At 42.8% G+C, this 72089-nt stretch overlaps 1 protein-coding gene across 1 annotated transcript; it reads right to left on the reverse strand.

The window, feature by feature from the left end:
• Positions 1 to 28450: 28450 nt before the first annotated feature.
• On the reverse strand, positions 28451 to 40099 carry RHOU (ras homolog family member U). The gene is made up of 3 exons (XM_033195481.1): positions 39175 to 40099; positions 37435 to 37493; positions 28451 to 31857 (listed from the first exon to the last, which is right to left on the reverse strand). Exons 1-3 carry the CDS (start codon positions 39434 to 39436, stop codon positions 31402 to 31404), a joined length of 777 nt encoding a protein of 258 aa, XP_033051372.1. The 5' UTR covers positions 39437 to 40099; the 3' UTR covers positions 28451 to 31401.
• Between the last annotated feature and the right edge of the window lie 31990 nt (positions 40100 to 72089).

Genomic DNA, 72089 nt, shown 5'->3' on the forward strand with positions numbered 1-72089 from the left:
ACACTGACTACACACACACAGACCATGCACACAGACCAGACACACAACCATACACACAGACCATACAGACCACACAGACCACACACACACAGACACATACATGCACACAGACACACACCACACAGATCACACACACACCGCACACACACACAGACCACACACAGACACACAGACCATACAGACCACACATACACACAGACACACACACACACACAGACCATACACACACAGACCACACAAACACACAAACCATACACACACACATCACATCACACACCCCTACTTAAAAGAATTTTGGGAGTAATTACAAAGTCTCCTTGTCCCTGGATGCTGTCTTCTATCTGAAACTTAAGCTCCAGCTCAGGATTTCTAATTAGATAGATGTTTTCCTCTACTGGGAGACACTGAGTCATTAGATAATTTTCTGACGATCTGCACGTACCTCTGAAACAGATGTCCCCTGCCACCACCAGCAGCACATAAACATTTATACGTAGCTGAATTCCCCACAAGTAAGGCGATTGAGCAGGGTTGAGGTTTGGGATGTGTGAGCCATATCCTATCAGAACTAAAAGATAAAGAACAAAATGTATTTAAATCTCCCTTCCCCCTCTTCTGTACTGCTTAAATCATTGCACAGAAGCATACTTAGAACTAAGCGGTGACTATCACTAGTGTTCTCGCTCTATTTCACCCGTCAAGTTAAGCACCTTCTTATCGCAGCTGAAGTGGTGGTACGAAGAGGCTGGATCTTACACAGCCTGCCCCTGGCGGGATACATCCCCAGGGAGTTGACATACTTAAAGAGTAAAGCAGCTCATTTCATCAGATTAGTTTACACAGAAGAGAAAGGAGACTTCAGAGGCCAGTAGGCAGAGAGCCTTTTTGTTCTTTGTAATTTGACTCTGTAATTTGGTTATTATTTTTGTTTAATTCTACAAGCAGCCTGTGAGAGGAACTGACTCTGCATGGGGCCATCTTGTCAATGTTAACAACTCCTTTATTTATTTGCCTGGGAGAATCCTCCCATTTTCAAATATAGCATGAGATTCAGGGCTTATGTCTGCCTGGCTGCTGCCCAAGACCTTCCTCAATTAAGGAGGCACTTGTCATGGGACCCCCTCCCTGCCCAGGGCAGGGTCCTGTACCATGAGATAGGGACTCCAGGGCCCAGAATCAGGTCATCTACTGTCCCCTTCTTCCCACCTTCCCTCCTCTTCCCAGGACATTCTGAGCTATGGACACCAGACATTCACAGTCCTGTCTCCTGTGTCATTTTTTAACTATCTCACTCTGTCTTGATTCCTTTATGTGGATTTGACATGCCCACGCAACCATGTAAAAAGACTTGCTTCTGGTCAGTCTCAGTGGCTCATCCCTGTAAACCCAACATTTTGGGAGCCCGAGGCTCAAAGATCCCTTGAGGCCAGAAGTTTGAGACCAGCCTGGATAACATAGCAAGACCTCATTTCTATTTTTAAAAACTTAAATTAGCCAGGCATGGTGGCGCACACCTGTAGTCTCAGCTACTCAGGAGGATAGCTTGAGACCAGGAGTTTGAGACTTCCGTGAGCTATGATCATGCCATTGCACTTCAGCCATTGCACTTCAGTCTGAGTGACAGAGCAAGATCCTGTCTCTATTTTTTAAAGACTTGCTTCCTTTCTGCCCATTTTCTGTTCTTAATTATTCAATTTGTTTGGTTTTGTGTGCTTGTGGCTCCTACTTTTGTCTTACTCCTTAGGTGGGCCACCCAACCTGGACCTTAGTCCCCTGAGGGCTCAGCACTTCCTTGGACACCAATCACTCCCTAATTGGACTCCACCCTGATTCTCTACTCATTGGGCTGGAGGGGGAGATCTTTTGAAACACCATCGGATGGACAAAGCACTAGGTTTTTCTAGAGTGCTTGCGAAAATGCAGATTCCTGGGCCACACTCCAGACTTCCAGAATTAGGATCCCTTAGGAGTGGAGCCAAGGAATCTGCATTTTACAACCTCCCCAAGTGTGTCTTACACCTACTGAAGTTTGAGAACCACAAAATCTAGATTTTAGAGGGACCAACTTCTCTAATTTATATCAGATAGGATTTGTGTTAAATGCTTCAGAAGCCCACCAAAGGCTTAACTGAGATAAGACTGTCCCCTCAACGTCATTGCAGGGGCTTTCTCTAGTTATTTCTGTTAAAAAATGGCTCATATTTTTTGAGCAGTTAACATGCCAGGTTAACCCCCAAATTAACCTTTACAACAACCCCATGACATAAGTACAAGAAACTAAAGCTGAGAGAGGTTATATGGCTTGCCCAAGGTCACACAGTTCATCACGGAGTTAAAATCACAACTAGATTCTGCCACCTACAAATATAGGAAAACTGGATCAGGTGGGTAGCCTGGCTTAGGTCAGCCTCTGGTGTCTGCAAATACACAGAATTCTGATTCCTAACTTCACACAGACAACCCCTTAGCATAGAGCTTAAAGCAGGGGAACAACAGAGAGGGAAAGGATGGCCTCAGAAAGATGCTCATGTGGATAGTGTGAGTTCTAAAATCAGCAAAAGGGATTCAAGTTAATCTATGTGGGAATTCCGGCTGGGCTGGGAGCTGACTCCATCACAAAGCTCTCACACTGGGCTACCACGCAGGGAGAAGTCAATGTCCAGTGATGTCTAGTACATTTGATTAGGGTGGAGACCAAATCAGGAAATTCAATTCAAATAACTGCCCCTGCCATTAAAATATTGCATGTTTTTAGCTGAATTATTCAGAATTTTCCAGATAATCACCCTACGTTATTAATGACCTCAGTATATGTCACTTTTGGCTCTCAACACGTATCTAAGCAACTCATTCTCAGTAACCCTGTGATTCTGAGAGAAGAGAAAAGTGGACTCAAGGAAGTCCATGGGGAAACCTGGAAGGAAAGCATGAGCCAGCTCTGTTTGGCCTTACCCTTGGCTGTCCCAGGGAGATTCATGCGTCTGCTGTGTCACGCCACCAACAGCCATGCATTATGCAAGTCTGACCTACATTATGGTATTGAGACATAACTGCTATAATAGCAGGCAAAGTTTAATGTTCCTTGAAATTTTTTAATTTATATTTTTACCAGAGCAATACATATATAAAGGTTTTTTGAAATTTTTCTTCTCTTAAAAAAAAATGAGATGGGGCCGGAAGGCAGGGGTGGGCAGTGGCCATGCTATGTTGCCCAGATTGGTCTGGAACTCCTGGGATCAAGGAATCCCCTTGCCTCAGCCTCCTGAGTAGCTGAGACTAAAGGAACACTCCACCAAGCCCAGCTTTGCATAAAGGTTTTTACATTCAAATATACCACAAGTCCTGGAAATTAAAAAAGGAGTTTCCTGACACCATTTCCTCTACCCCGAATTCCAACCCCCAGAGGTGACTCTTTTGTTTTGTTTTGGAGACAGAGTCTCAGTCTGTTGCCCAGGTTGGAGTGCAGTGGTGTGAAAACAGCTCACTTCCCAGGTTCAAGCAATCCTCTTGCTTCAGCCTCTATGACTCTTGGCACGTGCCACCATGCTCAGTAAATTATAATGTACTATAATTTTATTTATTTATTTATTTATTTTAGAGACCAGGGCGGGAGGGAGGGAGGGAGGAGGGGGTATCTCACCATGTTGCCCAGGCTGTCTTGAACTCCTGGCCTCAAGTGATCCTCCCATCTCAGCCTCCTGAAATGCCGAGATTATAGTTGTGAGCCACCACAGCTGGCCTCTTTTAGCTTTTCTTTAGAGTTCTTAGGAATTCTCTTAGGAATTTTCCTTTGTATTTTCAAATGATACACTTATATGGCTGTGGGTTTTATTTCTTCATTTTATAATTTTAAGCATCATCTACTGAATTCCTATTACATAAGATTGGAATCTAGCTCTTACGTCAACATATCCCCCTCCCCACCCACCGCCTGTACTTCCTCACTCCCATCCTCTTAATGTAGTAATGCCACAAATTTTGGCCAAATCAATATGTAATGTTTACATTATTTACAACCATGTGAATATGGCTCAAGGCTGAGTCATATAATGTACTATAAATACATTTTGTTACTAGCACAACATTGTTTTTCTAGAGATAGTATGTTCTTTTTGTGTAGTTTTCTATGTACCTATCACTTATTCCTAATCAAATTCTTCAAACAAAGCTGCAAAATTCCTCTGAATAAAATACAGACAAAGGCATCAGATAATATACCTTTTTTTTTTTTTCCTTGGAAACATCCCTCCTGAAGCCTCCTATCTTCTTGACCCACGTGCACAGGCTGTTCCCCAGGCCTGCCCTACATACCTGGGACTCCACCCATCACAACCTGGAAACTCCCTGTGACTCTCTCCTGTGTGGGACCTGAATCCCAAATCATTTTTCTCAATTTACTTCTTCTTTTAATTAAGTTTACTAAGAAGTGTGCATGGGAAATACATGTTTTTTAGACTTTGTCTGTCTGAAATTGTCTTTGTCATACCATATGACCATACTCAGTTGACTGCATATAGAATCCGAGGATAGATGTCACTTTCCCTCAGAAATTTGATGGCCTGCTACTCAGTTTCCAAGCTTCCGACAGGACTGTTGAAAAGTCCGATAGCATTTGAATTTTCATCCTCTGTATATGAGCTATGTTTTCCTCTGTGGAGCATTTTAAAATCTTTTTATCTCAGCCTCTGAGAACACATGCTGACATACCTTGCTGCTGGTGTTTTGCACTCATCGTGTGCTGGCATGTGGTAGATAGACCCTGACGCCTGTGTCTTTCATTTCTGAAATTTTTACTTAAATGACATCTTTGACAAACTCTTCCTCCATTTCCCTCATTCTCACTTGGAATTCCTTTTAGTAGGATGTTGGGCCTTGTGGATAGATCATTTAATTTTGTCTTTTTCTCCTATTTTTAAAACGCCTTTGCATTTTTGTTCCAGTTCCTAGAAGATTTTCTCATCTTTATCCTACAGTATTTCTTTTTATTTTTTTTTTCCACATTAAATTTTGTTTTAATGGGCTTAAAATTCTGAGGCCAATTTTTGGTCACATTGTTTCCATTTTAAAATCTAAAAATGTAATACTGCCGTGAAAGAGCTAGTCCACAAAACATTCTTTTCCTTTTGAAGCTTTTATGATCCACTGTACCAATAGCCGATGTTTTACTTTTGAACACAAATGACTCAAATTGTCCATCAGGACAAATGGTGCCAAGTCAATTCTGGGTCAGATTGAGACTAGGGCACAGATGTGGGATGGAATATTCTTTAAACCGCTGAGATTTCCGGATGTACATTTTGCTTTGCTGCCTCCATCAGCCTTCTTGTTAACTGTCTTCATGACACCCACAGCTGCAGACTCTGTCATATCTTGGACAGCAAAACTGTCTCCGGTCTGAGAAGCTCTTTACACACGTGACCCTGGCAGGAACCACACCAACTGCAGTATCATCACCAGACTTCCCGATGTTGTGCTTTTTCCAGCTTCTTGCCGCATCAAGCTTCTCCTTGCAAACCACAGAGCAGTGTGGCCACTCAGCCCGGGGTGCGGCCAACTCTGATTTGGCCTGGATGGCCCAGGGTTCTCACCTATGCAAAGTTGGAAGCTTCCAGAGCAGGGAGAAGCCATTCCTTCTGCAATGAGCATCACTGATGGACAGGTTTTTGATGCTAAAGCCTATGCTGTCATGAGGCAGAACTTTGCTATAAGCAAAGCATTTCAATAAAAGTTGCCTCGGTCGTTGTTTTGACTTGGAAAAAGTGACCACCAGATCTGCACCTAGAGTACCAGTCACCACTTGACCCATGCGGACAGTACTAATTGTCCTGAAGGAGTGGACAGAGGCCCTGTCAGTTTCATGCAGTGGGTGGTGCACTCCCACAGCACCAGCATTCTCATGGTGATGTTAGCACACAGCTCCCGCATCTTGTCACCTGAAAGTGATGCCAATGCTACCATGTGGGTTATGGTAACTTTTTTTTATTTTTGGAGGCAGAGTCTCACTCTATTGCCCAGGCTGGAGTGCAGTGGCACAATCTCGCTCACTGCAACCTCCACCTTCCGGATTCAAGCAATTCTACTGTCTCAGCCTCCTGAGTAGCTGGGATTACAGGTGCGTGCCATCACGCCCAGCAAATTTTTGTATTTTTAGTAGAGACAGGGTTTTATAATGTTGACCAGGCTGGTCTCGAACTCCTGACCTCAAGTGATCCGCCTGCCTCGGCCTTCCAAAGTGCTGGGATTACAGGCGTGAGCCACCGCGCCTGGCCCTTTGGCAACTTTTTAAAAACATACATGGGACTGCTTTGGTGGCTTCCTCATGTTTCTCCTGGCTCAATGGAATCTGCTTTCTAACACCAGCAATGAAGTGTTTCACACCCAAGGTGTACGACAGAGAGCACACTCTAGGTCTGCTAATGCTTTGCATTACGTGCTGCAAATTCTTCGACACCACAGCTGCAATCAGGAGGGCCGGCCGGAGATGTGCATGTACTCATGTTTCAGGTAGTCTCTTTCATATAGTGTTTTGAGGTGTGGTAGGCCAAATAAGAGCCCCCAGAGATGTCCACGTCCTGGTCCCTGAAACCCTTTACGTTATACAACAAAGGGGATTTTGCAGATGTGGTTAAGGTTATAGATCTCAAGATGGGGCAATTATCCAGAATTAAAGGAGGGCACAATCTATGATCTCTTAAAAGTAGAGAACTGGCTGATGTCAGAGAGATGAGAAGAAGGGAGAGATTCAAAGCATGAGAGGGACTCCACTCACTGTGGCTGATGGAGGAAGAGGCCAGAGTCAGAGGATGCAGGGGTGGCCTCTAGAAGCTGGGAATGACCCAGCTGATGCCAGCAAGGAAATAGGGACCTCAGTCCTACAATCACAGAGAACTGAGTTCCGCCAATGATCTGAATACTTAAGGAAACAGATTCTCCCCTTGAGCCTCCAGAAAGGAATGCAGTCCTGCTGACACCTTGAGTGTAGTCCAGTGGGACCCGTGGAGAACACATTTCAGATAACGCATTTGTAGCTGGGCACAGTGGCTCACACCTGTAGTCCCAGCTCCTGAGGCAGGGGTCAGGGAAGAGGGACTGAGGCAGGCAGGAGGATCACTTGAACCCGGGAGTTTAGTCCAGCCTGAGTAGCATAGAAAGACCCTGTCCCTAAAATAAGAAAAGAAAAAAAAAACACACAAAGAAAAGATATCTTGTTTTAAGCCACAAAATTTGTGGTATTTTGTTACAGCAGCGATAGGAGACTAATACACAAAGCATCTGTGTGGTCGGTAGTGGTCGCTTAGTACTTGCTGGTCTCAGACTCCCACATGGAGCCATCAGTGGGGATCCGTGCTCCTGTTTATCCATTAATTTATGACCCAAATGTGTTTGGAAGCCCTTTGCACATGAGGGCTTATGAGGACCCTTCCGGGTTTAACTGGCTTTTAAATACTACAGACCTCTGGTGTGGGTTTTCTCCTTATTAATCAGAGTACAGGATTCTATGTGCCTTTCACTTCTCTTCTATATTAGACTCAGTGTTGACAGGGCTCTGGCTTCGTCCATCTCCCCTGATTTTACCGGCACATTACAATGGGTGAGCCCCGCCAGCAGGCAGTGAGGTGCGGGGGAGGGGAGGGGGCGCACTGGACCCTCTTTAGAAGACAGGTGGGTCAAAAGCACTTAGTTCTCCAAGCTTCTCAGGGGGTGGGACCTTCACATCCCCCATGCCTCCTTCACAGGTTGTTGTCAGGAAATTAGATGAGATCATTTATGTGAACATTCTCTCTCTCTAGCTTTCTCACTCTCTTACTCTCTCTCCCCTTCTCTGTCTCGTGTGTGTGTGTGTGTGTGTGGTAATTCTCTTTTTATTTAACTTTTTAATGAAATGCAAACTATTTACCAAAAAAAGTGTACAACTTGCAATGACCTAATTCAAAGTGAATAAATTCAATATCAAAAATAGAACATCTTCAGCACCCCAGATGGCCCCTTCCTGCCCCCACATCACTACCCCCAACTCTAACCACTATAACCACTCCCCATCATTACCCCCAATTATAACCACTACAACCACCCCCATCACTACCCCCAACTATAACTACTCTGATCTTCTAACTCCACAGATTGGTTTTGTCTGTTTTTGTTTTGTTTTGTTTTGTTTTGTTTAGATTACTATTACACAAATAGAATAATAATATATAATCTTCTGGGCCTGGATTCTTTTGCTCAACTTCATGTTTGTGAGGTACATCCATGTTGTTGTGCATATCTGTCTTTATTCTGAATGTTTTAAATACAAAACAATAGATAAAATTGGCTTTTCACGCTGCAGTTCAAATGCCATTTAGAATAATAATTTCTTCCACTTACCTTAAAAGCTACCAGCAGGAGCAATGAATTGTTTGTGTTTTAAACATATTCATGTAATAGATATAAAATTCTTTCCTTTATGCAGAAGAAATGGCAAGGGAACCATGATTTGTCTGTATCATCATAGCCTGTCAAATTCTCCAGGTGCCTAATGGGCTTCGTCTGAATATCTCTCGCCTGCTTCCCTCCCACAAGTCCTGGGGAGGGCCCCTTTGCTCCAGGCCAGGTAGTCCCTCCCCACAAAGAAGCATCCCCTGATTACCCTAAGAACAGACAGGAGAACAATAACAGTATCCAATCTTAGAGGCTGTTTTTAATCTATATTTATATAGCTGTGAAAATTAGCAGGGCCATGCCATCCATCTCCAAGGGAAATACAAAGATTAAACTGAATAGGAATAGTGTAACTACTTGCTCACATCAGAGTCTACCATCCAGTATAGTTATGAGGTCACTAAAATTAATGAAACTTTTCTTTGGCTAATGAAATAGCCTGTGGCCAGATCAAATACCAGTGAAATTCATTAACTTCTAATCTAGGGAGCAGGAGAGCCAAATCGAATTTTACATGCTAATGTTTTCTGAAACAAAGCAAAATCAAAAGCCTCGGCAAAAAGAAATGAGACATTTGGAAGTTTATCACTAGGCTGCCAACATTGTCTTTCTCTTTACCCTCACATCGTGCACTGTACCTAACTGTTGCACCTTGTCATGTTCTACATTAGCAAAGGAACCCCACGGACACTATAAAAAATTCTGTAAAGGAGTAAAGTGACCAGGCCAGATATAGTTATTACCTAGCTGGTAATTCATGAGAATAGCAGACAGTTTTTCAGCAGAGAGAAGGCAGATTGATGACAGCTTGGATGAGTGCAATTCACAGATGCTGTGTTGGGTACCCAGGAGCAGGACATGGGCAGCCAGCACTTTCCCCAAACACGTGTGACTTTATTACCTGATTTCTACTCACCTCTTATTATATTTGCTCTGGAAGTCAATGCACGCTTGTGGCAATGAATCCAACTCAGTGACTTTCTTTTATAAAACAAATTCCAATCAGTGGCAATATTTGAAGAAATGAGAATGTAACGATACTGACTACAAACCTGACACTAGAGAAAGAGAAGACTCTCTCCCCGGGGCATAGCAACACACACTGGGGCCCGCTGCTCCCACAAGCTGGTAAGTTAGCCCAGCAGATGCAACAAGGCCACTTGGAAACACCAAACTGCATGATCTTGGCTCTTGGCCCAGCCACTAATTTGTTGAAGGCGGAAGTGACTCCGTAAGCCGTTCAAAGGTGTATGTTTCTTTGAGAGAAGAAGTGGAAATATGGACTGTAAACTGCTCCCAGAAAAAAAAAAAAAATCAGATGAGAGAGAGGGAAAACTTCCATGCTGTTACAGTTTATTTGTAAACAAAACATCTAAACATATGCCTCTGGGAGCTCCCTTTCTTGTGGATCTCAACCACAGATAGTGTACAAGAGATAAGTACCTATTGGAGTTAAAACTGACAGCTTCCCTCTCACACTTTTGGACCTCTTTTTATTGTTTTCCATTCCAGAATGTTCATGGTAATTTGAATGAACATGGGTTCTGGCTTTCAGATTTTGATTTCTGATGTCTGCCACCATCCCTCCTGAGCACTGTCACCAGATTCCTCTGTGGAGAACAAGGCAACCTGCATCCAACATTGACACAGCGGAATCTCTTCACTCGGAGAAGCGCAAGCTTCTCTGCCAAGCACACAGGACACTTCGCAACCCAACACCACATCTCCTTGCAGTTTCCTCAGTACACCCTAGCATAACCCCTCTAGCCCATCCAGCCAGGCCCCTTGCTGTGTCTCCTGCAGACCATGCATGGTTCTAGGTCTGTTCCGTTCCACTCTCCTCACTAGCCTCAATTCTACTGCATTCTGATAACCTTTGTGTTGCAACGCAGATGTTATTCTCTCTGTCCACAATGCTCCTGGGGCCAGGCAGGCAGTGTAGAAGCATGATACACACAAAAAAAGGACTTCACTTTTTAGGGTGTTCCAGGGATCAGACTGGACCAAAAGAGACAGTCATCCAGGATGGGTAAAGAAAAAAAATCTAAATCCTAGCCAACGAATCGCATGAGGGCATAGGAGTCCGGGAAGTGGCACTAAGCTTCAGGTCCAAAGGGTGGAAGAGGGCACAGCGACAAATCCCCTAAACGCATGGTGGGACTGCACATTGCTCCCGTCTGCCACGTGGGTTAGGTATGGCCACAGGTCAATGAAATTGGAAGTGATAATCCTGAATAAGTATTATTCCTCTTTGCTGTTTTGCTTTCGTTTACAGACTAGTGGTGCATACCATTTCACTTGATTTTCTTTCTCCTTCTAACTACAGTTGATAAATTTATTTAGTGTTTGTTCACTCCTGGCCACAAGCTATGGACTTCCTTTATTTTCATAATCTCATGATGCTGAGTGACAGTACTTGAGAGGAAGAATCTGGTGTGAGCAAGGAGCTCCGAGTTCTTGGGTTAATTTTGTGAGTGGAAATGACATGCTCCTCTTTTTGTTTAATTCATATAAACACTTCTCTTAAGAATACTTTGATTTAAAGAAAAGTTGCGAGGATAGCATACGGAGTTTCCACATGTCCCTCCCCCAGTTCCTCCTACTAGTAACACCTTACATTTTCTGGCTACCTTTGTCATAGTTAAGGAACCAACCTTGGTGCATTAACTTAAGTCCACACGTTACTCAGATTTCACTAGGTTTCCCCTAAGGTCCATTTTCTGGCCGGGATCCCATCCGGGACATCACATCGCATTTGTTTGTCATCTTTTTCTTAGCCTCCTCTGGGCTGCGGCAGTATCTCAGACTTTCCTCATTTTTGATGACTTCGACAGTTTTGAGGAATCCAGGGCAGGTATTTTGTAGAATATACTTCAGTTTGTGTTTGTCTGATGTTTTCACCATGATTATTAGACTGAGGATATGGGTTTGGGGTGGGAAGACCACAGAGGTGAGATGCCCTCCTCATCACATCCCCATCACATCATGGTACCAACATGTCTCATTAGAGATGCGTGTAGACTTTGGTCACTGGGCCGATGTGGCGTTTGCCTGGCTTCTCCACTGCAAGGGCCCCACGCTCTACAGGGGGAGTACAGTAAGGCACAGTGCATTCTGAGGGCTTGGCAGCTAACCCACACTGCCTTTGTATCTATCATCTGGAATCCTTCCACACAGGAGGTGTGTCTCTCAGCACTTGGGCCTCTCTGGGATGAAAGTTTTAAGTGCATACAAAGGCTTTGCCAAGCTCTCTCTTCCTGATGCCGTGATGACTGTAAATGGCAGCTCCATGGCCTGGATCCAGAGGGAGGACAATGACACCATGATGTATAACGTGAACAAGAAATTAATCTTTATTGTTTGAGCCATTGAGACTTTGGGATATTTTTTATGGCACCATAACTTACCTTCCCCAAGGAAGGGTAAAGCAAGGTTATATTCTCAAGGGCAGTAGTCAGGAGGGTGGGGGCCATGAAAGGGCCAGCACGTCTATTAATGGTTTAGGACTGACACTGGAACACAGTCATACATGGGAGGTCTGCTCTGACATGACATGGCCTCCACAGACTGGGGTCCAGATGGCACTAAACCCTCTTCCAGAGTGCAGCTTCTCCTTCCAGATCTCTCCTAATCACTGCAACACACATTGGTTTTATCACCCTTCAAATCTAAAACAAAATCATCTCCCCTCAGTCACAGCCAGTGCCTCCTCCTGACTTTGTATTTCTGCCCCTGGTGCAGTTATCTTCCCTTTCCTGGTTTAAAATCTTAGTGTGATTGTTGAGCACAGCTTCTGTGGTGGTCAGTCATTTCTAGAGATTCTACCCACAATGTGACATTGGCACTCACCTTTTCGTTTCCATGCCTCCCTCTCTCAAGCTCAGAGCCTCCTCCCCTCTGTCTACATCACTGTGACAGATCCTAATTAACCTCTTGCTCTGTCTTCACCCTTCTCTTCTCCTCCAGGTATCTGTCTCTAAACTAAAGACCAGATCAGTTCTTTTTTCCGTGTAAACTACCTTATTGTTCTACCACTGGTCTTCCATCATCTTTTCCTTCCTCATCTACCTGTCCAGTCTTATTTCCCATGAGCCTTTCACCTCAAATCCACACTTCAGATATCCCTGTTAGATCTGTTTTCCAAGTACTTGCAATTCTCTGTAAGAGGGTTACTCTTCCTGTTCTGCCTTAACCTCTCGTCTCCTTCTCCAAGTGGCAAGTTCTGGCACCTCTTCAAGTTCCGTCTCAAATGTCATCTCCTCCATGAAATCCTTACTGACTCGTCCTATTCCAGGCAGAACTAATCATTCCTTCTTCCTTTTCCAATTTAGAAAAAATCACATTCATTCTTTAATGTTTGACTCAAGAAAAACCTCTTATTTTCTTTCTTTCTGTATTAGTTTGCCAAGGCTGCCATAATAAACACCATTGACTTGGTGGCTTAAAAAACAAAAATGTATTCCTCACAGTCCTCGAGGTTAGAAGTGTGAGATCAAGGTGCTGGCAGCTTTGGTTTTTTTCTGAGGCCTTCCTTCTTGGTTTGCAGAGGGCCACCTTCCCCTGTGTCCTCACACGGTCTTCCCTACATGTGCGTCTGTGTCCTAATCTCCCCTTCTTACTAGGACACCAGTCGTACTAGATCAGGAACTACCCATATGACCTCATTTTACCTTAATTACTTCTTTAAAAATCCTGTTAATAGGAGTTGGATTGTTGAGGCCAATATTCTGGCTGCAGTGGCCATGAAGATAACTGGCCCTTCTACAACCAGACATTGTTATGACCTCTGTCACATAATAATGTGATTAGTCCAAAAGCCCATCTCCCCTCCCTCCACCTGCCCCACCCACAAACACTGTGACCAGAGCCAAAATCCCTACATTCTTTGGATAAGCTGAATGCATGCCTTCTATGCCCCCTTTTTTTTTTTTAGACAGAGTTTTGCTCTTGTTGCCCAGGCTGGAGTGCAATGGCGTGATCTCAGCTCACTGCAACCACCACCTCCTGGGTTCAAGTGATTCTCCTTCCTCAGCCTCCCGAGTAGCTGGGATTACAGGCATGCACCACCATGCCTGGTGAATTTTGTATTTTTAGTAGAGACAAGGTGTCTCCATGTTAGTCAGGCTGGTCTCGAACTCCTGACCTCAGGTGATCCACCCGCCTCAGCCTCCTAAAGTGCTGGGATTACAGCAGTGAGCCACCACACCAGGCCCATACCCTCTATTTTTTAAAGCATATAAGACAAGTTTCTAATCTCCATTGACAATCACTTCATTTCATCCATTCAAATCCCCTGGCTCTGGGATTTTTCTAGCCATTGGTTGAACTTGGACAAGTAACTTAACCTCTTGAGTTTTCTCAATTTTCCAATGTAGGAAAAAAAAAAATTAACTTAGAGTAGCCTTAAGGCTTAAATAAAATTATTTCAAACACTGTCAAGCACATACTGGAGGCTAATACCCAATCATGGTTATCACCACTGAGCTGTGAGCTCACTCAGTTGGGATGGCAGCCCCATCTCCCTCTGGGGAAGAGCTTGTAGCCCTGGTGGGAGGAGCAGATGGCCATCAGGGAGCCATTTCAGTTGAGGCCACTCTTCCCAGCCAGGCAGCCCCCAATCAGTCACCTAGCAGTGCAGAGTACTAGGGCTTGGTTACCCCCACCCAATGTGGGGCTTCTCTGAAAGGCAGTCTGGCTCTGGACTTCTCCTTGGATTGGTAAGAGACTCCCACATGCGTCACCACCAGAGGTTGCCCTGTCCAGCCTACTTCGCTCCCTTTATCTTTCCCAGACATCACTCCCCTCTATAAACCTTTTACACCCCTTACCCAATCTCTTTGCTCACTCCCTAGAGAACTCCACAGTGAGGAAGTTTCCCCAGTGTATATCACTCTCAAATACAGGTTCAGTTGGTGATGGTGCCCAGCACTTCTGCTAAGGGAATAAAGGCAACTGGATTGGATTACAGTTGGTCTTGGAACAACACAGTTTTCAATTTCGAGGATTCACTTACACTTGAATCTTCCTCCACCTTTGCCATCCCTGAGACAGCAAGAACAATCCCTTCTCTTCTTCCTCCCTTCATCCTACTCATTATGAAGACAATAAGGATGAAGACCTTTATGGTGATCCACTTCCATTTAATGAATAGTAAATATATTTTCTCTTCCTTATGATTTTCTCAATGACATTTTCTTTTCTCTAGCTTATTTTATTATAAAAATATGATATCTGATATACATAATATACCAAATATATTTTAATCAACTGTTTATGTTACAGCAAGGCTTCTGGCCAAGGGTAGGCTATTAGTAGCTTTATTGAGGGGTCAGTAGTTATACGTGACTATTGCAGGGGAAGCACTGCCTCTAATCCCAGCATGGTTCAAGGGTCAACTGTACTGTTAACAAAGGAAAGACCTACCTGTATATCTAAGAGAGAGAGAGAAAAAAAAGAAAAGACATTTTAGAAGACAATAACATGGTAGAAAGGTGGTGCCCTGCTCCAAGGTTAGCCCCTGGAGGTCCTCTGGCTACGGAAGACCTGAGAGAGTCTCTGCTGAATCAATATTACTTCACCCGTGGATTGCACCCCATGCCTAGCTAGAATTCTAAACTGATTTGAACTAAGCCCATGACTCCACACCCTAGCCAGCTTTGAGCCTCTGAGTTTCCAGTATCTGGCAAGTTTTCAGAAACCTGGTAATCATGTCAACTATTCACAAACATGAGAGATTTTTTTTTTTAATCCATAACTCCTTCCTGATTCTTTACTCTGTTTTATTCTTACAGTTGTCCTTTAAGGAAGGATTTTTTTTCCATTGAGGAAGCTAAGACATAGAGAAGTTGAGTATCCTGTCCAAGTCCTACAGCAATTAAGTGGTAGAGCCATGGGTTTGAGATTTGTCTGTCTGACCTCTAACCACTCTTACATCATCTCCCTATACAGGCATTTAGACCCTAACTAAATCTCTGATGCACAAAACAGTAGGAAGAAACCAAAACCAATGTGGAAGTGAGCAACTGCAATGCAAAACTGCTGCATCTTACTGATCTCGATGTTGATAAAGTCACAAACTATAGCCTATCATTCCGGGACTGCACTTGCCCCTCACTTCAGCAGCTCTGCCCATCATTAGCTGCATCCAGCATGCTCTGTACAGGCATCATACAGGCACAGGGTCTTTTGATTTTGTGAACTTGTGGAGTCACAGTATCCTGACTCTCATATCCCTCTTGAAACTGTCTACAGAAACAGGTTCGGCCAGAATCGCCTCATGATTCAACAGGCCAGCAGAGATGCTCCTTGCCACTGCTCAGCAGATCATGGTGAAGGGTCAGGACCCATCTTCTGCTAGCTGCCCACTCTGCTGCCAACCCCCACAACTGCCACAGAATGTTCTGCTTCTGACAGTCCATTTCTCCACAGTGACTGAGAGTGGGAACTACTGCTCCCATCTGGGCAGTGGAGCTACGTGGCTCTTGCACAATTAGTTCAGCTCTTGGAAAACTGTTTACTGAATACTTTGCCAGCTCTACATGGAATTGAATCTGTGTTTTATTCTTAGCCTAACCACAGCTTAACAGGTCACAAACCTTAAGGGTGTGCAAATCTGTGCTCCCTTCACTCCAGTGGGTGCTATCTCCCCTGCTCAGGGCTTCTGAGAAGTGTGCCCAGGGAAAGCTTAGCCTCATGAAAGAGAGCCTCACAAAATCCACCTGCCAAAAGTTCACCATGTCTATGCAGAAGCCAGCCTTGACTTGAATTTCTTATGATACTGGAAATAAGGAAAAGGGGTCTGATAAAATGTCCAATGTTTGTGAATTGTTTGTACAATATAATTGACACCTACTATGGGTAGACAGGGCAGTGGGGACCTCAGTTGTATGAGGGAGCCACTTCCTGCAGGCCCTGGGAGCACTGGAGATGGGAAGGAGGGTCAGCAGGAGCTGTCTGTGACAAAATCACTTCACAGAACATGGAAAGGGAAGCCACCTCTACCTGTTCTGTCTTTTCCTCCAGGGATCCTGGCAAAATGTGGGGTGAAAAGAAGAGGACACCTGCTTGAAGCTCTCCCAGGAATGCCTCCAAGACCTAAATGCAGATACTGGAGCATCCCCTTGGATTAATGGGGGTCTCCTATAACCACTGCCCACTTGCCATTGGGCTCAACAGGGTCCGACTCTCCAAGGTAATGCCAACTGTGATCTTTCCCTGCTCCCCAAGACCTCATAGGCTGCTCTTACTACCTACTTAGGACTCCAAGCCTGAGACAAAACCTTTCTTCTATAAGAGAAGGTTCCTAATTTCTAAAGACAGCACTTCTATACAGTTTTTCCCTGTATATAAGCAGAATAATTTTTAAATGCAAGCAGAGGGAGAATTTGAGAGATAATATAGCAGAAATTCAGTACATTTTGCCTCTGGAATAAATATGACTGACTTTTTCTGTTTATGTAAGTATCTGGAACAACAGGTCTGTGGTGGGTGCTGATGATTGGTCTGCTCCATTCTTCTGAAGGGTCTTCAAGTACAGGAGAGTCTGGAAGACTAAAAGATGCATTTCCTAGGCTCCCTTGCAGCCAGGATTCTCTAGGGAGATCTTGGGATTTGAAAGGCAGTTGAAGCAGAAACAGTTTCAAGATTCTGGTTCCAATGGCTCCCTAAAGAGGAACCTATTCTATGAAGTTCTGAGAGTCAGTCCTGAAAGTACAGACTACTGCTCACCCCTCCAACCCTCCTAATTATTGTGTGAGCACCCAGTTCCCTGTATTAAATATCTTTCCACTTAAGATACATAAAGTGGTTTCATTTCCTGCACCAAACTCTGACTGACATCAATCCTTTGTCTGAGATCCATTTGGTTTGAGGTTTCTTTTTGTTTGTCTATTTTTGGGTTTTATTATTATTATTATTATTTTTAGTAGAGACAGGGTTTTCACCATGTTGGCCAGGCTGGTCTCAAACTCCTGATCTCAGATGATCTGCCCATCGCGGCCTCCCAAAGTGCTGGGATTACAGGTGTGAACCACTGTACCCAGCCTAGTCTGAGTTTAATAATGTATTTGATCTTTCCTCACTTATTCTCATTTTTACCTCTTGACTTGTTTTTGATGTTCTCTTCTTACCCTGCTTCTCATTTTATTTACCCCTCTTTAGCATATAACTGCAGCTGTAATAATCTAGAGGAAAAGGCATACATTTTAGAGTCAAGTAGATCTCATTTTAAAGTCCTGCTCTTGGCCGGGCGCGGTGGCTCAAGCCTGTAATCCCAACACTTTGGGAGGCCGAGATGGGCGGATCATGAGGTCAGGAGATCGAGACCATCCTGGCTAACATGGTGAAACCCTGTCTCTACTAAAAAAAAAAAAAAAAAAACTAGCCGGCGAGGTGGCGGGCGCCTGTAGTCCCAGCTACTCTGGAGGCTGAGGCAGGAGAATGGCGTAAACCCGGGAGGCAGAGCTTGCAGTGAGCTGAGATCTGGCCACTGCACTCCAGCCTGGGCGACAGAGCCAGACTCCGTCTCAACAAAAAAATAAAAATAAAAAAAATAAAGTCCTGCTCTTTCACTTATAATCTGTGTCACTATAGACGAAGTTTTTAAAGTCTGCAGCCTCTGTTTTCTGATCTCTTAAACATGCCCAGGAATATCTTTCTTATCAGGTGTGGTGCCGTTTAGGTAAGAGGTCCGGGGTGCCCCCAGCAGGACACAGAGCAGGACTGAACAAATCTCAGTTTATTCCCCACCTCCTCCCTACGCAAAGAATTCTTAGAGTGATCTTCACGCATCATTGACAATCAGTTCCAGTGCTGGGGACGGCCACTCTCCAGACCAAGGAGACAAGCTCAAGCCCCTCTCCATAGCTGGGATGAGTGAGAGCTCAGTGGAGGGTCCTTCCCATCCCTATGACCATGGACTGAATGACACACACATCAGCCCCAGAGTCATCTCCCCCAGAGCTTCAAGGTCAAACAGCATTTACTGTGTGCCTTTCAGAAATATAAACTCCCATCCCTGAGGATCTGGACTCAAAGGCTTGACCACATGTGTACAAACCCAAGTCATTCCTTTCTCTCTCTCTCTCTCTCTCTCTGTCTGTCTCTCTCCTCTTAGATATCTCTTTCCTTCTCTCTTCCTTTTTTATCCATTTCTGCATTTTCTCACTCTCCATGTCTGCTGGTTATTTTGTTTCTCCCATCTCTCTTTTCCTCCACCTACAGGGTGTTTGGCCCTATTCTGTTGCAACCTCTCTGTTTCACTTCCTGTCATTCTTTCTCCCCAAATTTTGACTGTTCCCTAACTGCATGTATTCCTGCATCTTTCTCCCCATCTCTGTCCCCCCAGTCCCCTGCCCCTGACTCTCCCTGTCATAATCCCCTTCCTGAACTATGGCTCCTTCCACTTACTAAGTCCCTTCCCTGTCACATTGCTCTTTTTCCCTCCTGGCACCAGGTCTTTCTGCCTTTTGCGGTCCCAGTTCTTTTATTCCCCTCACTCTGTATCTCCCTTTTTCACACCACTTCTGCTACCACTGGTCAAGGTACCTCCTCCCTGCTTTGCTCCGCGTCATCTCTGGAGAGCCCTTTTCAATCCGTATCCTCTTCTCCTGCGTCTCCTGCTGGTTCACCCTTTTTCTCTACTGTTAGTCTCTAAGTCCAACTCCTCTGTCCTCTGATTTGTATCTCATTCTTCTCCCTCCCAGACTTTCTAGGTCCCTCAGTCTGTCGATTTCTGTTCCCGACCCAGCCCCATGCACATTCATAGATATGGGGGAAAAGAGGCCACTGCCTGGAAGAACAGTTCCAGTGGTGCTGGGAAGGCAAACGCACCGCAGCCAGCCCAGCCAGGGTAAGCGATCTGTGCAAAAGAAACACCGAGGTCACGAAACAGGTGCAGGTCACCTCCTCCAGCACGAGGGTTGGGGGGTCCCCCAAGGCAGTGAGTACTGTGGGGAGAACTGGGGAGGAGTACGGGTTGACCTGGGAGGTCACGAGGAGCGGGGAGTCTCAAAAGATGGTGCGGTCCCCAGAATTCCAGGGTCAGGATGAAGACGCAGCATCCGGGGATGCACTGGGTTGGGGGAGGTGGAGGGAGCGCAAAACACTTGAACCCGCCGCCGACTTTATCCCACGCAGTTATGCGAGGTGATGGAGGGGGGCGGGAGTCACCCAAAAGGAAAACGACGCGGCAGGCGGTGTCTACCTGGACCTCCCTCAGACAGGCTGGGGAAGCAGACCGGCTCAGAGCGATTTTAACCCAAAATAAACGCAGACCAGGAGGGGCGACCGGGCCTGGGAAAACCTCATAGCCACGCAGGACTTCCCGCGGGCCGGGTGAGCCGGCCAAGATACTTCAACACACGCGCTGGCTCCTAAACCCCAACTGCGATGGATCAGGGGTCTGAGGGGTCGCAAAGCACAGACTTGAACCAGAAAGACGGGGCCTTACCCACTGGACTCTGTCGTTGCTCCGCTTGACATCTGCCCAGTTCATTCTGAGCCTCTTGCCAACAGCGGCAAAAATAAATCTTTAATTCTTTATCCCCAAGCCCCCGGTGGAATCTGTAACACAGTAAGACCTCAGCATGAAATAAAGCCACCTCCCTGAGCCCTTTTCCCCGAGGACAGGCACACCCACTCAGAGTTTGCAGACTCTGAACACTTGGAGCCCAGGCACCTTTACCTACAAGCTGATCGCTCCATTTGCATGCCGTCTCCAGGATACTTTCCTTACAGTGCTTTCCAAAAGCAGCTTTTACACATCCTGATCGTGTTCCTGAAATGCCCGTTATTGCTTCTGCCCACCGTTGTCAGTGGATCCTTTGAAGCAAAAATCTGCTTAAAATCAAATTACTCTGTATCTTAGGAAATAAAAATGTAGACAGAAATGACTAAAGAAAAATGTTATATTCAATAGTCAATGTTAAATTACATGTTTTATGCTTCTGAGATATAAACCCCTATCTCCAAAAAATTTCTAGCACACAGCTAATTTGTGTGAATATTATTGGGGGTGAGACACAGGGAGGAAAGATGATATAAAAGTTAATATGCTTTTGTCAGCAAGTAATAGGATGTTTGTCTCAAGAGAGCTTAAACTATGAAGGATTTTTGTTGGCTCGTGAAAGTGGAGGCTCAGAAGTTCAGGCTTTTTTATTTCCTCACTCTGTCCTCCATTTGAGAGCTCTAGTCTTACAGAGGCAAGCGGTTGCCAACTGGGACAATATTCTTGACAAGTAGGAGAGAGAGTCTCTTATCTAACTGTGGAATTAAACTTCCCCCTCCTTCAGTCTGATTGGAATAATTTAGTGAATGTACTTGCTCCTGAACCGAGAACTGTCACCAGGGAAATGCCATGCACTGATTGGCTTAAACCTGTTTCCTAAAATGATTCTTGGCAGAGGAATGGAATTATCACGACTGACTCAGGCTGGATCTGGAGTCAGTGCCCAAAACCACATTGTTCCTACTCTGAAGAGGAAGGATGAAGCTGATGTTCACACACGAGAGAGCTAAAGAGAGGAGTCCAGTCCCTTGTTTGGATCGAATTACGATGAAACACTGAAAAATATTTACAAGACAAAAACAAAGTCAAAATGGACATTACAGCACAAGTGAGAAGTCCACACCAGAAACCCTGAGGAAGTCTCTGAACTTCCCATAGGATATGAGAAAGGGAGTTGAAGCTGATTTTATCAAAGTCATAAAGCCAGGACAGACTGACCCAACTTTGTCTGGGTAACACCTACAAAATTTGTCTAACAATAAGTAGGCAAGGGGAGGGGAAACAGTGAGGAAGAAACACGGTTGCACAAAAGAAAGTACTAGACTAAAAATGCCAAAATGTGCCAGTGTGGTTGTGTGAGCCTGCAATCCCAGCAACTCAAGAAGCTGAGGTGGGAGGATTGCTTGAAACCAGGAGTTCAAGGCTATAGTGAGCTTTAGACATACGCCTGTGAATAACCACTACACTCCAGCCTGGGCAACATAGTGAGTCCCTGTCTCTAAAAAGAAATCAAATTTTTTCAGAAATGCAAAATATAATAGCATCTGCCATTAGGTGATGAAACTATGATTGTTTTTCTCTCTTTTTCAAGTTTTTCTGTTTCTCTAATAATCTCAAAATGATAATATATTTTTTATAATTAGAAAGTATTAATATGGCCGGGCGCGGTGGCTCAAGCCTGTAATCCCAGCACTTTGGGAGGCCGAGACGGGCGGATCACGAGGTCAGGAGATCGAGACCATCCTGGCTAACACGGTGAAACCCCGTCTCTACTAAAAATACAAAAAACTAGCCAGGTGCGATGGCGGGCGCCTGTAGTCCCAGCTACTGGGGAGGCTGAGGCAGGAGAATGGCGTAAATCCGGGAGGCGGAGCTTACAGTGAGCTGAGATCCAGCCACAGCACTCCAGCCTGGGAGACAGAGCAAGACTCCGTCTCAAAAAAAAAAAAGAAAAAAAAAAAAAAAAGAAAGTATTAATATAAGTCGTTAATGGTGGCTTCCAAATGTAACTTCTTCCTAAAATTCCTGTGATTCATTCTTTATTCACCATCCACAAAAGCCACAGGCACAGTAATAATTTTTCCAATATTTGTTAAGCGTCGAATTGTCAAGCTCTTCAGAGGGTTGGCAAGATAAAAGTCCCTAATTAACAAATACTCAAGGACTGACACATCTTTTCCATAATCATGTTGTTGTTTAAATTGTGGAATATTTGTGGTTGGAGGCTATGCTGAATTGTTAAAAAGTTAATTGTTTTTGAGTCAATAAGTGATCACTCTGGCTCCCCAAGAGAGACTCATTAACTTGGAAAATCCCAGTGAGAACCCCAACTCCAAGGGGAAGCACATTTATCTCTAGATGACTTTCCATATGCCACAGAGTAAGTTCTTGAAGGGCAAGGATTCTGTGCGCTGATTATCATATTGGCATGCACAGATAGGTGCATCACAAATGCTTTTCTTGATAGAGATAACAGCAAACAAACTCACATGGGCCATACTCTCTTTAATCAGCTTCATTATTTTCTCTATTTTGTACTATGTGAATCATTCGTCTTTGTAATTTTTACTTTCTTTTTTTTTCTTTTTCACATTAACCAGGTTTTGATTAGTGAAGATTCCACTCCCTGAACTCCTTGTGTGTCAGAAAGTGAGAGATTTACTGTCTTCCTGGAAAACCCTTTATTTATCAAGGACTCTTCCATCCTCTGAAGTTCCAAAGCTGCCTCTTCCTTCCCCATCTCGGCAGGGACACTGCTGACACGCCTCTGACCACGAGCACGTGACCAGGTCTCCGGATCCATGCCGAGCCCAACTATCTCAGGACATAATTTTCTCTACTTGGAGTTTGGTGAGAACTACGAATTTCTTAACGTCATATTGATTTTGCTTAAAATGAAAAATCCTAAACCTGTGGAGGTCAAGGGTGAAAAGAATTTTAATTATCTTAAAATAATGGTGAAAAGGAACAGTAGAGATTTCATGACTTTAGCTCCTGGTGAGGTTGAAAAAATTAAAGGCCAAAAAAATCAAACTTATCCTGTAAATGTATAGAGCTGGTCAGTGACAAGGACAGGATGATGATCCCATCTTCCTGGGGCCCTGGCGATACTGGATGGTCCTCTCAGCTCTGTGCCATGCAGCCTGTCCTGGTGTCATTGTGCACATGCTGCCCCACAGCAGTCACTCTCATTTAAATCCCAAATGTGGGCATATTACAAATTGCCTGCAAGAGAAAAGCAAACTGATGTCTCAAAAATGTAGACAGACAGGGCATGTCAGAAGAGCGGTATCAGTCAAAATCAGATGGTGCCATATAGCATCCTGTCGCACAACTACCCATGAAAATGCCTTGGTCAGGGAGGGGGCAGTGTGGAGAATAAAACCACCTTCTGTAAACCAATTCTACTGCTTTGGGAGATGACTATGTAATGAATGGTGGAGAGTAGTTTCAGTTCTGTATGGAACACAGCTACTGACAATCATGCTGATAATCATAGCAATTTTAATACATGTTTTTAAAAAGGGCTTCCTATAGCCTAGGTGCTATGTTGTTCCAGTTGTCCAAATGAAAGCTGAATTCTGTCCATTCTACAATGTAGGTTTGCCATCTAAAGAAACATCCAACCTCTATCTCAGCCAGCTGCCTCTGCTCATTCAGCAGGGTGCCAATTTTCCTTCGCTGGAAGTGTGCACTCTTCCCGTAGAGGAGCAAGATTCAGCAGTTTAGACAACATGTTTTCTCACCCTTTGAATAGTCAGACACTGACTAAAAGAATCAAGGTGACCGATACACCTTTTACCACCAAAAGCCCTGACTTCTAAACCAGTTGTGTTCTCCACCTGCACAATAATATGTATGATCCACCTCTTTTCACCCAAGATAGACATGAGCAATGGAGTGCACCAACCCTAGCAGCCATTGCCTCCCTTTCCAACTTGAATCCACTTGGCAGGCCCAAGCAAACATACTGCCCAGGGCTCATGTACTTGTGTAACTTCTTCCTCCTCCCCCACACACATTGTCTCTGGGCTTGGTTTTAGGTCTGGCTTTGACCCATGAACATTAACAAGCAGGGTGTAAACAGAGGCTTGGTAAACCCTTGCACACTGGAGCTGCCTCTCGTGGTACACTCTGTTGCGAAGTCGGTCTTGTCTCCATGCTATAAAGAAACTCCAGCTAGACTACTGAAGATGAGAGGGCACAGGCAGGGAGCTCTGAAGGTGGGAGCCTTTAGATGGTCCACCCCAGTTGAGCTGCACATTATCCCTCAACCACACAGGTACAACTGAGGCAAAAGAAGTGCTTGGCTGAGCCCCGTCCACCCACAGGATCACGAGAAAGAATAAGTAGCTGTTGCTCTAAGCCACTAAGTATTGGGGTGGCTTGTTACACAGCAACAACTAAACTGGTGTATCTCTATTGGAGGTTTTAAAGAGTCCCTCTATATCCTCTCTACACAAGAGCAGAAAGGGAGAAGGGAAATTAAGACTTAAAATATCCTCAAGGAGTAATAGTTCTACCTACCTCAGGCAAAGTTCCTTAGCAAATTAGTCATTTTGTTTCTCTCTCTAATAATTAAGGATAATAGCAACCAATCCTATGTATGTCCACATGTATAGTGTGAGGTTAGAAGAGGTGATATATTTATTTATTCATTTACATCACAACTCGGTCAAGAGGAGATTTAGACAGGCTAAGGCAATTGGTAAAATATTTTTCATGCCCAATAAATGAATGTGGTTCATAAATTTCAGGTATTATAATATTTATTGAAACATTTCTTCACTTATAAGCCCTCACTGTTTCCTGGTCTCCTCTATCAACATTTTTATAAGAAAAAATGTTCATTGCTTTACCTAAATAATTATTAGCCTGATTAATAATTGATCCCTTTCTACCATTTCCATTTGGAAATAGAAACACTTGGCTTTCAGCAGTACCTGATCAGTCTTGGGGGTGACGGAGAAGTGATTTAGAAAAGGAGCCAGTGTAAAGAAAGGGGCACCGAGTAGGACAACTGGGCCGATTAACCATGTGGCTGGTGACATGGAGGACTGTCTAACTTTCGGTAGGCTCTCAGCCACACAAGGGCCAACCACAAAAATCATTTAAGCTTGTGACAAAGGCAATAATTACTCATATAATGACTCTGCTTCATTCTCATCCCTTAGGCTGAAATAAGGTAACAAAGGAGGTAAATTGTGTAGATAAATTAATGCATTGCAAATCCACTCATCAGTTACTGTGTCTGGTTTTAGATCATTAATGCACAATAATAACCTATGTGCAGCCCTCCTAGCTTCATGGTCTGAGATTTTATCTCAGAGTAAACATAGGAACCCAGGAAGAGCTAGGAGAGAGAAGGGTCACAGGGAGAAGACACTCAGAGTAGGGAGAAGTTAGGGAGTTCTAGATGACTTTTCTGGATGTTTTTTAACCAATAAAACCTTTGATAAATACATGAGTCAAGCCAGTCTAACTATTTCAATTGATACTGCTGTGGTTGGCGACATTTTAGATACATCAGTCCTAAGTTCCTATTGAGTATCTCTTAGTAGAGATACTTGAGCAGATTCAAAACAGAATTCCAACTCAGTCAGCTGGGTCTGGTATAGTCTAAGTCCACGACAAATTGGAGCACAAAGAGTAGTCAATCTTTCTGATTTTCATGGTAAAATCATTTCTTATATTTACTCCTGAAGCACATGAATTGTTTTTCCAACAGCCACTTACAATACTGATACTTGTCTTAAAGTGAAATCCTGAACCAGCTATTATCCAGCAACCGTCAAAGAGTGACCAATGCAACTGATATTTCCAAAAGCTTGTGTACTAAGGGATATACTAGAATGTCTAAGTTCTATTTATGCTTTAAGTTTGGACTATAAGAATACACCCAAAACAGCATGCTTGGACTGTAAGAATACATGCCCTTATGGGAATGTTTTCCAAAGTGACAATCAGCATATGCCATGTTGATGTTATACCGCTTGCTGTTGGATTGAGAGGAAATGCTAGAAGCTGCTATATGGAGAATGTTTCTCCATCTCATGCAAAGCCAGGTAAAAATGTAAAATATTCACATCAACATTTCTGGTACCCAAATTCAAGGGAAGAAAACCAATTCCCCTCTAGAGCCTCCAGAAAGCAACACAGCCCTCCCAACCTCTTGGTTTTAGCCAATAAGACCCATATCAGATTTCTTACCTCCAGACCATAACGTAATAAATCTGTGTTGCTTTAAGCAACTTATAGCAGCTGAAGGAAGCTAATACAATGAGTTAAGTTTGAAGTACCTGTGGGACATTTAGGAGGAAAGCAGCAAAGGGCAATGGGATCTTCTGCTCCAGAATGTCTTCTCTTTTTAAAGATAAATGTTGGGTTCCCAACCACATGCATCTTTCATGTACACTCTGTGCCTCTTCAAGACTTGGTTTTATTGTTAGTATTGCACATTGTACCAGATAACAGGGGAAACTGTGGTTGGGTGACTCGGGCTGTTAAACGAAGACTGTAAAAATATAAGAATGTGTCAGTCTGCAGCAAGAGCTTCTTGCATGACAAGAGTCAAGGGACAGCTCAGCACAGGGCTGAGGAACACAGCAGATCTGTGACTTCCACATGATGCCTGGGTCACAATCTTGCCTACTGACTCTCTAAACTACCTTTGTACACCGAATTCACAGCTCCCTGCTTCACCATCTGCAGGATTCACTTGTCAGTTTTCAGAGAGGTGGGCCGCCCCCGACAGTTCCACCAGGTCAGCAGCAGCAGCCGTGGCAGCTTTGTTCCACAGAGCCAGCCTGTGCAACGAGGAGTGTGATCCATATAATGTTGCTCTGATTTTATAAAATTAGTGGAAATGAAAAAAAATGAATGTGCTGTTACCCATTAAAAGTGTAAGCCTCATAAAATTTAATAGAAATGAAGATGGAAATCCTTAGGAATCAATTGTCATCTCAGTGGGATGCCCACAGGGACCCGAGCTCGTGGACTGAGGGTCCTGCTGTGAAGGAAATTAAAGGAATCATTGAAAGGGGTCTACTAGGAAGACTATGCAGAGTGAGCATTTACTGAGTGCTTACTGTGTACCAGCGCTTTACATCCATAACCTCATTTGATCAGAGGATGAAAGCATCAGCTGATTGGATAAGTGCCATGCTTATCCACTTGAGAGGTTAGAAAGTTGTTTAGACTCAGAAGGGTTAAAAGGCTAAGGAGCTTAAGGAATCAGAACCAGTAAGTGGTAGAGCCAGAATTCAAGCCCAAATAGCCTGACTCCTCCCCATGTCCCTGGTTGCCACCATCACCTCCCATTATCACCATCTTGACATCATCTCCCTATCTCTCCCTGCACTCCTTTTATCTTGTGACTGGCCTCTGGGACATACCAGATGCCCTTCTGCCCTGGGGCCTTGGAACCTTCTTTCCTTTTAAAACACTTCTCTCCCAGATACTTCTCATTCCTTCACTCTCTTTGAATCCACAAATGCCTCGGTGTAGCACGTGGTCACCTCCTCTACAATGGCTGGATGATCTGTCCACGTGTCCCAGGAAGGCCCGGCCAGGACAAGGGAGATAGCCTGGGACTGGGTGTGGAGAAACCTCTGAGTCCCTCTGGGCTGGGGTCAGCTGCCCTGTGGAGGCCGGGAAACCAGCGCCTGGGGTGCTTTTGGCACCCCCCAGCCATGTGTGGAATTAGGTGGTACAGTAGTTTTAGTTGCATGCCATGCAGTCTTCCCATTCATTGTGGCTGAACATCCAGTGGACACTCCTAAAAGTTGTATCATGGCCTATGCAGCGCCATGTGGAGCAAAGTGGATGGCTCCATCCTTCACAGGATGACCTTGAGGCTGGAGGATAAAAGCAAGAAACTTCCAGCCCCTCAGAATAGTCGTCTGCCCAGGGTCCCATTTCCCGGAGCCCTCAGTACAAGGGCTGCATCCTCATGGCATGATGAGAAGACGGACTTCAAGAAACTGAAGAAATCACACAGAACACAACAGCACCTCTCGGCACCCTCAGGACCTGGGAACCCTGGTCCTCAGCTCTACGGCTGGTAAGGGCTCACGGTGCCTTTGACTCTAACCTCTTTCAGGTGATTTACAGATCTTGGATGTCTCCTCTGAAGGTTCAGGATTCAGACAGCCCAGTGAGAAAGGCAGTACTGTTTCCAGATGAGGAAACTGAGGCTCAGATCGCTGGCTGTCTCAGCTTCATCCCATACTAGTGCTTCTCTGAGCCCGGACTTTTGGCTCCAAGAATAGTGCTCCTTCCAACACACTGGGACATCAGCACACAATCTGTGAGGAACACGTAGCCAGCGGGTGCTTACTGTCAGACTGTGGCTCCAGAATTCAGAGAACCCCATGCTGAATCAATTAGCACTTCAAATTGGTTGGAGATGCATTCCCAGAACGCCTCTCAGTGTATGTCACAATGCCTCCCAACTAGTGCTTCTTCAAGATGTGGCTAAACACCTCCAACAAAATTCTTTGATAGAAAAGGCAAGAGCCATTATTTCCATAGGTCAGAATTTATTTCATACCATCTCATTTATAGCATTTTCAAGTACAACATTCAGCTCAACATCATTTACACTTGAAAACAGAAAAGCACAACTTGGTAAGGCACCAGGTTACGATAGTCTGGAGAGAAAGCCTTGCTCCCATTTTGGCTTGTGTAATACCTGGGTAGTTTCTCTTGAGTCTGTCAAGCAGAGAACAAGGTTATAAAAGGTCCATTTATACATACATGGTAACAAGAGAAAACAAACAGTTTTGAAGTATGCTGTATTTTTAAATTATAACAGTGGCCCACACTTGTAGTTCAGCCAAAGTGGCATTCTCTAAAGCAAAATTTTTATAAAATCTTCTCTGCAATACCAAGCTGCAAGTTTAACAATTTTTTAGCTTCGAAGCAAACCAACTTTATATTTAACTCAAGCACATATTTTAAAAACATTTTCGGCCCCAAACTATGTTCACAAAGAAATAAAAATGGAGGAAAATCTCAAGTATAATCGTACCTTTACTATTCTATAAAATGCAGCAATATATTTTAAAAACTGTTGCATTTAAAGGTCAACCCACTAGATTTTTAACACTAACAGTCCAAGGTGTTATCAACCCCAGTTAAAATTCAACTGTTTGCATAAAGCTTTCAGAACTGGGCCACACAGGTATACTTCACTAAGCACTTTCCACCCGTGGCCTAAAGGCAGGAGGTGCGGAAGGCCCCTCCAGGGAGACCAACTGCAGCCCCACATACTGTCACATGCATAAAACTTCTTTCAAGTGTTGTGTTCTATCTTAAAAATGAATTTGCACTATACTCCATGCTATTTACTTTAATATAAAAATAGTGTTTCAAATCGCTTACCAGTTAAATAACTCATCTTCCCTCCTGCACCTCTGGACACCAGTCAGGCAGAGCCCAGCCTGGGAAGCCTAGCTTTCCACGGATAGGTAAGTCAGGCACGGCAAGATGAGACTGTATTCGATTAGGTCTATTTTAAGCTTTTCCACAAATCATTTTATTCCTTCAGGTTGTAACTAAATGCTCCAGGAAACTATGACCGACATCAATTCCAATGTGTTGAATAATCAATAGTTAACAGTCTATGTATTTCAGTGGTTTAAAGATTAATCTTTTGTTAAACAAAGAAATTTGTTAATTTTATTTACTAACAGGAATAAATAGAACCCCTAACCTAAAGTATAACCTGAACTTTTACTTTTTCTATAGAAAAACACAAACTGGATTTCTTTTTAATATAAAAAAGACAACACAAAACCCACAGAAAAATAAAACTCTTCTATCTAACTGGCTTTACAGATTTCCCTCGTTAGTTGTGGAAGTGACTTTGGTGGCTCTGGTTCACCCACCGCAAGCCCGACACTGTAACTCAGAGTGTTTAGGCTGCCTTGTGGTGTCTCGGAAGCATTCCTACCAGAGTAAAAACTACTCTCCTGAGATGGCACGTTTTCTCCAGAAGATTCAGCCCTAAAAGCTGCCACCTTGAAGGATGTATTTCACTGTCACAGGAAGCAGCCAAGCATGGGGGCCAGGGTCCCGGCATGCACCTGGCTGGCCACACGCCCCGCCCCTCAGGAGTCCTCAGAGTCCGCTGGCCTCTGCTGCTACTGCCCTGAAAGCCATCTGTGGCTTTAACTGGTTGTTTTAACAGGTTTCAAGAGATGTTCATTTTATTTTTCGTTTAGTTTTAAGATGTCCTCAAAAATGTATATATTAAGATACACTTAAAAACATACTCTGAATATAATAAAAAAGATGTTGGTTCAAAAAACTGTCAACAAGAAGAGGAAGCCAAGCTTCCCTAACATCTGTGTTTGTGGCCATGCTTTTCCCCATCAACTGTGTAAAAGTCTGAATCAACAGCAAATACAGCCATCCAGACCTATGTATCTGTGTGCATGAGTGTGCGTGCGTGTGCACACAGAGAAGTACATCTTGGCTGACTTAAGAAAAAATGATCTGTGTTGTGTCCCACAGACATTTGCTGTTGGCCTTTCAAGAGTATTCACCTCCCTGCCGAAGAGACAGCTTGAGTATGGAAGTTTAAAAACAATCCAGATAGGTGCTCCCTGTTGCCGTTGTTACCTAGCATTGAGGCAGCTTGGTGCAAGTGTTACAGTACCGAAAGCAAATGTCACTTTCTGATCTCCACAGGAACCACTCCCTAAAACATGAGAACTACCGACTAACACTTACTTTCCTCCACACAGCACTTTGTCTATGTTCATACACGTCAACACAACTGGTCTAAGAAAGAAAAGTCCCAATCAGCAAGTCTCCTTTTTTGTCTACACAGTGCCATAGAGTCAGTGGGATGTTTTTTGCCCATTGTTTTTAAATCATAAGCAACGGGTATTAGCAAATGACAAAAGTGACTGGTTTGAGGTTTTGTAGGCAGAGGTTTCTCATTTTTTCCCCAGATTTTTGCTCCTTAAAAAAAAAAAAAAAAAAAAGGCATGGTTTGCATGGAGCTTCAAAGCTAAGAACTGTTCTTACCATGGTTGACCTGTGTACATAATGCACTGTGCATTAACTAGCCCTTAATCAAGAGAGGGTTAACCATAGCGTTCCTCCCTTTTGCTCTTCTGTACATTATAATGTAGCAGAGCTTCATTCTTGATATCCAGATTTGAGGTGTCTTCTTCATATTAGATATAAATTAACCAGAGGTCTAGAACTCTAAATTTCCAGAGATGTGAAAAAATTTTAATTTACTTCAAAAATATCTTGCATAAGTATCTCATCCCTAAGCTCAAACAAACAACAAGAAAATTAAAGGCAAGAAAGAATACATAAAATTGAGAGCTTCTCCTATAATACATATACACACACTCTCGATATAGGTTCTACACAGTAAAAGAAGTTGTTTCAGCTAATATAGCTTCTAATATCGATTTCATCTGAAAATAGCCTTTCTGGGTGTCTTGCCAGCATCATACGAAACAGCAGTACTTCTTCCACCAGGACTTGGAGAGGTTTTTCATTTTATCTGGAGTCCTGCTTTTAGACTTCTTTGGCTGTTGCTGAGTGTCCGCGTATTGAATGCCAGCGACAATGGCTGCATCAAAGACCTCTTTGAGGTTTTTTTGAGTCAAGGCTGAACACTCGATGTAGGAGGCGGCTTTGATTTCCTCGGCGCACAGCTTAGCCGCCTCTTCAGGCACTGGCTTTTCTTTGCATTTGTCCAACTCAATGAGGATTTTGACGTCTTCTCTGAGATCCGACTGCGTTCCAACTAGGATGATGGGGGCTTTGGGACAGTGGCATCGAATCTCCGGCACCCATTTCTCACTGACGTTCTGGAAGGATGAGGGGCTCACGACACTAAAGCAGAGGAGGAAGATGTCTGTGTTGGTATAGCAGAGAGGCCTCAGCTTGTCAAATTCATCCTGCAACCAAGCAGAGTACCTAAAAGTTATTTTTTTAATGAATTCTCATCAGTAAAAAGATCATCGTCACATTTTTCATGAAAGGGTCTGGCAGGTGATAGAAGACCCACTGGTTCTAGAAGGAAGAGCCAGCATTCTTGAAACGATCCTACTGTTTACCCAAGTGGGGCTAGCACATCAGCAAAGGTGTGGCAGCCATCTGCTTTCAGGGCCAGCTATGGTCTGAACACTGCCAAACACGTTCACCGTGTTCATTGACACTGAAGACCTACTTGCAGCTTAACAAAGAAAAAGTGCTCAAAGCAGGTAGGTTCTAGAAGTAAAATGGACTTAAGCCTTCAGCTGAGTGTAACCCAAACTTACTCTCAATTCTTGGTACTTAGCTACTCTTTCAAGATTTAGACCACACTCTTATTGATCCTCAAGACTCCCACTCAACCCCAGTCTATGAACACAGCTCCTCTCTTTACCAGTCCAGCCCTGCCTTTCCCCACAACAGCTCTGAGTGATGCCAATTTCATCCCATCTGCACTGTGCACACGCTCTGCCCACACCATGCACAGCAACGCAGAGTAATGATAATCAGACGCAAGGCCAGACCAGAAATGGAGTTGAGGACCTCTGTCAGTCCACTGTCATCAGTGACTCAGAAAACTTGTGCTTCTCAGTGCCACATACAGACACTGGTTAATACATCCTCATTCTGGCTGTATCTTCTCTTCCTCCCTCCTTCCTACATTTTCTCCTACTTCCTTTGTCCTTGCCAATACCCATGGCCTTCATGTACAGTGCTTTGGACAGATATGAACTGGAGAATAGGCATGCCCACCCTACCCTTAAGGTACAGAGAAGTGGATGGGTTAAGTTAGAGTTGATTACAAATAAACCAACGGTTGTGCTGCCAATGCTCTCCCGCAGTCATCCATTTAAGAGACATACTGAGCATCACCTACACTCAAGGCACAGTGGCAGACGAAGGGATTTGGTTGTAAACAGAGAGATGTTGGTCTCCAAATTACCATTTCTTTATAGAAAACACCCTATAGTTCCCTATAGCACCATATTCAGCTAACTGAAAACTTTCGCTCAACTCTTTTGTAGAAAAATATTTACTCTTTCCTATTTAAAAGGTATATCTGTTGGTGCCAACCATCCTCAGGTGTAAATAATTTCCCAATGACAAGAAAAAGTTCAATGGCACTCATGTTTTTCATTACTCAATTGACACCCTCTGATGATTTACCAAGTACTATCTACATCTACATTATTCTCCAACCGTGGCTTCTTTCTCTTGGTATAAAATAAACCTGTAACTTATTTGAATGTAATTTCTTCATTTGAGGATCCATGTTTCAATTACGGGACGACAACTGACCAACTAATCACATTAAAGTCAACCAGCTAAAATGTTCAACAATCAATATGGCATTTCAGAATGTCACTTGTGAGGCTTCTGTAAGCGAAAGTTGAAAAAGAATGACTTAGCCAAGTGTGGTGGCATGTGCCTATAGTCACAGTTACTTGCGAAGCTGAATCGGGGGAGCACTTGAGCCCAGGAGTTTGAGACCACCCTGGGTGACACAGCAAGACCCCTCTCTCTAAAAAAATTTTTAAAAAGAAAAAGAATGACTTAACATTTCTTCACGCCAACTTTGTGATGAATAAATAAACACAGAAACACAGCCAGGTAGACTATGGCTCCAGTTCTGAAGATCTTTTAATGGAATGCTCCCTTTGTTCTTAGAGGGCCTCAAAGAAAGAAGTATAAAACTGAGACCAGTATTAAGGCAGCCCCCTCAGGTAGCTGCACCCCTGACCGTGCCCTGGTATCTGGGGTTGTATTACTGAGAAAAATAAAGGAAAGCACAAGGGCTGGGCCTTCTGAGTGGGCTTTGGAAAGCTATCTCCCCAGATCTCTTGAGATTCTGGCTAAGGGGCTTGAGAAATAAAACAGAAATTAGACCCTCCTGCTCAGCGCCTGACCAGAAACCTTAGATATCTGATGGAATAATGCAATACACACGTGCAATGAGGACAACTGGAATGCACCTTTAAGAAAAGGCATTCTGAGGCCAAGCAATTTGCACGTGCTTGCCAGGTCTGTGGCACAGACACTGCACAGGAGTCTGGTCAGGGTGGGCAGGGCAGAGAGACAAGAGTGGATTCTACACCCCTCTGGTCTAGCTGCAACTTGATTTTTTTTTTCCAGATAAGATTTTTCCAAGTACCTTCTGGGTTAAAAGGCTGAAGAATTTTCAGCTTCTACTGGCAATTCTCCAGTGAACTACTCCTATTTCAGCAATATGTTTTTCTCTTCTGCCAAAGGTATGTTTTTTCATGTCTCCAGTCTGTCTCTGATCAATCTGCCCTTGAGTGAGACTGTAAGCCCAGTGTTAAAAACTCCTTTTGACATCTTATAGACTCACCTACCCTCCCTAAAATGAAAAGCCAAAGATGCAAGAAGTGATTTCTTCAGCCTGTAGAGCCATCCATACTCTGCTCCCATCAACTTCTTTGGGAAACCCACTCTCCAGCTCCACATCCCCAAATTCCAACCTATCTGTGCTCCCATGGATTCTCCAGGCATCTGAAATGAAGGTCAGTGGAGTCACTTAACCCTCAAGGTTCTCATGTCAACTGCCTAGAAGAGGTATGTGCTCCTTCCTCCATAACAAAACATGGCAGGTATCACAGTGAGCCCCCCAAAATGTATTTTATCAGGTCAGGACTAGGGAGAGTAGAAAAGAACTACCATTTTGACCAGCTTGGCTAGTAGTCTAAATAAAGACTCATTTATAAATGCGGGATCAGAAAAACAAAAACAAAACCACAAATACCTGACTTATCTTACCAGCCGTGAATTTTTCATAGTTTTTGAAGTTGGTTTTATTCATTATTCAAATTTTTCGATGGTGGTCTTATTCATTATTTAATTGGATGTACTCTTCTAACCAGTACACAAAGGTTAAGAAATACAGTAAATCTCATTGAAAATATTGCTGAGAGGCCAGAAGAATAATTTCCAAATAAACTGAAACTTACAAATGTCGTACCAAAACCTTCGTTTTTCCTTAATTATAACTCTTTTGTGTAAAAGCACTTCTAAAGGGATGCTTGTGCTTTCCTGATTTTTAAACAGATTATACTAAGGAACAACTTAACTCTTCCTTGATGATTCAGAGTCATTTTTGCAAAGTTTTTCTGGTAAAATCCCTATTTGTCTTTCAAAGCCCTGCTCAGAGGTTTTCCCGCCAGGCCCAACCAGCCTGCACCTCTGAGCCTGAGCCTCTTTTCTTCCCTTCGCTTGCTCCTTCACAAGCTTCCATAAACTAGTTTGTCTTTCCTCCACACTGTAAGTCTATTAAGGAGCAGGTCCACAACTTATGTTTGCACCCCCACCACCTGGACTTCCTCTGGTTCATCCATTCTAAAACCACGAGATGAAGCCCCTGCTATCACTCTGCTGGGCACTGGGCATAAAACCCCAGCTCCAGAAGCTGCATCCTGCTTGAAGAGTCAACACTTATGGGGAGTCCAGTGGACAGTGATATTTGAGTGACATCCTGGGGCACGTAGGTGCACTGAGCTTCTGCTCCACCCTGTAAGGCTCCCTGCTAACTGTGCCTTTGGACTTTCTGTGTTTTCCTGACTTCCGTCTTATCCTCAGGGTCTGACTTCAGTAGGTCAGATGGCTATGTTTACTGAAATGTTCCTCCGCCTGTGTTTTATTTATTTATTTTTTTTGAGACAGAATCTCACTCTGTCACCCAGGCTGCAGTGCAGTGACGCGATCTTGGCTTACTGCCACCTCCGCCTCCTGGGTTCAAGCAACTCTGCCTCAGGCTCCTGAGTAGCTGAGATTACAGGCGCCCGCCACCACACCCAGCTAATTTTTGTATTTTTAGTAGAGACGGGTTTTCACCATCTTGGCCAGGCTGGTCTTGAACTCCTGACCTCGTGATCCACTCGTCTTAGCCTCCCAAAGTGCTGCGATTACAGGCATGAGCCACCGCAACCGGCCCTCCGTGTTCTAAGGCTCAGAAAACCTGACCCCCCTGGTAGGCAAAGCATTCTCACTTCATACAAGAAAATGAGTTTGAATTATAAATACCACCATGGCATTCAGAAAGATTTCAGTACTAGAAGTGACGGTATTCTTTTTCTTTTTTTTTTTTTCCAAGAGACAGGATCTTGCTTGCTCTGTCAGCCAGGCTGGAGTGCAGTGGCACCATCATAGCTCACTACAGTACAGCCTCAAACTCCTGGGTTCAAGCAATCCTCTCACCTCAGCCTCCTGAGTGGCTGGTGGCTGGGACTACAGGCAGTGCCACCACACCAGGCTAATTTTTTTATTTTGTAGAGATGATGTCTTGCTATGCTACCCAGGCTGCTCTCAAATTTCTGGCCTCATGCAGTCCTCCCACCTCAGCCTCCCAAAGAGCATGAGCCACCACACCCAGCCTGATTTTTGTTTTCTACAGACGATAGAATACAGACAGTGCTTGGTTTTTCCAAGCTGAGGTACTCCCAAGCTATGGCCTCCACCAGCCTGGTGTTCCTTGGAGATCAAGGCTCCCCGGTCTTATGTCATCTTGAGGTTTAAAAAATAAGATCTGTCCTCAGCTCTGAATCTGCTGTCCCAGAGTAGGTGAGCAACTTGGAAGCTCTGGCTTAGATGAGGCTCTGGGGGGCAGTGGAAAGCCAATGCCTTCATAAACATAGTCATGTGATGGCACCTCAGAAAGTGAAGGGGGCACTTTCACCTGCCTACAAAGTACCCCCGGAACTTTGCTGAACTCTAGAACATACCAGAGAGACAAGTTCATTAACTATCACTTTGCCAAAATCAAGTACCCCTGGGTGTTCACAAGGCACAGCCTGGCTTCAATGACTCGAGTACCAACCAAGAGGGGCGGGGTTCTTCTGGGGAACACAGTGAGGGAATCCTGTACTGCCTGGCTATTTCCTCCGAGTGCCCAACCCTTGAGACAAAGCGTTCACAATTTGGATAGAGTAGGCCCAGTTAGTTCATCCCTCCAGCTTAGGACTGCTCTGACAAATGTATCTGTGCTTCAAGGGATGGGGCTGGTCCTAGCGAGTCAAACCATAGCTCAGGAAGGGAAATATTAACCCTTACTGATGTAAATTCCATCTTTTTCTTGAGCAAATTTCTTAAATATCTGACTCACTGGCCTTTAATAAAACGATTATAAGATATCACTAACTCAGTTTGGGAAATGACGACAAAGCATCACTGAAACTTTTTCATAAAAAACAGGGAGTAAATAATAGAAACTCCTATAAGATAAGAGCTGTTCCTGACCGTGCTTCCTCCCTTGCCTGGCTATGCAGAGCTGGGCCAAATCCTGCTTTATTAGCTTGGAGGTATCTTCCTTTGCTTCCTGACCGCCAACCCCTGGCCCCTGCCCACCCTCAGAGAGGGGCCAACAGCAGGGGTGGGTCCACTTCATGAGGCTTTAGAATGACCTAGTTACTGACTGGGGGAATCAAAGGTTATTTGGAAATCTTTAAAAGGCTGTTTCCTTTCCCAGCACTGAGCTGTAACATGATACTGACCTGTCCGGCAGTGTCACAGAGTTGGAGTCTCACGGGCCGTCCATCCACAGACACCACCGCTTAAAAACAAAACCAAAATGACAATCAGGAGGTGTCTTTTAACCCCTTTTGGTATACTAACAGTTTTAGCTTTCACCATCATTCTCACTCCAAACACCTCTGCTCCTATTCTAGGTCCTCTAATGAATTAAAGACTAGTCTAAAACAAGGAGGCCCTGTGGAGGCATTTTTGTATACAAACCCAGGGCTGGCAAGTCACTCCACCACCATGAACCAGGCAGCAAATCCCTGAACCCTTTGATGGTGCCCCCAGAAAGGCCTACGCTTTTCTCCCAGTCCTGGAAGATTTATTTTCCTGTCACACTTGTTTCAAAGGACCTAAAAACAACACTGGGGGTAAATGGGAAGTAACCCTGCAGTTTTAAATTAGTGGAAAACCTCACAAATAATTCTGTTTTCCCTTGGGAAAGGTTCCCCAACTTCAGGGTTTATCATAAAATTCCAGTTTGTTTTGAGAACATGTGCAAACACAGGCTGCCTGCATTGTCCTGTTTAAAAAATGAGGGCACTCTTTATCTCTATGTCAGGCCGAAAGAAGAATTAAAAAAGAAAAAAGAAAGCCATGCCCACCTTTCCACTGGGATTCGGGGACTCGGGGAGTGTGGAGAGGCCTGCAGCAGGACATGTTGTGGAGGTTTCTATTTTAATTAAGCAGTCAATTTTGTCTCTTTCTACACAACTTTCTAATTGTTTCTAAATGTTTATACTAGTCAGCAGCAGGGGTGGGGTGGGGTGGGGGAGGGGAAGAAACAATACTCTGGTGGAAACCCACCAGTACAGCACCCATTTCTCTAGGGTACCTTTGGGATGAAAGGAAGGTCAGAGAAGCAACTTTTTCTCTTAAGAAGCGAAACAGTTAAATGTTTCATACTAGCTTCTGTGAATTTCAACTTCTTCTTAAATTTCAAAAAGACCTGAATATCGAGATAGAGAATTCCTTTATCTTTGTATCTACCAAGGGAAATGACATTGCACCCGGTACCTAAGAGCTTTAAGTAGCTTAAAGGGATCCTGAAAGGATACCAACAATCAGAATCTAAGCCCATGTGGGCAGGGAAGGTGGTGGGGGGGCTCAGAAGAAAGAAATGGTGTTTACTTTCCAGGTTTCATCCAAACCTAAGCCTTCAGGAGGGCCGCTCGTGCTATTTTCACTAAATCAAGTGTTTTCCTGGCGTCTCCGCGGCCCTTTAAAGTGGAGACGCCCCTTGTGAGCTGAGCCGCCTAAAAGGAAAGGAGCGACGCTCAGGTAAAGGCACCTGCGCGTCACCTTCTGATTGAAACTGCAGCGGCGCCAGCGACGTCGCCCTCAGGAAACTTTGCTCTACGCAGCAAACTGACCCGGCAGCCAGAACTCAACCTGTTTCACTCCTGCTTATCTGTTGCTTAAATTGTGAGATTTTTTTTTTGGCAACGGCTCTTACTGCCGCTCCGCCCTCCTCTCTCCAAGCTCTGGTTGTAGGGCTCCCCATTCCCTCGTGGTCCTTTCCTGTTAGCTCCGTGCTTGCCCAGTCCCTGACACTTAGGAAACGTCCTACTCGCCTCATTTGTCCGGCTTCCCCGCTGGAGCCGCGCCCGGGGCCCTGCAGCGCCCTTGGGAGCCCCGCGACCCTCGCGCCACCCTCCTTCCCCTGGACAGACCGCGGCCACGCGCCCCCGGCCCCGGCCCCCGGGCCCGCTCACCGGAGAAGTTGTCGAAGGCAGTGGGGATATACTCGGTGGGGTAGCCGTTGGTGGTGTAGCTCACCACCAGGCTCGTTTTGCCCACCGCACCGTCGCCGACCAGCACGCACTTGACGCCGCGCCCCTCGGCACCCCCCGCGCGCCCTCGGCCCCCCGGCTCCCCAGGCCCGCGTCCCCCGCGTCCCCCGCGCTCCCGACGCGGCGGCACCGGAGGCGCCTCGCAGCGGTCGGGGAACGCGGGGTCCCCCTGCTGCGGGGGCATCGATCCGCGAGCGCGGGCTTGCGGACGCGGGCGAGCAGGGCCGGGCCCGACCGCCCCTTCGCCCCGGAGGGTGGCGGTAGGGAGGAGCTGTCACCGACAGCTGCGGGCGCGTCCCCGGCCCCGGAGAGTGGCGGTTCCGGGCTGCACGGCTAGCAGACAAAGGCGGCCTGGGAGGGTCGTGGCTCCGCGCTCCGGCGGCGCCAGCCGCTCTGCCCCACGCGATTGGAGGACAGTGGTCCGAGCGCCGTGGATCCCAAGCGCTCTGTCTCCGCCCGGCTTCCAGGCGACACGACGCGTGGGGGGCGGGCGGGCGGGCGGGGAGGGAAAAGAGGCGGGTCCGGCCGGGCGGCTCGGTCCCCGCGCCAAGGCCACAGCGCCCCCAGCCTGCGCGCCCCGCGCCTGCACCCGCGCCCGAGGCGGCGCCGCGACCCGGCAGGCGGGGACTGCTAACACCGGCGCGGGAGGACCCGGAACAGACGCTCCAGAGGACGCCTCGCACCCGGTCCGGGGAGCGGCGCCCGAAGGAGCCGGGCCACTCTCGACAGTCTCCTCCCCAGCTCTCGAGAGGGTGACCACCGCGCGACTGGCCCGGGCGGTTCCGCTTTCTGGCGCCCACACGAGCCGGGAAGCCTGAGCCGCCTCCTATTCCTCTCCGTGGAGCCCCTGGCCGGCAAGGGGTCCACCCAGGGGTGAAAATGAAGTGTCCTGGAGGCCTGTCCTGCGAATGAGATTGAATTAACAGACAGCTTTTTTCCTTAAGTCTTAACTGCAGCTGATCGTGTGATTTTTCTCATTTTGAAGCAAAAGGATGCCAACTCCATTGTGAATGCTCCTTTTACTTTCTCTTTCGGCATGCCGTGAACCTTATACATGTATGCTCCAGCAATTTTTTTATAGCCCCAATTCCTTCATTTACTTAAAGGTAATTCGGAGACAAAGTATTCCGTTTCCCTTTGATTCCTTTCTCTCTCTGCCTTCCTTCTACGTGTGGTCAACAGTCCATTCAGAAAAAGGACTGCTCTTCTGAGCCAAATCAGAATACAAACAGTCCTGGGGGTGTACAGTGTGCTGTGAGAAGAGCCACATATTATTAATACACATATTGATGCTAGTGGTAGTAAAAATAACAATAATAAATACTGAGCTTTCATAATGTGTCAGATACTGTTATAAGCACTCTTCATGAATTAATTATTTTAATCTTAACATTACTTACAGCCATTTTACAGATGAGAACACCTGAGACACAGAGATATTAAGTAACGTTTTGGGATTTCACAGGCTAGTAAGTGGCAGTGCGAGGATCCAAACCCAAACAGTCTAGCCCCAGAACCTGAGCTTCTAACTAAAATCCTGGAGGCAAAAATAAGAGTGTATGATAAACATAGTCTTGAACGTATAGCCATTGTCAGAATGCAGGTGATGGATTTATCAAGAAGTTAGAAGCTTGAATCCAGGACTCCTGACTTGCAAAGGACACTTTTACATTGCTGGGAGATCTAGCAATGTGCACACATGGTAATATGTTTCTGCAAATTTTGAAAAACAAAAGTATTTTAATCACCACCAGTTAAGTTTACTGTCTTTTTTAACTCTAACTTATCCTTATATTGAGTGATTTTGAAGAAGCCAGATTGTTTGGTGTAATGGGATACAGAATCAGGATGAAGGGGATGTCAAGGATGCAAAATTTATGACAAATTGAGCATTCAGAGGCAATATCAAAAAATTAAAAAATTAGAGAGCCCTTACTCTTAGGGTCAGGCAAGTGCCAATGTTAAGTTTTGAGCCTCAGGTACCTGGCTTGCCTCTCCCTAACCCTGGCCATGATGACAGGATATATTTGTGTGGTTTACAGTTCTCCTATGTAGATATGTTGTTGCTAGCCATCCAGGTATAGGAATGGCTACCACTGACATACCTATGACCCTCTGTGAGAGTCACATTGGTGTCCTCAACTATCTTACTTTCCCCAACACTAGAATGGTTCCAGTAGCAAAAGAGTAGCAGAGCTTGAGATGGGCAGAGCTGGAAGCTAGTTGGGCAATTCTTTCCATCATAAAACACCTAATATCGGCTAGTGCGGTGGCTCATGCCTGTAATCCCAACACTTTGGGAGCCTGAAGCAGTCAGAACGGTTGAGGCCACGAGTTTGAGGCCAGCCTGGCCAACATGGCGAAACCCTGTCTCTACCAAAAATAAAAAAAATTAGCGGGGTGTGGTGGCTCACACCTGTAATCCAGATACTCCAGAGGCTGAGGTGGGAGGATCACCTGAGCCTGGGAAGTCGAGGCTCCAGTGAGCCCTTGATCAGCCACTGTACTCTAGCCTGGACAAGAGTGAGACACTGTCTCAAAACGAAACAAATAGAAAAAAACACAATATTGTTAGAGAAGGTTTGACTCTCTCTACTATACCTGATCAAAACGGAAGTTCTCTCTTGTCAGAAAGGTACCTGTACTCTAAATGCAGCAGATACCGTTATAAATACACCATACATCTTTGGAGAAAAATCACATGAAATGAATGATCTGAATTCCCATGTTTGTAAGAACACGAGGCTGTAGTAGTACAACAAAAAGCAAGTTCACCTGTGTGTGAAGTAACTTCCTATTGTTCCTATAGAAAATATCTTACAAAACTGAGTAAGTCATCAAAGGGTATGCAACTGAAACATGTAAATAGTGTCATAGAAGTGTGTCAAGTAGTTTATTAAAATATCATGTCTTATGTATTTTGTTGAAGTTTATGGTGTTTATTAGCCTTTTAAAATTTGTAACTTACTGTGATGCATTTCTCATTCTAAACATTTGTTTTTGTATCTAATTTTCTATTCCTTTTTTTTTTTTTTTGAGACGGAGTCTCGCTCTGTCGCTCAGGCTGGAGTGCAGTGGCCGGATCTCAGCTCACTGCAAGCTCCGCCTCCCGGGTTTACGCCATTCTCCTGCCTCAGCCTCCCGAGTAGCTGGGACTACAGGCGCCCGCCACCTCGCCAGGCTAGTTTTTTGTATTTTTTTAGTAGAGACGGGGTTTCACCGGGTTAGCCAGGATGGTCTCGATCTCCTGAGCTCGTGATCCGCCCGTCTCGGCCTCCCAAAGTGCTGGGATTACAGGCTTGAGCCACCACGCCCGGCCTAATTTTCTATTCTTAATTTTGTATTTTTTTTTTTTTCTTAGTGAAGTCTCACAAATGTGAGAAGCCTCAGGCCCTACAAAACTTGGCTTTGCTCCTCCATGTGGCCAGCTGTCAGTTTTTGTGTCCTGTGCCTCCCCACCTTGCTTTTCCACCGTCTTATGCTGAATATCATCCCATGCCCACTCATCTGGGCCCATTTTTCTGGACACAACTTAATCAGCTCCCTGCATCCTTATCTAAAATGCCGGAAACTAATGTTTGCCCTATTCATGAGACTCTTCTGTAGACAACATAGGAAATCAGACCCCACGCCAAACAGTTGGGTATTTCATCCAAGTCCAAGAGCAGGAAGATGACAGAATGCCTACCACCGTCGCGGGCTACAAGAAGCCCTTCAAGGTGTGTGGGCTCAAGTTGTATGATATATTTGTTTATTTGCTTATTGTCTGTCTCCTCTTATAAGCTCCATGAAATAAGAAACTTTATGTTGCTCATTCCTGTATCCCACACTTAGAAGCACGTGGGGCAAGTAATAGGTGCTTAATAAATACTTAAGCAGTGGTAAATATGTAAGTCAAAGTAAAACATGTTTTGAACTTGACAGTTCTGTAAAAAAAAAAAAAGAAAGAAGAAGAATGTAAAACATGGACTCTCAAAACATGGACAGTTGTATTTTTATGCTTTCATAAAATGTTTTTAGAAAGAATGAAGGAAATTTGACCACTTCTTGCAGCTATTAATATAAAACCATGTCTTTGCTCAGTTTCAAGACAAAAAATGCATTACACCTCATGTATTCCCATTTGATTTTTCACCAAGGCAGTGCAATGCCTTCCTTCATTGTGCCGTGGGCCTAGAAAATTCTGAAAACTGGGTGCAGATTTTCCGTTCTTAAGATCTGGTCTCTCTGAGGCCCTCCAGCCCAGCTGTGAGCATTCATCCCCCTACCTACCCCCAACACCTCCTCCAGGACTTCCAGCAACCCAGCCCTGGGCCCCCAACAATACGTCAGAGAAGGTGTCCTCCTCGAACTACAGGTCTGTAACCCCTTCCTCCTCCCGTGAGCTTGCTCTTTCTCTGCTTAGGTGTCACCTCCTCCAAGAATGTTTATTTTTGTGCCTAATTTTCTATACTTAATTTTGTGTTCTTTTTCTTAATGAAGTCCTCAAAATGTGATAAGCTTCAGGCCCTACAAAACTTGGTTTTGCTTCTCCATCTGGCCATCTGTCCGTTTTTGTGTTCCATAGCCTCACTCTCTTGCTTTACCCCTTTTTATGTTGAACTGCCCCACACCCACTCATTTGGGCCCATCTTTCTGGGCTCGACTTAATCAGCCCCCCACAGCCTTATCTAAAATGCTTGGAACTAACGCTTGCCATATAAGAATCTTTTATAGGCAACGTAGGAAAGCAGGCTCCCACACCAAACAGATTGGTGTTTCATCCAAGTCCAGAAATGTTCCCTGACCCCTTATGTGGATATATTTGTGCTTGTCCCTATCACAGCCCTTATCTAGTGAAATCATCTACTGATTATACAGCACCAACCTTGCTCATAATCCCCTAAAAGGGAGGATCCCCAGTTCACAAAACTCTTCCCCCCAGCACAGTATTAATATGTTTTCTAGGACTTTTTCCATCAAGTTATTTTAACTGTCCCACTAGCAAATAATTAATAGTGAATTTGTAGTTTTTTACTAAAATGGTAAAAAAAAAAAAAAAAAGGTCCTAATAGACTTTCCACTGTGTACCTGTCACTGTTGTATCTTTTGATATATTTAAGAAATAAATAAATTTGTATCTGCTTAACATATTCCTTGCCAGGTGTCATTGTCATCATCATATTAAACATAAAGCTGTTTTTCCTGCTATTGATAACATTTCACCGTTTACTGAGTACCGAATCAGAACAGCATGGTTTTTTTTGGATCTTTCATTTTAGCAGGTCATATAACTCTGTGTGTTCATTTACTCTTTAAACGGTAACCCTTTGCCTTGGACACATTAATCTGATTTCTTTCCTTCAGCAGCGCCCTAGTTTTTTTAAATACCCTATAAGAGGACATCAGAAGAATACTTTTCTAAAACTGGAGATTCTAAGCTGGGTTGTCTATTGCCAACATGGCTGTCTGCTCCCAGAATTCCCTTCTTTGTATGGTTCTGGGCTAAAGTTGTCCAGATACATGATTCTCAGAATTGAGAAGACTGAAGGCAAGTGGAGGAGGGTCATATGGTCAAACATGCCAGTGGATGGACACAGCACGCCCTCACTAGCCTCCCGCTTTGCAGTGATATCAGCTCACTGCTGGCTCTGCTGACCCAGAGCAGCCCTCAGTTCTTACCCAGCTCCTGGGCCCCAAAGAGGCTGCAGTCCCTATACCTCATGCCTCAAGCTTCCCTTCCACAGCCTCCTAGGGGCCACATCTGCATAACTTACTATTGGCTTTTCTCCAAGTTCCCATCAGTAAGTACCCTGCACAAGGGTTTTAGCTGGACAAGGTTAGGCACTGTTTCCCTCTGAACTTCCCCAGCAGTTCCTGAACTCATGAAAGCTCCCCTTCCTTAACCCTGTACCTTGGTGTGGCTCTGATTTCCTGACTGGGCCCTGACCAATAGTTTCTTTTTTTCCACTGGGGATGTCATCCTAGGAAAAAAAAAAAAAAAACGACAAGGAAAATGTCTTGACATGTTTCACTAGAGAAGGTGGGGAAATCACATAAATGTCACCAAAGCACCAAATGGGCCACCAGTGGCTCCTTTCAGGAATCACAAACATCAGGTAGTGTCAAAATCAGGGCTCAGACCACACGGTTGGATGTGCTGATACTAGTTTCCCTGCCTCCAGAAGTCCTTTTATCACCTGCCATCACCTTGTTGATAACTAGAATGGATAAATTAAGCTCTCCCATTGGTATTATGAAAGTTTAAGATGTAAAAATCAATCCTTATTTTTGACCGTAAAAATTATTTCTCAAACTGTTTATGTTGTTTTATACTAGTCAGATTAGGCTGTGCTATGCTGCAGTAATAAGTGAACTCAAAATTTCAATGTCTAGAAACATAGGAGTTAATTTTTTGATCATGCAAAATTCACAGCGGACTTAGTAGCTCTCCAAGGCAGCTCCCTTTCAAGTGAAGACTCAAGAATGCAGTCTTCTTGCATCTTGTAACTGTGCCACCTGTGACCCTCATTTCTGTGTGTGCGTACCTTGCATTTCTATACATGAACGTGTGCATTCTTGTCTGTATATGTATCTATGCATTTCTATGAGTGAACACATGGATTTCTGTGGGTGAACAAATGCGTATAATGGCAATTTTATAAGAGCTCAAAACTAAAAACCATATAAATGTCTAAAACAGTAAAATGGATGAGTTAGTTTGGAAATTCATGATATACTACTATTCAGTCAAGAAAATGAGTGAACATACAAGAGTAAATCTCATCAACTAAATGAGAAGTGAAAGAAGCCAGACACAAAAGAGTATAAACTATCTTATTTGATTTATATAAAGTTTAGAAATGGCCAAAACTTGACCGGGCGTGGTGGCTCACACCTGTAATCCCAGCACTTTGAGAGGCCCAGGCGGGTGGATCACGAGGTCAGGAGCTCCAGAACAGCCTGGCCAATATGATGAAACTCCGACTCTACTAAAAATACAAAAATTAGCCCAGCATGGTGGTGCACGCCTGTAGCCCCAGCTACTTGGGCGACTGAGGCAGAAGAATCGCTTGAACCCGGGAGGCGGAGTTTGCAGTGAGGCAAGATTGCGTCACTGCACTCCAGCCTGGGCCACAAAGGAAGACTCCGTCTCAAAAAAAAAAAAAAAGAAAAGAAAAGAAATTGACAAAACTCATCAGTCATCAGTGCTAGATGTCAGAGAAATTGAGGGCAATTGGTACATTCAGGAAGGAAAGGGGTCATGGGAAGCTTCTATTTCTTGATCTGAGTGATGATTTTATAGGTGTGCACTGTACAGTAATTATTGGCCATATATTCATTTCATTCACTTTTGTGAATCGTGTTATATTTTAAAGTTTTAAAGATTAAACAAATTCAAACATGTAAATCATATTAAATAGAACTCATGGTTATTTGCATTCCAAAGAACTGTTTGCTTTAGCCTAGAACGGTGCTAATTACATATTGTACACTTTTTGAATTCAATAACACTCTTATAAAATTTAAATGTGATTTGAGTACCAAAGTCCTATTTATACAAAGCTTTTCCAGGAACATGAGTACTGCACATCATTTACATCTCTAATATTTATTTTTAATGGGAGTATCATCTTCCACCAGGGCTATTTATGTGTTTTAATATTTTAACTAACTGAACTGGTTCTGCAGAATTATCACAAGAAATAAATGGCAATTTATATGCATAAGTTCTGGAAGAAAAGTGAAAGCACCAGGGAGGGCCCTTAGAGGGATGGCAGGTAAATTTGCCTAGAGGAGAAAGGCTAGACTCGCTGCTAACGTGGAAAACAAATGCTATTCTAGGCAGGCTGAGCTACACTGGTGGCACCTTTCCCGCATTAGTCTTGGTTTATTGATGAGAAAGGCTATCTCCATTCCCTGGGACCTGGAGCTGCTATAGCAATCCCAATTGGTCTTCCCAGCTGTCTGACCCTCCCTTTGGATAGAAAAGCCTCCTTCCCAGACCTTCAGAGAAACTGGTATGTTTCCAACTTCCCTCCCCAAAGACACATCACAGAAACTCCCCAGGCCAAACGTTCCCCAGCTGCCCAAATTCTCAAAGATGATAAGAACTCATTAGAAACCTCTCTTAGCTATTGCAAAACTATGATCTCCCCTAATTGTTCAGTCACCCTGAAGATAAGAACTAGCCATGTAATCATTTCTCCACCACCATAATCACCCTGGTCAGCAATTCTAGAATCATGAGACTGTCCTACTTCCCTCCAGAAACTGCAGCCCTCTCCCTTTTCTAGCTCTTCCAGGCTGAGCACATGAGCACTCCCACAGCCCTACAATGGGAAGAAGAAAGGTATTTTCATATATTCTGGTAGTTGTCAAAATTCATCGCTGAATTTGCAATAACAATATGACATTCCAAATGTCATGTAAATCTGCTTGTCAGTCTGAGAAGAAACGAACCTGAGCAACATGGTAAAACCCCGTCTCTACAAAAAAAAAATACAAAAATTAGCTGGGCATGGGATCAGGTACCTGTGGCCCCAGCTACTCAGGAGGCTGAGGTGGGAGGATTACCTTAGCTCAGGAGACAGAGAGGTTGCAGTGAGCCGAGATTGTGCCACTGTACTTCAGCCTGGGCAACAGAGCAAAACACTGTCACAGAAAAAAAAAAAAGAGACAGAAGAAATGAGCGTCTACTGTATCAAGAAGCCTGTTTTCTCTATCATATGCATCCTAGAAGAATGTATTGAAAGGTAAATACTTATTCTACTGTTGAAATCTTTAAAGGAATTTGATTTTAGAAGAGCAGAGGTGTAGTCATCAGCTACATTATTTAATGGACCCATCTGACTCATGAACTTAGTGTGAACAATAGTGATCAACACAGACATGCTTAGAGTGTCAAGGAGTTGACAATTCTAGTAAAAAAGAAGATAACTGTAAAATATCTATAATGCAAGACAGTGTATGGTGAGGGCAATGGGATGTGCAAAGTGCAATAGAAAGTCAGAAGATGCCTAAGCACAGAGTTCTGGATGGGGACGCAATCAACCCTACTCTGACCCAGGTGAGAAGACTTTAGCACAATCTTGGGTCCAAAAAGACCCTCCTCCCCCTCATCTTCCAGGTGATCACAAATCTACAACAAATTATAACCACATTGATTGTACATACATTGTCATATTTAATCCTCACAAAATCTAAACATGTGCTATTATTCCCCCAATTTTATAGATTAGAAGATGGCAGCTGAGAGAAATTAAGTTTCCTAACAGAATCAGGACTCAATCTCTGAGGCAGAGATTTTTTTTTTTGGAGACAGAGTGTCACTCTCTTGGTCAGGCTAGATTGCAGTGGCGCGATCTCAGCTCACTGCAACCTCTGGCTCCCGAGTTCAAGCGATTCTCCTGCCTCAGCCTCCTGAGTAGCTGCGATTACAGGCGCATGCCACCATGCCCAGCTAATTTTTGTATTTTTAATAAAGACAGGGTTTCACCATGTTGATCATGGCTGAGTCTTGAACTCCTGACCTCGTGATCCACCCACCTTGGCCTCCCAAAGTGCTGGGATTATAGACTTGAGCCACTGTGCCTGGCCTTAGAGCAGAGATTTTTACCATACCCTATAACCATTCCATCAAACCATTAGCCTTACACAAGACAACAGAGCAATGACATTGTTTTAATAAGTTTGTACTGATAACCTTTAGCAACATGGTCACTGGACAGAACAACAGTGTAGCACCCTTGATCACTAATTCAGTCTGAGGTACACGATACACACGTGTACGTACGGACCGGTAGTGAAAGACAAAGGAAACACTCCAAGGTTTTCCGGTGTCTATTAGGAGTGTGTATGTTAGGAGTGTGCATAAATAATAAAACGTCAGGAGGAAGGAGAAAAAAAGAGAGAGGAAACCCATGATAATTTGGAAGTTTTTAAAAGTTTTTAAAACTCTTCCTATTACCTATTATTTATATTTATTAAGATAGTAAGAAGATTGTAAAGGGACCTTAAGTAGTTAAGAAGTAGAATATTATACCCCATTGAAACATCATTTTTATGCATGTGCCTGCTGATTTGAAATCAATTTTTATTTACTCACTAAAGTAATTTTGTGAACATTGATTGAGTCCCTTTATTAACTCCAAGATTCGTTAAACAATCAACTACTTTATATTTAAAATTTGTTTTCTCCAATTCTAAAATTTTATTAATTCAGATGGCTTTCTAATTGGTCAAAATTTGAAAGTCTTACATTGCATTAAAAATATTTTATAGTTGTGGCTGTCTATAGTCATGGACGGCAGCATCCTTAGGATTCATTAGGCAAAGACCATGGAAAGGCCTGTCTAGATCTAAAGGTGCTGCCATCGTTCTGCCCACGGTGCTCAGCCCCTGGGGAAGTGCTCTGCTCTTTGGCGCTCTCACAACCTTTGGATGGCGTCCCTTGTTGCTGCTCTCATGGGCTCTGTGGGCCACAGAGGCTCAAGGGAGATGCTCAGGGTTGCTCATCACTAGTCCCATTGAGAGGCTGCAAAAGCCCAGTGGGAGGGTGCTGTGGCCAGAGGCCCCAGGACTGCAGCATCCACACAGCCATCTGTGTTTTGGAACTGAATCCCAGACCTCTGTACTTCTAAAGGATAGCAGAGAATGAGCTTTGGGAACCACTGAGTAAAAAATTCCTCTGGGCTATTCCTTCCTAGGAATATAGAGGAAGCCCAAATGTTCTTGGGCTGAAGTTCCTGTAAATTTTGAAACTTTGTCCTTTGGGACTCTAGGGTGCAGAGTGAATTCCTGCAGCATATTCCAAGAGGACACCTTCAAATTAATTAATCTGAAATAGCTCAGAAGATGAGTATGAACAACAGGAAGGATTTTGTCAAATAAAAAATACCAATTTTCTTTTCCTTTTGTTCCTATTACTGTAGTCTTGAGAGAAAAATAAAATAAAATAAATAAATGTCAGAGAAAGACTGCCAGGCAAGAAAGAAGTCAAGGACAAGTAAGTGACTTTGTTCTGTTCTGGGAAAGAAAGTGAAGCAGATCAATTTGTGTGGAAGGCCTTCTGTGTATCAGTGGGTGTCTTTACCGCCTGTAAGGGTGGAGACCCGCATAACGAAAGAGCACCCATGCCACACCTTTAGCATAAGGAAAACGTTCACCTGCCTGTAGGCCAGAACTTCAAAAGCAACACTTATGGGATAGAACGTTTTCAGGGTACAAAATTTCAATTAGGCGGGAAGAATAAGTTTTAGAGATCCATCATACAGCTTGGTGACTATAATTAATAATCATGTATTGTATACTTGAAAATGGCTAAAGAGTAGCTCTTAAATGTTCTCACCTTGCTGGGCCTGGTGACTCATGCCTGTAATTCCAGCACTTTGGGAGGCTGAGGTGGAAGGATCACTTGAGCCCATGAGTTGGGGACTAGCCAAGGCAACATAGCAAGATTCCATTTCTACAAAAAAAAAAATTCTTACCAAAAAGAAAGGTAAGTATGTGAGGTGATGAGTATGTTAATTAGCTTGACAATAATGATTGTGGTAATCATGTCATTTGTAAACATGTATCAAGCCATCACATTGTATATTATAAATAGGATTTTTTATTTATCAGTTATACCTTAATAAACCAGGGGGGAACACAATAACTTTTTTAAGCCACTGTGGGTTTACCCTTTCTTCTCAGACAGTAGGACTCTTCCATCTAAATAAGATAGATTGTGTAGCAGGAATTGCATTAATTTGCTCATGCAGCAAATATTTATTAAGCACCCACTACATGTGAGGCCGAGAGTAGTTGGGTACATCAATAAGCACACAGACACTCCAAGAAACTGATGTTTCAGTGCAACATTCAAAATAAGTAAATGATGTAACATATTCCAGGATGACTGTCATACAGATGAAAAAAAACAGGGAGGAAGGTGCTCATGGAAGGCCTCATGCAGGTCATATTTGAGTAAAGACTTTGGAAGAAGCAAGAGAGCAAGTCCCGTGGGTGTCTAAGAAAGAGCATTCCAGGCGAATGGAACATCGAAGGCAAAAACAGCAATTGATTGCGTGTTGGAGAAGCAGCAAGGAGCCTAGTGAACCTAACGAGGCAGTAGGTGAGGCCATAGAAGAAAAGAAAAAAGGCAAAAATGTATGTAGGTCAAGGTAAAGATGGTGTAAATTCTGCGGAAGCCTGGGAGCCATTGGAATGTGTGGTAGGAGTTATTCAGAAATTATTTTAGGCAGATAGAGAGGAAAAGTTTTCATTTCTTTTAAAGCAGCTCCAAAAACGTTTCTCGTAAAGGCCCCACTTGTAAAGGCCGGGCTATTAGAGCCTGATGGCAACCTTTGATATGCAAATGCAGGCCATTAGAAACTGGGTCCACCCAAACATGGCGATTCCCACAGCCTCCTTGGCCTTGCCCCACATGTGCCTGGCAGCATGGCCACTCCCACATATCCTCACGTGTGTAGAACTTCGTGGTGTCCAGCATTTGCATATTAAAAGGCTAGGGTAGGAGGGCCAGTTTTTTCAGGGGCTGCGTGAATGACATGATGGGTCAAACCAGCTCTGAGTCCTATGCAAATTAGAGACTGCTTCCTCCAGCCTCTATATATTCATGGCTGGTTTCCACCCCACTTAGGGTCTCCTCTCCTGGCTTTGGAGCCCCCTCCCTCTGTCTCTGTACTTCTTCCTTCTGTCTTCTTTCTTTCTTGCCTACTAAACTCTCCACTCCTTAAAACCACTCCACGAGTGTCCGTGTCATTTTATCTAAATTGACATGAGGACCAAGAACACTGGTGTTCCTCCAGTCATCGTAGCGGTATCAAATAGAGCTGAGTAGTAGCATCATCTAACTCAGGCTGCCAGATAGAAAGAGATAACTAGGGAAGGGGAATGGAGAGAGGGGCTGGGACCAGGAGTAGCAGAGGTGGTGGTGCAAAGAGGTTGGGTTTTGAACATGCCTTAAAGGTAGACACAGTATGATACACCTAGAGCATTGGGTCTTGAGTTTACCTGTACAAGAGAAGGCCAGGGGCTGGGCATACTGGCTCATGCCTGTAATCTCAGCACTTTGGGAGGCCGAGGTGGGCAGATCACGAAGTCAGGAGATCGAGACCATCCTGGCCAACATGGTGAAACCCTGTCTCTACTAAAAACAGAAAAATTAGCCGGGAGTGGTGGCACACACCTGTAGTCCCAGCTACTCGGGAGGCTGAGGCAGGAGAATTGCTTGAACCCGGGAGGCAGAGGTTGTGGTGAGCTGAGATCGCACCACTGTACTCCAGCCTGCCGACAGAGCAAGACTCCATCTCAAAAAAAAAAAGGAGATCAGGATAACTCCATGGATGGCTGGACAAACCGAACTCATCATTGACTGAGAAAAGGAAGATTCCAGCAAATGGCAGATCTGGGGAGAAAGAGTAGGAATTCAGTTTGTACATACGAAGTTTGAGTTGCCTAGGAGATGTCCAAGAGGAAATATTGGGCCGACAACTGAGCATACAACTCTGGAGTTCCAAGGGAGGTGCTGGTGAGAGGTGTAAGTTCAGAGTTTCATCAGCATATGGATGAAGGATGACAGGGCCTAGGAGTGGGTAAAGACCAAGGAAAGAAGAGGCCCAAGGACTGAGCTCTGAGGACTCCCTTGTTAAAGGAAAATAACAGACATGTTAAGAGCTGGAAAGTATTAAGTGAGGCTGAATATCAGACACTGGGAAGGAAGAAATAGAAAAGCTAGCTGCCAAAAACTCTGCCTGTAGGAATAAAAGCTTATCTACTCAGGTACCTAGCACCTTACCACAGTTAGTCATTTAGCCTATCTGAACTTAAAACAATTCTTGTTTCCTTTGTTTACAGTGTGGCCAGTAATAAATTTGACACAGCACTGTAGCCACCCTATTGTAAGGGCACCAGGCTCTGCCTATTTGCCAACAAATTATTTCGTTGTTTTCTAGTGCTGGGTTGGATTTCAGTGAAAGAAGTCGAAACTACGGTGGAAAACAAAGGCCGGGCGTGGTGGCTCATACCTGTAACCCCAGCACTTTGGGAGGCTGAGGCGGGTGGGTCACCTGAGGTCAGGAGTTCGAGGCCAACCTGGCCAACATGGCGAAGCCATTTTTGTACTAAAAATACAATACAATTTTACTAAAAATACTAAAAATACAAAATTAGTGCATGCCTGTAATCCCAGCTACTTAGGAGGCTGAGGGAGGAGAATCTCTTGAACCTGGGTGGCGGAGATTGCAGTGAGCTGAGATCGTGCCATTGCACTCCAGCTTGGGCAACCAGAGCGAAACTCCATCTCAAAACAAAGCAAAACAAAACAAAAGTCTGGGTAGTCATGGGGTTGTGTCCTCAGGATACAGCCCTGAACCAAACAGTCCGGTTTTCTTTGTCCAGCACACCCACTGGATCTGGTTGTGTCAGTAAACAGACTTGCCCGGAGTTAGTTTTGCCTGATAAGGCGCACGTGTTTTCCAAGCTTATTAGAACCAAAGGGACAAGGGCTCGGCTTTGACTAATAATGAAACTGTAGTCATCTATTTCCTTTTAAAAAGTATTAAAATATCTTGATTCTTCTTTAGAAAGAAAAATATTCTCTTGAGTCCTCTAAATCATGAGTGAAGCTCTTATAGTTACTGTTTCAAAAGACAAGGTGACAAACTCTATTTTTTATTTTATTTTATTTTATTTTGTGATAGAGTCTCTGTTGTCCAGGCTGGATGCAGTGGCACCATCTCGGCTCACTGCAACCTTCACCTCCCAGGTTCAAGTGATTCTCCTGCTTCAGCCTCCCGAGTAGCTGGGATTATAGGCACCTGCCACCATGCCAGGTTAGTTTTTGTATTTTTAGTAGAGACGGGGTTTCACCATGTTGGCCAGGCTGGTCTCAAACTCCTGACCTCAAGTGATCCACCCACCTCGGCCTCCCAAAGTGCTGGGATTACAAGCTGAGCCACCATGCTGCCCCCAAGGTGATAAATTCTAAGCCAACAGTGGGAGTTCAGAGACCAGACATCACCAGGGAGGCAACTGCTGTGCAAACCTGGGAAGGCTGTGGAGATTTCCTTAGAGGAAAGCACTGGTTAATATTTATTATTTCCCTGGGACCAGAGGTGGGAGATGACTTCGTGGTCAGAGGAGCCTACATGTGATCCTGATAGTGCCACCTGCCTGTGCAAGTCATTTTATTTATCGGACCTCAAATCCCCTCATCTGTAAAATTAGTTTGCTAGGGCCACCGTAACAAAGCACTGTAGATTGGGTGGTTTTTAAATCACAGAAATTTATTATCTCACAGTTTTAGAGACCAGAATTCTGAGATCAGTATTTCGGCAGGGCTGGTTTCTCCTGAGGCCTCTCTCCTTGTCTCCATCTCCTTCTCATGTCTTCACAGCGTCCTTCCTTTGTGTGTATCTGTGTGCTAGTTTCCTCTTCTCATGAGGACACCAGTCTTATTGGATCAGGGCTCACCCTAATGACCGTTTTAACTGCCTCTTTAAAAACCCTGTTTCCAAACGAAGTCACATTCTGAGGTACCGGGGGTTAGGACTTCAACATATGAATTTTGGGGAGACAAAATTTATATATTTTGGATATATTAATTCAAAATTCAGCTCATAACCACATGGATAATCCTACTCGTACGTCTTCTATACTTATGCTATGAGAGTATGTATTATGTATATATAACAATATATATTATATAGTGAGAATTACATCTGATAATCAATTTTCTGTTGTTTTAAAATGTTTGTTGTTTGTACACACACAAAAAACTGTGCTGAAGTGCCCGTAATCTAATAGGAGTCCTTTTTTTTCTTTTAATTTTCCATAGAGATGGGGTCTCACTATGCTGCCCTGGCTGGTCTCAAACTCCTGGCCTCAAGTTATTCTCCTGTTTCAGCCTCCAAAGTTGCTGGGATTATGGACATGAGCCACCTTGCCTGGCTTCCAATAGGAATTCTTATGATTATACTGTGAGACCAAATATAAATGTTCCTAAAAGGGTGCTGATGTCTTACTTTTTAAAAAGATATGGTGATATTTTAATGTAATTTTCTCGGATTATTTTAGATCTGCTTGGGAGCAATGATAGTATTCTCAAAAGAAGCAATAACCAGTGCAGGTCAGGAGAGAAAACTACTGAATTAAGAAAAGATAAATTATTTAAAGATAAATCAAAAGGACTGGCCAACCTACATTCAGTTGCAGTTTTATCATTTTTGTTATTGTTGTTATTTGCTTGTATGTGTTTTGTTTTATTTTAAGACCGACTTATGTTCTGTCGCCCAGGCTGGAGTGCAGTGGTGCGATATCAGCTCACTGCAAACTCCACCCCCTAGGTTCAAGTGATTCTCCCTCCTCAGCCTCCCTAGTAGCTGGGATTACAAGTGTGCACCACCATGCTCGGCTAATTTTTGTATTTTTAGTAGAGACGGGGTTTCACCACGTTGGCCAGGATGGTCTCAAAGTCCAGACCTCAAGTGATTCACCAACCTCAGCCTTCCAAAGTGCTGGGACTACAGCTGTGAGCCACCACACCCAGCCCAATTATTAATTGTTTGATTTTGAGCCTCAGTAAATATTAGTTCCCTTTTCCTTGATTAGTGTGATAATATACTCCAGAAACAGAATATAGTGCTAATGACTTTTGGAAAACACACGATTTTATAAATTGAAAATCCAACAGTTTTTGTTGTTTCTTTAGAGAATCAAGGCACAAAGTAAATGATCAATAAACATTGGATGAATGCATGGATTGATGAATACATTGATTGATCAGTCAATAGATAGATAGGAAAGCAAAATGATACAAGGATGTTTTTTGAAGTCTCATTTGATCTGAACTCTAACCAAATATTGACACGGCTGGTGAAGCCATCAGGATACTCCACTCCTCCTCCTTCTACTCTCATATACCCACTCCAGTGTAGGTGCTGTAGAATAGATGCCATTAAAGGGCTTTATAAAATTAAACCTCAAACCTTTTAGACGGTATATTTCTGTTTTAAAGCCATACTTCCTTTTGATCTCTCAATTATGGCTGATTTGGGTTGGCGCTGACACCAGATTTAGTTCAGTCCCTCTCAAAACCTACTTCCCTGCCTAGTAAGAGATGCATTCCCTCCTGCAGTGAGCATCCAGGGTCACCTGCAGTGGACATCCCCAGTTCATCTTCTGGCGGAAGTGTTTATAGCAGTCTACAACCAACCTGGTCTTCCTGGTTCACACCTTAGACTCTAGGCTTCTGGATGAGAAAGACAGTTTTCTAACTTCTTTCACATAGTCTGCATCTGAGCTTTAAGCCACCTTGTACTTATTCTGAGTATGTTTCCCTCCCTTCAGAAAGTTCCCTACGACTCTGGGCCTCTACTTGTCTAATACTTGTTCCAACCCATTTCTTCATCCAGTTGATAAAGGCAGTTTTGATGCTTAATGAAGCTCAGCTTTTACTACACTCTTCTAGGCTGGCAATGGGCATATCTAAGACAGCCCCAATAATCCTGCGTCCTGGAATTCATACGTCTGGGTAGTCCCCACCCACACTGAGCAGGTATGACCCGTGTAAAGAACGGGATATTACAGAAATCACAGAATGTGACTTCTTACTCTGTCTTAGGAAGCCAACTACCATGATAAGAGGACACTCAATCAGACCTGTGGAGAGGCCTACATGGCAAGGAACTCAGGCTTCTTGCCAACAGCCATACGAGTGAGCCATCTTCAAGTCAAACCTTCAGAAGGCTGCTGCTCCAGCTGACATCTTGACTGCAGTCTCATGAGTCAGAACCACCCAATTAAACTACTCCCTAATTCCTAACTCACATAAACTTGTTGTTTTATGTGAGCCATTACATTCTGGGCTAATTTGTTAGCTGGCAATAGATAACTAATATACTTCCCAAGCTCTCCAAACCTTAATGGTATATTCCATCTGTCCTTGAAACGTATTTGCATCATCCTACCATCTTCCCAGCATGGCTACAAGCAAACTTCTTGACTCTCCCTGTTTCAAAGCTGTTCTTTCTCCTAAGCCCATTCACTGGAAACCAATGGATGCATCTTTTTTGCCGGGTGTGGGGGAACTCAGGGTATCACCACTTCCTCTCACTTCCCCAGGTTCTCATTATGGTCTCTAATTTAAGTGTCCCCAAGGAAATGGTTTTCTGGAATCCTATTTTTAAGTACTGAGCTATCTATCTTTCCTATGTAGAGTAAGAACAGACATAATGTTCTCAAAGGAAGTCAGCCCAGATGAAATGATTGTTACATATGCCGTATCCTTTATATTCAGACATGACACTACCCTGCTGGTCCAGTGTACTAATGGGAGGCATGGAATTACACCAATTTTTAATTGTATCCAGTTCTTCTGATCTTGAATGAACTTTTTAAATGACTGGCTGGATTCATGGGAGCTGTCAATGGAACAGTTCCTGTGTCCAGAAACACATAACTGGATTAGGTTGAGAAGGGAGTAGGGCGCTACTCTCAATTCACTCATTAACTGAAATGACTGGTCACCAATAAGGTATCTGTTTATGGTAAAATCATTCCACTAAAGCCGAGTCTCAACTTTTTCCTACATCAAGATGCCAGAGAGCATGCCTCCAGCATAACTCAGTAACAGTAGCTCACCTTGGCATTGATGTTTTGTAATGATGAGGTAAGTTGGAGTGGTAAGTGATAAATATGGCTTTCTCCTCCCACTCCTACCTATCCCCCTCCAGAGCAGAACTAACCATATTCTAAGGAAGTGTGTGTAGATCACAAATTACTTAGATATTCCCCCTAACATCTGAGAATTTCTACACTAAAGTGATACTAACATACCATAGGGCCCAAGAGGATGAGAGGTCATTTCAGTTCTAGAGAATCTGTTGCTTATGAATAGTTTGTGTTGTAGGACTTTCTGGCTCTACCCTTGTAAAATACTTTGTCCTTCTTGGTAGCCAGGAGATTGACGCACGATGTTATTATAGAAGCAAACAGAGCCTCCATTCAAAGTAGAGTTCCAGGCATCCATTCAAAGTAGATATATCAAATAGGCATTTTGGACAGTTTAAAAGATCTCAAATTCTTTGTTCTTCCAAAAATCCTTCCAGTGAAAGGAAATGTTTTTGTTTCAGTGGCCTGAAAAGAGAAACTCTTGACTTCAGTTCCTTCCAGCCCTGTCATCCACACTGATAGCAAGCCCTCACCACAGCCTTCCTAATGGACAGAAGCCAGTGTCATTTCTGGATGCCCACAAGAGTGCCAACTGGTTCCAGACTTTCTAATCCCTGCAGAGGAAAATAAAAATGAATTCTCTTTGTCAAAGGTGAAAATGAGAACTGGAATTTTTCCTGAATAGAAAATGAAGCACTCTCTATTTCTCAGTGACAGCTCCTCATGATGGATTTCAGACTGTGCCTGGGTGAGAAAAAATTCATAGTCAAACTGAAAAAAACATATTTTCTGATGTGTGATTGTGACCAGTTTACACACACACACACACACACACACACACACATAGAATACATAAAATCAAATAATAAATAGAGACAGATGTAGATTCATTTAATATATACTTACTGAATGTCAACTATGTTATGATCACTGTAATAAGTGCTGGGATTTGAACAGTACACAAAACAAACACCATCCATTTTCCCATGAAGCTTATAGATGATAAGCAGACATATTAAACTATAATGTGTGTAAACTGTTAGGAAAGGACAATAAATGGTGATGGTGAGCTGCCTGAGGGAAGTCTCTTGCTTTATTTTCACAACTTCTTCCTCAGTACTTGGAACCATGCCTGGCACATCATAAGAAATTAATGTATATAGAATGACTTAATGAATGTATATATTCGTTATGAGAAAGATAAGACAGAGACAACTTGAGTTGTGGGAAGCCACAGTGGACCCCATTGGGAAAGATAAGTAGGAATTATCCACAGGAAAGGGGCAAGGTGTGGAGAAGCATTCCAGAGAGAAAGGAAAATGGACTTTTAAAAAAAATGTCCACCAGTGAGACTTTGTCTAAAAAAAAAAAAAAAAATTCATACTTTTTAAAAGTCACAAATCACAATGCAGCTATTTGTATCATGAATCACATCAAATAATGCGAAAAAAAAATCCACCACACTTATAAAATAATAATCACAAGAGATGCCAAGAAACAGATAAAAACACATTACTAATGGGAGATTTTAGCACACCACTGGGAATAAGACAGAGCTAGTGAACTAAAATGAAGACATAGAAGAACTAAACAATATAATCAATAAGGTATATCTTAAGAATGTATGTGAAAGTTTTCAGCCTGACAATAGAAAATACAATTTCTTCTCAGGGTACAAGGATCATTCTCAAAATTGATTATATATCAGGTCACAAAGAAAATGTTAGTAAGTTCCATAAAGTAGAAATATTACCAAATATTCTACCAATATTACCGAATATTCCATCAAAACAAGTATTTGTTCACAGTGTAATAAAACTAGAAATTATTGACAACAAAAGCAAGCAAAAAAAGCCCTTTTCACCTGAAAATGTAAAAGCTCTCTCTGAGGACTCTTGGATGAAAAGAGAAATATAAAATGAAATTACAAAATTTCTAAAGCATATTGATAATTAAAACACAATGTATCAGAATATATGAGGTATTTAAAATAAAATTATTTAAAGCCATAACCATAGGGAAATTCATAGCCTTAATCACATTTATCAATAAAAATAAAAGATTTTAAATAAATGAATTAAATTCCCAGCTCAGAAAGTCAGAAAAAAAAAGAAAGAAAACCCAACAAAAGAAAAATTGAAGTTAAAAGAAATTAGTGTGACAGGGAAAAAAAATAGATCTAGTTAGATCTATTTCAAATCAAATTCCTCGTGTTTAAAGTTACTTGGTCAGGCACGGTGGCTCACGCTTGTAATCCCAGCACTCTGGGAGGCCAAGGCAGGCGGATCACGAAGTCAGGAGTTTGAGACCAGCTTGGTCAACATAGTGAAATCCCGTGTCTACTAAAAATACCAAAATTAGCCGGGTGTGGTGGCATGTGCCTGTAGTCTCAGCTACTCTGGAGGCTGAGGCAGGAGAATCGCTGGAACCCAGGAGGCAGAGGTTGCAGTGAGCCGAGATCATGCCATTGCACTTCAGCCTGGGTGACAGAGTGAGACTCCGTCTCAAAAAAAAAAAAAAAAATAGATAATTAACAAAATAAATAAGCCATTAGCTAACTTAAGAAAAAAAGAAGGAATGCAAAAATACAAAATAAGAAATAAGGAGAAATAACTCTTGAAACAAGAAAAAATAAATCACAAGAGTCTATTTTGAAAACTCTGTGCAAATAAATTTGAAAAATTAGGTGAAATAGATAACGTCCTAAGGAAATACAGTAAGCCAAAATTAACTTGTTGAGATTTACATAGCTTAAACAGATTAGTATCTATACAATATGTGGAGGAAGTTATCAAGGAACTAGCCTCCAAAATGCACGAGACCTAGATCACTTCAGAGGGAAATTCTACCAAAACGTCAAAGACAAGGTAATCTCTACATTGTTTCAGAGCAAATGAAGGATATTTTCCTAATTCTTTTTGTGAAGCTAGTATAATATTGATACCTGAACTTGTTACAGAGCAGGAAAAAAAATTACAAACCATTATTGTGTATGAAAATTGAGGCAAAATTTTAAAATATACTATTTATAAACAGAATTAAACACCACATTAAGAAAATAATACACCTTGGCCAATGGCAATTATTCCAGCAATTCAAAGTTGATTCAATATTAGGAAACCCACTAATGTAATTAATACACCATATTAGTCGATCTGAGAAGAAAAATCATACGATTGCCTCCATAGAGCCTATAAAACCTTTTATAATGTTTAACATCTTCCGAGAGTACAAAAAACTCAAACTGGTCTTCCTCTACTCTCATACTACAGTCAACACAGAAGACTTCCAGGACCAAATGTGTGGGGATTTCTCCACACAGCAAACAAGCAATCAAATCTTCAGCAGACACAAGCTGAGTATCCTTCAATTCAGTTCTGACAGCATCTACCTGGAGATAGGGTCAGATCCCACAGTTGGGTCAGTCCTATAAGTCTGCACCCACTTCCAATGCTAGTAGCGAGCCCTGGGTTGTTTTGTCTGTGCTTCTGACTGACTGGCTATAAAACAGGGATCCTACGATCTCTCCTTGAGTTTGATTAATTTGCTAGAGTGGCTTATAGAACTTACTTATGTTTTTCCAGTTTATTTTAAAGAATATTACAGGCTGGGTGTGGTGGCTCACACCTGTAAATCTCAGCACTTTGGGAGGCCGAGGTGGGAGGATTACTCAAGGCCAACAGTTTGAGATCAGCCTAGGCAACATAGTGAGACCCCCTACCTCTACAAAAAATAGAAATAAAAAAATTAGCCGAGCGTGGTGGTACATGCCAAAAACAAACAAACAAACAAAAAAGGATAGTACAAAGAATTACAGAATGGCAAGGGGAGCCGAGCTTCCATGCCTTCCCTGGGCATGGAAACTGCCACATGTTCAGCCATCCACAAGCTATCTGAACCCAGTCCCTTTGGAGTTTTATGGAGGCTTTATTACATACGCATGGTTGATTAAACCATTGGCCATTGGTGATTGACTCAACCTTCATCATCTCCCCTCCCTGGAGATTGGGCAGTGGAGCTGAAAATCTCAACTCTCTAATTCTGCATTGATCTTTTTGGTGACCAGCCCCCACCTGAGGCTACCTAGGAGTTGCCTGCCATAGTCAACCCAATGGCACAAAAAAGACACATCACTTTGGAAATTCTAAGTTTAGAAGTTGTATGCCAGGAAATGGGTCAAACTCCAAATATGTACTCTAAAATATCACAACATTCATCACCCATTCCTGGTTAAAAAAAAAAAAGATTCCAGCCAATTATAGGTAGGTAGCTGTTCAAATAAGGCAGATGCCAAGCTGTAATCAATCTAGCTGTTTCTGCATCTCACCCATTTTCTGTACATCACTTTCCTTTTTCTGTCCATAAATCCTCACTGACCACATAGCAGTGCCAGAGTCCCTCTGAAGCTCTTCTGGTTCAGGGGGTGACTGAATTCATGAATCGTTATTTGCTCAATTAAACTCTATTAAATTTAATATCTCTACAGTATTTCTTTAACAGACGGGATCAGAAGTGGAATCTGAAGTAGAGATTCCAGTGACCAACAAGAGCATCAAGTGACCAAGTAAAGTACCCCTTGACCATTGCATCCATTGCTCTCTCACAGCAGCTGGGGATCATGGGTGAGTTCTCTCTCAGATTCTGAAGTTCCACAGATTCGTGTTTTGAGTTATCTGAGTTTGAACAAAAAAAAAATTTTTTTTTTTTTTGAGACAGAGTTTTGCTCTTGTCGTCCAGGCTGGAGTGCAATGGTGAAATCTCGACTCACTGCAACCTCCGCTTCCTGGGTTCAAGCAATTCTCTTGCCTCAGCCTCCTGAGTAGCTGGGATTACAGGCATGTGCCATCATGCCTGGCTAATTTTTTGTATTTTTAGTAGAGACAGAGTTTCACCATGTTGGCCAGGCTGGTCTCGAACTCCCGACCTCAGGTGATCCGCCCGTCTTGGCCTCCCAAAGTGCTGGGATTATAGGCGTGAGCCACCGCACCCGGCCCTTCAGCAAATTTTTTATCCAAACTGGGTTTAGAAGCCATGACAGAAACTGGACTGTGTCCAGGATCAGATTGGATCTGATAATTAACTGACTCGGATCCAGTTAGAGGCCTCAGATGTCTGACTTGGTCAGGCAGAAACTGGCAGTAAATGGCAATACTGCAGGGAGTGTGAACTCCAGCTTTGAGGAATTTGCAGGGACTTTTGCATTTTAGCCCCTTTGTTTATTTTTCTTGCATACCTAGGCAGGGGGAAAAAATCATTAGCTAAGTCAATCAAGGGGATCTGAGAGCCAAAGGCATTCAGTGTAAAAATGAGATGCTTAATGTCTGAAGAATTGAATACACCACTTCTTGGCTACACCTACACTTACATGTGCAAGAATTAGGCCCCGAAGAGCCCCCAAAGCAGCAAATGCTTACGGAAATGGCAAAATCTTACTAAAGGTAATTTAACATTACAGTGGAACATTCCAAATAAACAATACTGTATTTTTAAAAGTGTGTTATTGTAGCAGATTTCACACACATACAAAGTGCATTTTAAAATGAGGGCTCCTAAAGAAGGCTTTTCCAGGGATGCCTACTGATGTGCAGAAACTTCTAAAAAGATTTCAATACTTTTATTCCCTCATTAAAAAAAAAAAAAAAAAAAAATTTGGCCGGGTGTGATGGCTCATGCCTATAATGCGCGCGCAGATCACCTGAGGTCAAGAGTTCAAGACCAGTCTGGCCAACATGGTGAAACCCCGTCTCTAGTAAAAACACAAAAAATTAGGCAGACATGGTGGCGTGTGCCTGCAGTCTCAGCTACTTGGGAGGCTGAGGCAGGAGAATCACTCGAACCTAGGAGGCGAAGGTTACAGTGAGCTGAGATCACTCCACTGCACTCCAGTCTGGGGAACAGAGTGAGACTCCATCTCAAAACAAACAAACAAACAAACAAAAAATTCTTTATAAAAGGCAAATAAAAAGCTTAAGTGACTGACCAGAAACAGTGGCTCACCCCTGTTATCCCAGCACTCTGGGAGGCCAAGGCAAGTGGTAACCTGAGGTCGAGTTCAAGATGAGCCTGGCCAATATGGGACACCCCATCGCTACTAAAAAAAAAAAAAAAAATAGCTGAGTGTGGTGGTGTGCACCTATAATCCCAGCTACTTGGGAGGCTGAGGCAGGAGGATCGCTTGAACCCAGGAGACAGAGGTTGCAGTGAGCCAAGATCGCGCCACTGCACTCGCACTTCAGCCTGGGTGACAGCGCAAGACTCTATTTTAAAAACAAAACAAAAAAAAAAAAAAAAAGAAACTTAAGTGACTAATTGATAAGAAAATTTACCAACACTTTGGCTTAGTTACTATTTATGAACCTGTGAACCCCAAATATCTGAGACAGGTCTCAATCAATTTAGAGAGTTTATTTTGCCAAGATTAAGAGCATGACCGTGCCACAGCCTCAGGGGGTCCTGACATGTGCCCAAGGTGGTCGGGGTACAGCTTGCTTTTGTACATTTTAGGGAGACATGAGACATCAGTCAATATGCGTAAGATGTACATTGGTTTGGTCTGGTAAGGCGGGACAATTGGAGGTGGGGGCTTCCAGGTTATAAAAAAAAATGGTTGCATTCTTTTGAGTCCTTGATGAACCTTCCACTGAATACACAATATAGTCTGGCTCAGTGAATCTTCATTTTTACATAAACAATAGGGCAGAGGAAGCAATCAGATACGCATTTGTCTCAAGTGAGCCTCAGAAGGAGACTCGGAGTCCTATCTTTCCTTTGTCCACTGGGAATTTCCTTGTGGGCAAATTGTGAGGGAGGTATGTCACTTTTTATCTTTGTAGCTATCTTATTTAGGAATGAAATGGGAGGCAGGGGCGCCTGACATAGGTCCCAGCTTGATATTTCCCTTGGCTCAGTGATTGGGGGTCCTAAGATTTGTTTTCCTTACACATATCCCACCCAAAGGCAAAAAGAAAGCTATCCTGGAGAGAGTGTTTATAAAAGGTAGGCCCTCAGGTTAAGTGGCCTTGATTCTTTTTCAAAACTATCCATGCTGAGTCCAGGTAGAGAGAACGCTTTAACTGCCCTGTTTCTCAATGAGCTCCATCCTGCACTCAGTAATTTTAGCTAAGAAAAAGTAGCTAAGTTAAGAAGACCACCTATTAAACTAAAATAGTCTCTAAAATACACCTTTCTGGCATTTAGCTGGCTATCTACTAAAACACTTTTATAGAAGAAATTTATACCTCTCAAAGAAATTTGCATTTGAAAGGGTGTCTGCGAGGGAGGACTGGGTCACTAGAAACTCTTACTGTTGTTTTAAATGTACATAACATGTCTTGCCTTTGTTTAAGGTACTTTTCCTGGCCATGTTGCCTTAACCGGGTCTTTATGTACAATCTTTTCCCTTGGTTTGAGCAACTGATAGTACAATATTTAGGCCTATAATCTCAGCTCTGTGCTTTTGAGAATTTTCTACCTTGTTTTACCTAAGAGTCATCCCTTTAGAAGGCAGGTTGTGGAGTAGCTAAAAACTACTTAGACAAATAAAACAGGTAGTTCTAAGACTGATAGTATGAAGGGGGAAAAGAAAAACCATTTGAAAGGTCACAAATGAGAATTCTTCATGGAAGCTATAAGACCTGTCTGTGTCTGTATGTCTGTATGTGTATGTGATACCATTTGGTGAAGAAAGCTAGTTTTTAAATTGTTGGTAAAATAAAATAAAAAATGACTTCAGAACTGTTACTTAAATATAATATAAACATTTATGCCTGAGTCTACTGGTCAGACAGGTTTATGCTATCTCTGCTTCAAGCTTTAAGGTCATAAAACTTCTGCTTCTGTTATATTTTTGATATTTGCTTGATTTAACTGTGAGCTTATGTTTTTTTCTCCTCCAAGCCTCTGGATTCTGGGGTGCAGACAGGTGACCTTGGTAACATCTGGGGACATGTCCTCAGCGTCTATATCACCACCTACAGGGCACAGTCGAGCTCAAAATGACCCCTTTCTCCCTGGCCCAGCTTTGCCTCCTGGCCATTCTGTGAAGGGTTGAATGTTTCAGACATCATCTTCATAGCTGTCTTCTGTCCTGAATTCTATACCTAGTATGTAAATTTAGGACCCAGATGGGACCTCCTCTTAGAGCCATCCTAGGTGTCATGTGGCTACTTGAGACCCAGGATGACTGAGAAAAGCATTAGAGAGAATACCTGTCTCATAGTATTAATATTCTTTCCAGTAATTTAAAATCTTAAAGTCATATTATTTGAAATTAAGTGCCAGATAATCATAAAATACCTGAGTTTTTTACAAGTATGGTAAAATACTAAAACATTAATTATTAAACATAAGTTTAAGTTTATATACTTTGGCATCTTATTTTTCTGTGATGTAAAAAACCTAAATATATGCAGATCTGTTAATGAACAAAAATTTGAGCAAACATATCTTCGTAAAAATTATAAAATGGTTTTCATCTATAAATGCTGATACAAAACAGTTCAGAATTACTTTTCAGACTTCTACTGAAAATTAGGGTGACTAAGAGTTAAAATTATAGTTAACATATGTAATTAAAACTATATATATAAGAGAATTCTATATACAAAGTGTACTAACAAAAAAGATATGCTTTGATGAAAAAAGCTGTAAAAGAATACAAATACATAGCTGTTGAGAAAAAATTATTTTGTCCAGTTTAGAAGTTACTTAAATATTATTTTACAGTAAAAGAATTTTAAAAGATATACATAAAACTAAATAACATAAAAAGTCAGGAAGAAAAACAATTTTTAAAATTTTTCAAGAGATTATAAAACATTTATGAAATCTCTGCATAGTCAAAAGCTGACTGAGATTAGTTTGTTTATAAGATTTTATTAAAATCAGCTTTAACATTGATAATTTATTAATACAAAAGTAAACTTTGGTTTTCTCTTTTAAGGAAGATTTTTGTAAAGTAATAATAAGAGATAATAAAAAATTTTTGTTCACTTTTAGGGACAACTCAAAAAAATGAGACAGCAAGAAGAGAAAAGGAGAGACAGATTCTGTCTGATGCTGTCTTTATTGGATATTTTAATCTTTTGGAAGCCTGGGTCTCTTCTTTATCAAAGAGTAAAAGTTTTTGCTTTTTAAAACCTTTTAATTATCACTAACAAATGGCTATTATTTTACAATGACCTGTGGTCATACTTTGATTAAATGTTTTAAACCTTTGACATATTTGACAGCATTCCCAAAATCAAATTTAAAATTCAAAATTAACTCTCTTTAAACTTCAAACTAAATTCAGGATGCTACAGAGGGCCCATACAGCAAGCAAAAGACAAATAAACATGCTTACTTAATTTATTTTAATTTTTTTTGAAGTAGGCTCTCACTCTGTTGCCCAGGCTAGAGTGCAGCGGCACAGTTACAGCTCACTGCAGCCTCAACTTCCCAGGCTCATGCAATCCTCCTACCTCAGCCTCCCAGGTAGCTGCGACTACAGGTGCACACCACCCTACCTGGCTAATTTTTTTGTGTTTTTTGTAAAGATGGTGTCCTGCTTTGTTGCCCAGGCTGATCTTGAACTCCTGGGCTCAAGCAATCCACTGGCCTCAGTTTCCCAAAGTGCTAGGATTACAGGCATAAGCCACCATGCCCAGCCTAATATGTTAGATTATACAAAAAGCATTGTCAAATAAGAAATGACTTTCAGTTAACTTTCTTTGAGTTATATTTTTATGAATATATTATTATATGTTTGAAAATTGTATAATATTCCTAAAATTCTCATATGTCTTGATATAGTTTATCTGTCACAATTATGGTTATTATGTCCTTAGAAATAACTAAATTTTCTTGTCAATTGCAACCTTAATCATGTTCACAGTTAATGGCTGAATTCTGATAGAGTTTCTAAAAGCTCTTTACAAGCAAATAAACTCCTAAAGTACTGTGCTTTCAAGGAAGTTCATGAAAAAGATAAAAAGGACTCTGACAAAAATTATTGAATACACAGTTGTCATGACTAGAATCATGTCATTTAGACTGGGAAAGAAATTCTCAGAACTGTAACGAAGGGGTTGACTGTTTTATGAAACTGCTAACACAAACAAGACAAAAATTAATTGAAACCAAGAAAATACTTTGCCAGATTTTCATGCTAAATCAGCCAGTACTAAAATTGTTTAGATATGCAATTTAAATGAACTCCATAGTTCAAGTCAAATTACCTATGATAACCTATCTAATAAACAGTGCTTTGCACCTAAATTACAGAAACAAAATTGGTAGTTAAGAGGATATAGATCAAATGTTAAGCATAGACTCATGGAGAACCTGGATGGCTACCTGATTCTTCCAGAGTCCTTAAAACTTCTATTAGATAAAGCTCTATATCCATGACTCATTATAAAAAAAAGATAAAACTATCCAAATTATATACATAACTGTCGTGACTGTTGTAGATTACTAAAATGGTTTTAAGACCAATGTTTGGTTTGTTAAACCTATAATTCTAGAAAGATAATAAAAACTTTAGGTATATTCTGCTGTCTGATAGGCCAACTAAACATTTATAGAGATATTTCACTGAACTGTCATTTTCAATGCCTGTTTTCTGGTTGCATGGAAGCTTTCCCATGCAAGAAAAATGATGCTATAATAGTAACTAAAAGGTTATTAGGAAATGTTTTTTCCTCATGGCACATTCCTAGAAAAATCTCCACCAATAAAGGTACTTGTTTCACTAAACATATTATAAAACAGTTACATAAGGCACTACAGATACAATTGCATTAGCCAAAGCTAACTGAATTGACTGGATTGCCTTGATCAAAGGTTTTATAGATTAATGACAATCAGATCCTCTTCTCATGGAAAGCATAAGTTGGCCTCTTATGAAATAATCACTTGAAGGCCTATGCTTCTAATAACAGAATCTCATGTATCTTCTTCTCCTAAACTCTAATATGACTAAATACTGCAGACTTTTTGTTTTGTTTTGTTTTTTTGAGACAGGGTCTCTCTCAGTCACCCAGGCTAGAGTGCAGTGGTGGAATCATGGTTCACTGCAGTCTTAACCTCCTGGGCTTGAGTGATCCTCCCACCTCAGCCTCCCAAGAAGACCGCAGGCACACACCACCACCCCTGACTAATTTTTTTTATTAGTTTTTAATTAGTTTTTATGAGACGTAAAAATTGCATCTCACCCTTGTTGCCCAGGTTGATCTTGAACTCCTGGCCTCAAGCAATCCTCCCACCTCAGCCTCCTGCCTCAACTTCCCAAAGTGCTGAGGTTACAGGTGTGAGCCACCATACCCAGCCCAGTAAGGCTTTAATACATTATGCCAAAGTATATTTTCACGAGATTAAAAAAAAAAAATCTTTTCATAGTCCATTGACTGAGGATAATCAAACTCTTCCTGATCTACAACCCTGAGATTGGGTCTTCTGGAAAACATATTCAGAGAAAGACTACTCTTGCCACCCACACTACAACAAAACTTTTCTACTATCATGACACTCTTAACTCTTAATTTTTTCCTTACTTATGCCTCTATAAAACAAGAAAGGGGGTCTTGTATACACTCATGTGGTATACTTTTACTTGTGAAAGATTTTACAGTCAACTTTATATATGAACAATTTTATGCCTTAATAAAGAAAAGATAAAGGGTCGATGTGGGGGGAAAAATTTAATGATACTTTTATTACTTCATGATCAGACAAAAACAAAACTTTGGTCCACTCCTCTTAACCTTCGTCTAAGAGAACATTGCCAGGAGGCCTTCACTCTTCTGGATGGGTGTGATTTGTTAGGTCTTTTTTTCCATGGCTTAGAGTCAATGAGACAAAAGTTAGAAATATATCCCTCATAAATTTCTACAAGGCTTTATAATAGATTCTTCAGCAAAGACTATGGTTACGCAATAGACTTCTTTAAATTCTCATACTAAAATGGTGGTGAATAATAGAATTGCTCTAGATTACTTGCTGGCTGAACAGAAAAGTGTACAGTTACTGACACTTCTGGTACATATAGATAACTACACCAGGTATTATAGAGATGTAGTTCTAAAGTATTAACAAACAGACTGCTTGGTTAAAACAAATAGACTTTATATTTAGCTCATTCTTTCATCTATTTAATTTTAGTTGGTTTTGTTCATGGGGATCTTGGCTAAGGAATATACTTCAAACTCTTGGTATCACCTTCCTAATATCATAATAGTAGTCTCTCTGGTACACTGTATTCTCTCAAAAGTTTTCAATGTTTTCATACAACTATTCATAAAATGTCAAATGGTCTCCCTTTGACTAGAAAGACAAAAACTCAAAGAAATGCATGATCTGTAAAACTGTACACTTAAAAATGTTACAATAGTCAGTTTATGTTATGCATGTTTTACCAAATAATAAAGAAAACAAACCACCCACAGAATGTCTGACATTACAATTAATCATGGTTTCAACCTCCTAAGTTTTGAGATGACAGATAACTGAAATAAAACTTAAATGATTGCTGTTAAATAGATCAAGCATAGGCTGTCCACCTATTTCATTCCTAAGGATCCAGTGACAAAGTAGTCACCCCAAAAATCTTGTGGTACAAAACACTCAGATTACTACTTAGTTCTAACTACCCATGAAAATCATTTGGCCACCTTGCCTTTGGTGGGTTTACCATCCCTGGGATTTCATTGTCCTCTAAAATCAGGGAGTACGTTTCAATGGCAACATCTTCCGCCAACACCAGGCCCGAGAACAGTGACTACAGAGCTCTTCAAGGATGTGGGTCTTCCCTCGTCGGTGCATTTCTCAGCATCTTAGAGAAGGGGATGCTCTCTGGATTTGGGGACGAGGAGGCTGCCGGTCAGCGTGATAAACCTATTTCAGCATTTTAATCTCTCTGTCCTTTAAATTCGTTTCTCTGCGCTGCCCTAGAGAAGTCCTGGCAACTTAGCCTTACTAATTTGTGGCCAACACTGTTGGTCAACCAAGCAAGCAGCTGCTGAAAATGCTCCCTAAAAATCCAAACCACACATCACATCTGAATCCTGTGCTGGCTCCAGGCCAAGCTTTCCTCTGGGTCTCTATGCCTGTCCTTTGCAGAAAAGAAAACAAAAGGAACGAATATTAAGGGCTTTTGTGCCTTGCACAAGATAAAATTTCATTACAGGATATGCAACTTGCCATTCCTGGGGGAGCCCTGAATCCTAAAGTGAATATGAAAGTGTTGACACATCTCTGTGCTTCAAGCAGTTGCCGTGTCTCTTGAAAGACAAGAACACAGCATATTCAGCATGCAGAAGGCTGTCAAAATGTTTATTTTTATTACATCTAACTGTCCTGTGTTTTCAGTAATACTGGTGACCTGGCAATGTGATCCTGAGCCAGCTAGGATCATCAAACCATCTAGTCAGATCTGGTGGGAGCACTGACACCAGGAATAGGTAGACCTCGGAATTCAAACTTCAGGGGGACTTTCACTCTTTCATGTCTTAAGGTTTATTATTTCCTATATGCCAACTTCCTTTACTCATTAATCTCATCAACAATGTCAGTCATTGCTTTTGGCATACTGTGGGAATGATCAAAGATATATCTATGGCCTGGCATGGTGGCTCAGGCCTGTAATCCCAGTACTTTGGCAGGTCAAGGTGGGTGGATCTCTTGAGCCTAGGAGTTCGAGACCAGCCTGAGCACACAGTGAAACTCCACCTCTACAAAATACACAAAAATTAGCCAGCCATGATGGTGCATGCCTGTAGTCCCAGCTACTCGGGAGGCTGAGATGGGAGGATCGCTTGAGCCCTGGGAGGTCAAGGCTGCACTGAGCCGTGATAGCACCACTGCACTCCAGCCTGGGTGACAGAGCAAGACTCTGTCTCAAAAAACAAAAAGAAATATCTAAAAGCACTTGGTTAGACAATAAACTACTAAGAGGAGAAATAAATAATTTCTTAGACATAAACAAATAATACCTTACAAAGCACCTTCCTTCCAGGGAGACAAAAAAAAGCAATAGAAATTTTATCAGTTATCTCAACCATCATGATTCAACTGTTCTGCTAATGAATAAGAAATGGAAAAAACCCTCAAGATTTAGTATTTGGAAATCTCTACTGAGTTTGAGTAAATTTCTTCTACTTCTCCTTGGATGTAAAGCAGCCTCAGACTAAATGTTTCTGAGG

Source organism: Trachypithecus francoisi, unplaced genomic scaffold (assembly GCF_009764315.1).
Source record: "Trachypithecus francoisi isolate TF-2019V2 unplaced genomic scaffold, Tfra_2.0 Lachesis_group5, whole genome shotgun sequence".
Lineage (NCBI taxonomy): Eukaryota > Metazoa > Chordata > Mammalia > Primates > Cercopithecidae > Trachypithecus > Trachypithecus francoisi.

Excerpts from the sequence above, each read along its gene's own strand:
- RHOU (XM_033195481.1), bottom strand. The coding sequence starts at position 39,436 with ATGCCCCCGCAGCAGGGGGACCCCGCGTTCCCCGACCGCTGCGAGGCG. Across the intron at positions 37,494-39,174 it reads TGCCTTCGACAACTTCTCCG|CGGTGGTGTCTGTGGATGGA; the intron begins GTGAGCGGGCCC and ends TTTGTTTTTAAG. Across the intron at positions 31,858-37,434 it reads TCTGTGACACTGCCGGACAG|GATGAATTTGACAAGCTGAG; the intron begins GTCAGTATCATG and ends GCTTGGTTGCAG.